General features: G+C 38.7%; 6 protein-coding genes, 1 long non-coding RNA gene and 1 pseudogene across 9 annotated transcripts in view; 7 read left to right on the forward strand and 1 right to left on the reverse strand.

Annotated features, from left to right (window-relative positions):
- Positions 1 to 1512, forward strand: part of LOC106659215 (plancitoxin-1-like) — a 1949-nt gene extending 437 nt beyond the window's left edge. Inside the window, exons 2-6 of the mRNA XM_014381635.2 lie at positions 1 to 107; positions 178 to 706; positions 779 to 881; positions 960 to 1092; positions 1169 to 1512. The exon at positions 1 to 107 is cut by the window's left edge and continues 71 nt beyond it. Coding sequence (XP_014237121.1) covers positions 1 to 107; positions 178 to 706; positions 779 to 881; positions 960 to 1092; positions 1169 to 1318 — 1022 coding nt within the window. The 3' untranslated portion in view covers positions 1319 to 1512. The remainder of the gene's footprint in view (positions 108 to 177; positions 707 to 778; positions 882 to 959; positions 1093 to 1168) is intronic.
- A 6005-nt stretch (positions 1513 to 7517) lies between these two features.
- On the forward strand, positions 7518 to 14908 carry LOC106659211 (protein vav). Of its 2 annotated transcripts, none has more exons than XM_014381631.2 (7): positions 7518 to 7945; positions 8435 to 8953; positions 9025 to 9093; positions 9960 to 10059; positions 11620 to 11991; positions 12757 to 13796; positions 13886 to 14908. In XM_014381631.2, the coding sequence occupies exons 2-7, from the start codon at positions 8541 to 8543 to the stop codon at positions 14241 to 14243; spliced, it is 2352 nt and encodes a 783-aa protein (XP_014237117.1). In that variant the 5' UTR covers positions 7518 to 7945; positions 8435 to 8540; the 3' UTR covers positions 14244 to 14908. The 2 variants fall into 2 exon arrangements, with proteins under 2 accessions (XP_014237117.1, XP_014237115.1); XM_014381629.2 differs by lacking the exon at positions 9960 to 10059 and adding an exon at positions 10910 to 11315.
- A 1694-nt stretch (positions 14909 to 16602) lies between these two features.
- LOC106659212 (cytochrome b5-like) lies at positions 16603 to 18324 on the forward strand. Its single transcript, XM_014381632.2, has 4 exons — positions 16603 to 16952; positions 17133 to 17261; positions 17334 to 17377; positions 17745 to 18324. Exons 1-4 carry the CDS (start codon positions 16821 to 16823, stop codon positions 17824 to 17826), a joined length of 387 nt encoding a protein of 128 aa, XP_014237118.1. The 5' UTR covers positions 16603 to 16820; the 3' UTR covers positions 17827 to 18324.
- Positions 18325 to 19592: 1268 nt separating this feature from the next.
- On the forward strand, positions 19593 to 29631 carry LOC106659217 (b(0,+)-type amino acid transporter 1). The gene is made up of 5 exons (XM_014381637.2): positions 19593 to 20891; positions 26341 to 26726; positions 26905 to 27675; positions 27999 to 28518; positions 28818 to 29631. The coding sequence occupies exons 1-5, from the start codon at positions 20864 to 20866 to the stop codon at positions 28880 to 28882; spliced, it is 1770 nt and encodes a 589-aa protein (XP_014237123.1). The 5' UTR covers positions 19593 to 20863; the 3' UTR covers positions 28883 to 29631.
- A 108-nt stretch (positions 29632 to 29739) lies between these two features.
- On the forward strand, positions 29740 to 32331 carry LOC106659219. Of its 2 annotated transcripts, XM_014381641.2 has the most exons (6): positions 29740 to 30499; positions 30748 to 30922; positions 31103 to 31275; positions 31355 to 31443; positions 31513 to 31734; positions 31806 to 32330. In XM_014381641.2, exons 1-6 carry the CDS (start codon positions 30356 to 30358, stop codon positions 31978 to 31980), a joined length of 978 nt encoding a protein of 325 aa, XP_014237127.1. In that variant the 5' UTR covers positions 29740 to 30355; the 3' UTR covers positions 31981 to 32330. The 2 variants fall into 2 exon arrangements, with proteins under 2 accessions (XP_014237127.1, XP_014237126.1); XM_014381640.2 differs by having other exon boundaries at positions 30748 to 31275; positions 31806 to 32331.
- Positions 32332 to 32543: 212 nt separating this feature from the next.
- LOC106659220 lies at positions 32544 to 33704 on the forward strand (annotated as a pseudogene).
- LOC106659218 lies at positions 33691 to 37057 on the reverse strand. Its single transcript, XM_014381639.2, has 4 exons — positions 36830 to 37057; positions 35420 to 35771; positions 34888 to 35132; positions 33691 to 34809 (listed from the first exon to the last, which is right to left on the reverse strand). The coding sequence occupies exons 2-4, from the start codon at positions 35762 to 35764 to the stop codon at positions 34212 to 34214; spliced, it is 1188 nt and encodes a 395-aa protein (XP_014237125.1). The 5' UTR covers positions 35765 to 35771; positions 36830 to 37057; the 3' UTR covers positions 33691 to 34211.
- A 1264-nt stretch (positions 37058 to 38321) lies between these two features.
- On the forward strand, positions 38322 to 41366 carry LOC106659224. Its single transcript, XR_001339554.2, has 4 exons — positions 38322 to 38553; positions 40385 to 40880; positions 40949 to 41142; positions 41221 to 41366. It is a non-coding gene; the product is annotated as an uncharacterized LOC106659224 (long non-coding RNA).
- The last annotated feature ends 30168 nt before the right edge of the window (positions 41367 to 71534 follow it).

A 71534-nucleotide genomic window follows, 5' to 3' on the forward strand; every position in this document is an offset into this window, starting at 1 on the left:
TGTACATGGACAGCAGTAATTACAAATCGGGCTGGACACTATCTGAAAAAGATATTAGTAAAAATGACTCGATACCAGCGTACACTCTATCGCCGTTCTACGACGACGTGAGTTATCCCAAAAATGAAGGTTCCCAATCATTGAATTTTTTGTTTTTAATTTCAAATATTTCCATAGAAAACTGCGATAGACTCGCTCTGGATTTTGTACAACGACCAGCCGCCCAATCAGCCCGCCAGACTGATAAACGGCCACGCCAAGGGCGCGATAATCACCAACGGCAAGGAGGGCTTCTGGCTGATACACAGCGTGCCGAATTTTCCACCGCAACCGAACACGGGTGAGGACGTGTTGAGATCGAAAACCGACAAGGTCGAATCGATCGGTGCACAAGCTGGAGCCAATAAGGATTACCCAACCGGCGGATACTCGTATCCGTCGTCGGGACGAGCCAACGGCCAGAGTTTTTTGTGCGTGTCCACGAACGAGGACAGCTTCAACTCGATCGGCAAGCAGCTGATTTACAATCAAATCATAGTCTATCGAAGAAACGTGCCGAATCGATTGACGAGCAAATTCACTACGCTCGTCGAGGCGGCCAAACAAGTCCGCGTAAACAGTCCGCCGTACTACCACATGGTCAACTTTTATTCCAAAAGCGGAATGAAATTCACGTCGTTCGCCAAAAGCAGCAAATGGGACAAAGGTAAAACATAAACGAGTAATTTGAAGCTATGAAAATTCACTTGAAAATCGATATCGAATTTAATTGTGACAGACTTGTACGACGACTTCGTTGCGCCGCAATTCAATACCGATCTCTACACCGAAACCTGGATGAATGGACGTGGAAAATTGCCCACAGATTGTAACAGTACAAAGTAAGTAAAAAATTGAAGTCTTATTGTTGGATCATAATATACAAAGTGATTATAATAAATAAAATATCTAATTCACAGGGTCATGAATATTAAATCGATATCGCTATCGAAAGCTCAAATCAGCTTCAACAGTACCCACGACCATTCGAAATGGGCCATCTCTGCCAACGATAAATATTCATTGGTCTGCATCGGCGATATCAATCGCGCTGTAAGTCAAAAAAAAAATGAAACTCGCGTTAAAAACTTTAGGATCATTGGTGCATAAAATAATGTTTTTTCTCCAGAACACTCAATTTCTTCGAGGCGGTGGCACGGTTTGCCTCAGCTCGCCCGAGGTTTGGAAGAGCTATCGCGACTCCGTGGAGGACGTCGAGCCCTGCCCGATCAACAAGAAGAAAGGAGTCTTCGAGCGCATCAAGTCCTGGTTCGGATGACACTTGACCGAGCTCTATCTCAAATTATCGAGTGCCTACGCGTAGAGCGTATATTTTTGATACTGCGTATTTTTGATACTTTTTTTTATCCGTGAGAGTATATTAACTCTGTTTTGACTGTGCAATAAAGATTCGTTTTTATACGATTATAAAGCTGAGCTTGATTTCAATCGGGTGTCGCGCAATTCATCGACAAACACAACGCGCGAAGTCAACGCTCCGAAATAAAAAGCGACAGCGCGCGTTGTCGTCTGCTGTCGTTGACACAAAGCCTTTGTTTGTATACACGCAAACGAGAAAACGCGACCGATAAAACAGTCGCGATCGGCCATCGTCGGCACGATAGTTTTTCCTCTTTGGCTGCGCACCGCTCACTCGACGAATACAATGTGTACACACACACGCACACACACACACACACACCCGCACGCGTATTTATTAACATACATCCCATGCGGGACACTTATCTCTCGACGTACAGATGTTACACGATATAATATCGAATGAACAATGAAATCAGTGCAAGCTCGGGTGCGATCGATGCGTTGACAACGAGTTTTCGTGGTGGGTGGCCATTTATGCGATGAAAAAAAATATTTTCTTAATTTTGGCTATTTTTTTTTTATCATTGGAAGCTTCGAAAGAGCAAACAAAGCATTGTGGGTTTTAGAGAAGAACACATAAAATCATGTTAGACAGCACCATAAAACTTTTTTTTTACCCTTTATTCTGTAGATTAGTATTACAAGCCACATATATAAGCAGGTATATTTAGAACCTACACCTGAGTATTGACACATCAGTTATGAAGCTTCGCAATCAGTTTGTATCGCAAATAAAAAAATCGCAATGACATTCATAAATAATTGTCTTGACGCTAATTCAATTTCCACGCATTGACGTAAAATAAGCCAGAGAGACAGCGACGACACCGACGAGATGGAGCGATTCTTCGAGCTCGCCGATGAAGTCAAGCAGGTGGTGCAGATCGATGCCCGGGACAAGTGGAGCCAGACACCTCTGCAAGTTGCTGTGTCAAATCTCTTACCGAATACTGTCGATTTTCTCTTAAATACTGGCACTGATCTTTCGAACTTCGTTTTTTCTATGGCAAATCACTTCTTCATGGGATACAAACAAAAGGCGTCAAAAAGCTCACGACCAATGTTGAGCTGAAATTAGCTACTCGCGCAATGATCAAAGCAGGCCCTCGATCGTGCACTTTAAAATCGATCTAGAGACTTTTCAAAAATACTCCCCTTTTTTCTTGTCACTATTAGGCGCTACGTGTCTTATAGGCCAATGTAGCGAGCACCTCGCATGACGTCGCTTCGCCATAGGTAAATGAACTTTCTAACACTCAAAAAATATATACTCGAGCACATGGCGCTTTACATCAGTCAATATATCTCGGCGCGTCAGCTAACATCACTTTCTCCTTCTCTTTCTCATAAGTATTAATGTAGCGCGTCGTCCATGTGTTTAGTGTCGAGTTAATTTGTTGAAACAATCGAAATCTTTTCACCGATATGGAATCGGAAGAAGATTGCACATTTCAATTGCAACTGCGTCATGTACAATACAAACTTGGCAGTGTTAGAAAAGACGCTAGGCGCCAACTATTTTGCCACTTTATGAAGTCGAGAAATTTTAGAGCCGAGGTTCTATCAAAGGTATTGATGGATAAAAACATATTTCCCAGTCGCGAAGATATTTTTTACTTCTTAAAATTTGCGTTCAAACATCACTCCTTAATAATCATACAACTGCTTCGGGCGAACAATGTAAATATTCACGAGCTCATTCTTGAAAATGGATACTCAGCGCTCCATTATTTAGCCGAACTAGACGTTTCCAAAGAGAGAAATTTCAAGGTTAAAGGAGGGTCTATGAAACTCATACGACTTTTCGTAAATGATTCAGAGAAAAATCATATAGACGAACAAGGCTACTCGTATTTTCACGGCGCCTGCATGGCCGGCGACGTATACACAGTTCGCCGATTCATAAGCGAAGGTATCGACGTAAATTTCGACTCGTGGAAATGTTCACCCTTGCACATCGCCGCCCAATACAGACAAAAGGATGTCGTACAGCTGCTACTGGAGAACGGGGCCAATCCGAATCAGCTGGATCGTGAGCGATCGACACCACTTCACGCCCTCGCGTGGATGTGCCTGTGCGATTGCTGCTCTCATTGCACTTTCTGCGATTACAGAAAACCGGTGGAGGCGATCGTTGAGATGCTCGTCAAGAAAAAAGCGAACATCGAGGCACGCAACGAGCACGGAGATACTCCGTTGCAGTCGGCCGTTTCTCGTTTCGATTTTCAGCTCGTTGAGTCACTCTTGAAGCACGGGGCGAGTCTGGACAGTTTGAACGAGGAAAGAATGTTTAGTCGGAATTTCGAATCGATCGAATTGAAAAATTACCCTCTGACTTTGAACATTATCGAGGTGATACACTTGTTGCAGTCAGCTGGCTACCGACTAAACTTCACAACTAGATTATTGATGCTCAAATGTTGGATAAAAGTACGAGGAAATGATACCGAACATATAATTCCCTTCTTCGACGAAGAAGATGAAAATAAATACAAGACACATCGCGCAATTGTTTTTCATATTTATATGCATGAAAAATATGGCTTTTATTATAAGCGAGAAGCTGTAGATTATTTGCGCGTTCGAAAAGAAGATTTGAAATGGAGAGTATTCCAGGAGGACATTGACTGGGAAACCATCGAACGAATGAGGAATTGTAAGAAGCAAACTACGATGCTAAATGAAGTTAAGCTGAACGACGATGTTTCGCTTTATCAACTTTGCAAAATGAACTACAGCGAGGGTTACTCCATTTTGAAAAATATGAAGGATTGGCATTTACATATACCCGAAGGCCTGGAGCATTGTCCTATGAATCTCATAGTAAAAAGACACGTTGGAAACATTTTGATAAGGCGACATTTTGAATTATTCGCAGCTGATCTTTTTACGACCGACCATTGCCAATTGGATCTTCCTTATCTTGTCTGCCTAAAAATTGCCGAAAACATGAGCGACGAGGATTTACTTCGTCTATGCGAGCAAACAGAACAAGCGAATTTAGAATAATATCTATAAAAGATGTACATATTTTTGTAATCATATGCTTCGGAATATTGTTCTGTATGAAAGGCATTGTTTTCTGTGTTATGTTATGATACGTCTAATTTGTTGTAAATAAACTTAAAAGAAATAATAAAACGAACTTTTAATTTAATTCTTTTAAATAATTGTTGTGAAAACTTTGTATAGAGAGGATGATGCGTTATTACGTATTACTAGCCCGACTTCAAGTGTCCTGTGCACGCTCACATCTTTCTTTTCCGATTTTTCCACTTTTCCATATTTAAAATAAAAAAATAAAGAAAGCGAAGATTATATTATAAACTGTACACTAGACCAGTTCATTTAGAAATTTTTTTTTAATATTGAAAGCCACCATCATCATATAATCCTTTAAAAATTGAACAGCATTGCCAATTAAGATTATAGATTGCTTACTGTGCTGTGATGGTAAAAACTATATTAACAAGACGTATTCTTGCATGATTTTTTTTGTAACATCGAGTGCCGTAGTTAGTTTTGACGGAGGAATATGATTTCACTAAAAAAATGCACTTTTTTAGTATTTTTTTCTGCGTGAATTTCGGAAAGTTCATTTTTGTGTGTGCAGTAAATGAATTAAAAAGAATAAATGTAGAACATTTTTTGGCACTGCTGAACTTGCGACGTTTTCGATCGTCAATTTTTATGCCAAATTGAAATACTAATTAAAGACTAAGGATCAATTTTCTAGGAAGTATTTCGACGGTAAGCTATTCGTATATATTAGCTGAATCTGGTAGTTTTTAATTCAAAAAAATTGCTGCTATTTCGTTTTATTTTTTCAAGTAGGTGTGTAATAAGACTTCTTCCTTGAGCAGGGAAAAAAATATCGCCTCGTGACTTCGGAAGAGAGGATCAAACAAGAGACCATCATCCTAATAATTGATAAACAAAAATGGGTCCGGAGCCGGTATGATAGAGTCTGATATAATAGGGCGCCAACGATTAATGAATGTGATGTAATGAAGATTTTTATTGCCTACATCACAGAATACTATTGCGGGAACAGTCATCTCTGCGAGTCGACATCTAGTGGAAGATCGCCGCAACAGCTTGAATCAACAAACTCAAAGATCAGAAGCCGTGTCCGAAACTTCCGGTTCTTCGATCGAATTAGATATATTATGAACTGTCTTGAACTTTTACAAATATGTTTTTTTAGTCCAAAATCCCTCTCGTTATAAAAAGTTGCTGGCAAATAATCAGGATGCAACAGAAATAACGCGCAATTTAAACCTGCGTTCCGTCATAATTGCATCGACCATCGAATCGAGCTTCCACCGTCTCGTGCCTTTGGTGAAAAGTCTTACAATCTTTACTATTGATGCAGCATCAAATTTTAACGTTTTGCATCTCGCCATGCATATAGATCTTGCACACGCGCACCGTTTTTAAGCGATTCGCACTCGCGCGAACTGATGCTGGTCTCTCTCTCTCTCCAGGCACAGTGTGCAGCGGTTTGTGCACACACATATAAGCTAGTGCACTCATACATATGGCCGATTCTCTGTGAAATCGAATGGCCAAAAAATTTTTTTTTCTGCAAATATGAAAAACTTGCTGTTTCCGATGTCAGAAATGTCCCCAAATTTTATTAGAATTTTTGGGACCATCTATCACTCTTTTTCAGAGGCCCGAAGTTGGCCATTTTAGGGTTTTTTTAAAATTCATGAAAAATCACAAATATTAAAATAATTCCTGGAATAAAGTAGAATGATTCAAAAGTAAAAGTGCCCAGCAACTTTTTTGTTGGAAATTGTCCAAATTTTCAGAAAAAAAATATGCCAAAGTGATTGGAACAATCTAGGTAAGTGTAAAGCAAAAAAACTGCCAAGTGGACATAAATGATGAAATCTAATCGAGTTCGAACCGGACTTTCATTTCCTAAACTATGTAAAAAGCTTCCCAAAGATGTCAACTACTGCCTGATAAAGTTTTGTAATGGGCCTTAAAGTTTAACGCAATGTAAACAACAATGTGTGGCGAAAAACATGCAAAAAAGGTCAAAAATAGGCCCAAAATGCCTAAAATCACCAAAAACAGCCATTTTCAGCCTTTTTTTGCATGTTTTTCGCCACACATTGTTGTCTACATTGAGTTAAACTTTAAGGCCCATTACAAAACTTTATCAGGCAGTAGTTGATATCTTTGGGAAGCTTTTTACATAGTTTAGGAAATGAAAGTCCGGTTCGAACTCGATTAGATTTCATCATTTATGTCCACTTGGCAGTTTTTTTGCTTTAGATTTACCTAGATTGTTCCAATCACTTTGGCATATTTTTTTTCTGAAAATTTGGACAATTTCCAACAAAAAAGTTGCTGGGCACTTTTACTTTTGAATCATTCTACCCTGATCCAGGAATTATTTGAATATTTGTGATTTTTCATGAATTCCAAAAAAACCCTAAAATGGCCAACTTCGAGCCTCTGAAAAAGAGTGATAGATGGCCCCAAAAATTCCAATAAAATTTGGGGACATTTGTGATATCGGGAACAGCAAGTTTTTCATATTTGCAGAAAAAAAAATTTTTTGGCCATTCGATTTCACAGAGAATCGGCCATATGCATATGTATAAGAGAGGCGACGAGCGACGGAGCGAGAGACAATACACACGCGCATCCTGTTTGCTCTACTGCTCCGATATCTATGGGATGCTGCCAGCTGCAGCAGCAGCAGATTGATCGCGAGCTTATAACACGCTACTGCGGCGTTCGGCGCTGCGCACAGTGTCTGGCAGACGTATCCTATGTATGTACGCGAGCCGACGACTCCGAGCCGCAGTGCTTAAACATACAAAAGCATTGAGTAATCCTCGGATTCTCGGCTATTGGGCCGAGAATCTTACAATACTGTACATACATACGCATAAACGCACACACGTACACGAGATACGACACATGAGTATGTATGTATAATCGCGCGCGCGCGGCCCCGATGTTTATCTCTCGCGCTGCTCTCCAGCTCTCCAGCTATATGTGAGTGCTTGCGTGTGTTTATATACATATACGTGCGTGCCCCTCTGCTGCTAGTGTGTCGTAGTATGTGTTGTACGCTCTATATATACATGTGTGTGTGCGCGCGTGAAGTGCTGCTCTGCTGCTGCAAGCAAGCAAGTGAGGCACAGATAAAAATAATACAATAATGTCGTTGCTAGCCGCGACTTTTTGTCGAAATTCGTGCTGCGTTAATAGACGTATCGACGACGAAATCGCGACGACGACGATGATGATCCGGCCAGTATAGTCACATCCGCGATAATGAAAAGCTAGACGAAGAGAGAGAGGAATAAAAGGAGCAGCAGCAGCAGCAGAAGAAGGTGGAGATTTCGTCGTCGTCGTCGTCTCTCATGGGATCATCCAGTGTGTGTATGTATACACATGTAACTCATAATAGGCCACAGCCTAGAGAGGATCAAGAACTCGCGAGCGCGATGTCGTAGTGTGTGCCAATGTATATCGACGCTGGACTGATGTCATGGTGAGGCCGAATATCATTTTTATCTCGGTTTCTGTGATTTGTGTGATATTTTTTTTTTCTTCTTTTCTGGAAACAGAGTGACACTTGGTGTTTTAATCATAGAGAGAGAGAGAGAGAGTTTGGTACGTGAAAAGCTTTGTTGATAAGCGTCTCTCGTGTGATACAGTGTTTTTCTTTCTCTCGTTCTTACTCTCTGCGATGAGCTTGAATACTCAGATTTAGACCTTGTTTGTACTTTTTGTTATTTGAGACAAAGAGAGATGCCAAGTGTAAATTGAGCGAGTAAATTAACTAACAAACAAAATTGATGTAACGAAACTTGAATTAATGATAATAATATTGGTGGGAGTAGTTCCACTCGTTATTAATAATGTTTATAAAGCAGAACTATTTCATGACAGAGTGAATACTAGTTTAGTGGCTTTATCTTTATGAGCTTAGTAAATTAAAACCTCAAATAATTAATTGAGTCTTTTTAATACTTTTCAGATCTGCCACTCGTTAGTACAAAAACAATGCTCAAGTCTGTTTGTGTATCAACACAGTTATTATTGCCTTAATCTTGCCTGTTAAGTCATTGATCGATCAATGCAAAATGATTCGAGTCGACGAAGAAGTGGAGTTAATTGGGAATTGCTGGAAAGAATGCGCCAGTTGGCTGGTGAGATGTGGTGCTTTGCGAGCTGATCATAAAGCCAATTGCGTTACAGCGACAGTTGTGGATTTGGCTCGTATCCTCAGAGATGGAGTTCTTTTGTGCAATCTATTGAATAATGCTGAGCCAGGCTGCATAAACAGCAAGGACGTCAGTCAAAAACCTCAGCTGGCACAGTTCTTATGCTTCAGAAATATCAATGCATTTTTAGCAGCTTGTAAAAATGTTTTTGGTTTATCGGAGTCTGATCTATTTGAGCCATCGATGCTCTACGATCTGTCCAACTTTCATCAAGTTTTATGCACTCTATCAGCCCTGTCCAACTCTTCTAGGTTCAAAAGTAAAAATATTGAGTGAGTGCTAAGCTTAAAAAAATTAATGTTTATCTGAAAAAGTGTGGTTTACTAAATTTAATTCCTTTCAGGGGTTTTAACGTGAAACGAGGCCATTCTCAAGAGGATATATATAAAGATTTACAATCAGCTGGAGTTGGGTAAGAAAACTTTGTGAATTGTATTTTTAATTGTATTTGACACATGAGTACCTTAATTCAAGGCTAAAAATATTCTTCAAACAGTAGCCTGTGACCCCTATCATTTGTAAATTCTATTTTTCAAACAATCAATGATTTTTTGAGCTCAGAAAATCATTATTTAAAAATATTTCTTTTGTATTATCTAATGAAAAGTTTGTTAGAGTCAGAAATAACTTTTAATTCTATTAGAATTTTTAGACCTCTATGTGTCTCATTACAAATTGACTTGAGCACAAAATAAAGGGGTTTGATAATTGGAAAAGTTTGATAATTGTTAGAATTGAAAATACACTAAAAGCTTATGACGTACATTTACAGAAATCTAAAATTATAACTTTCTATTTATTTAATATGCTACAAGTTGAATTTGAATGATCTATGAAAGTAATAAATATAGACAATTCCAGAAAATTTAGGATTAAATTTTTAAATTGTTATCTAATTGTCCGAGCATACCACTTGGTAACGAATGGCTTCAACTTGATGTACAAATTCATTCATAGCACACTCTAATTGTATCCAGACCTTAATGAAACTATTATTTTTTGTAAATTTAATTAATTTTTTTGTAACAACTGTATATGAACAAAAGTGCAAGTAAAGCAATTAATTTTAGCGCAATGAGAAAATTTTTCTGACATGGAAAAAGCATCTTAATTATTTTAGTTCATTTTATTTGAATAAACATTAGTTAGATTACGCAAAGAGCAAAAAAATCTCTTTTTCGAGCCTATCACAGATTTTCCTCGGCGAGGAAACAAAATTTAAAAACCCATAAACAACTGTTCAAAAATCAATAATCAAAATTTTGCCTCCCGATATAGCACGATAGCACCTGTGGTGGCTTTTACGATAAAGCCAAAATTAGACGTAGGCGAAACAGAAGTTTATCACGAATTACTCTGCTTTTCGCATCAGGAAGAGGTACTTAAATCCTACAGAAATACAAAGTTCTCTTGTTTGTTCTTAATTCGTTGTTGATGTTGTTGTTGTTGTTTTTTATTGCTCGTTGTTGCAATTTTTTGGATTTATATACAAAGCAATGCACTCGTAGAGGTTTGATAAAAAAATAAAACAAAGACATTTTGCCTGCCATTTTTCAACAAGTCATACACCATTTGATTGATTCACGTCCATATAGAGATGCGAGATTTTGTGTTGCGCCTCTGCCCTATAGATAGATAGTTTTCCTTGACAATAAAGAAAAAAAGAAAATTTTAAGCTCGTACTATGCAATCGTGAAAAGTAGACTTTCAAATAAATCGATGCATCGCCGTCCAATAATAAATGCGACATATCGTTCCACATAGTCGGTCGTGCATACGCTTGTGTATATCGTGGCACACACTGCACAAGTGACGACGATTGCATCGTCGTCGTCGTCATCGCCGACGATCTTTGCACAATAAAACTCGCGCGTATACATAAATTTTATATGACCAAATACGCGAGTCGTCGTTGTCCTATAGACGTCATTTGCATGGCATGTGTGTACACTACTACTCCTGTTGCATATTTCTGGGGAGACAATTATTACTTCTCTTGCGATCTGACACAAGCGTACGATTCTTCTGCGAAAATACATAATGAAAAATTCAATTAGAAGACGATGTATCGCATTCGAAATACGACGACGTGACGAAAAGACGCATGAAATTTTAGTTTTTGTCGTTGATTTCATTTTTTTGGTTCCGTATCTCGATGTTGCTTGCTCTCCATCCATCCATCCATCCTCTACGAAAAAAACACCGCGTGGGGCGCCGCGACATCGCAGACGGGTCAGCGAGGCGAGGGTCCGTCACTATCGTCGCCGCGAGGCCGAGGACGTAGCCGATGGCCTGGATACAGCGACCGGCACCACCACCACCAACGGCAGCAATAGCCGATTCGGCAGCCTCGACAGTCGAGCCAGTCAACGCGGCCGCAGCAGCAACAACCACAATCATCATCATCATCAACAGCAGCAGCAGCAGCAGCATCAACAGCATCTGCATCAACAGCAGCATCAGCATCAGCAGCATCACTCGATGGGCAGGAGGTTTCATCGGGACGTCGATCACGTGAACACGGGGCCCGTCGAGGAGGAGGACGGCTACGGCGACTTCTACAGCCACCAGAGGAGCGAGCAGATCTATCACGATCTCTGTAGTCTGCAATTGCCGCAGTTACCGATCTCGCAGGTTCGTTTTATCCCGACGCGCGTGCACACGCACACACCATCGATGGGGATCTTTCGAACACCTCTATACCCTTCACCTATAGATACATGTTGTTGCACGTGTAGAGCTTTGTACACTTTTTTTAAAATCTTTTTGTTTACACAACGATCGATCTCGATCTTCGAAACATTCTGCACGTTCACCGATATCGCATGAAACACAACACCCGCACGTAATTATAATACGCACGCAGACGAGTGCCCGCAGTCGATTCATAACGAACGTTAATCCTTGTTACCTGGACGACGACGACGATGATAATCAGGGAGCGGCAGCGACCTCGGCAACTGGCGGCGAGAAGCGCGACTACGTCATCCAGGAACTGGTCGAGACGGAGCGCAACTACTCCGAGGTCCTGAACAGTCTGCTGAAGCACTTCGCCAGGCCGCTGTCGGGTCGCTTCCAGCCCGAGGACACGGCGCGCATATTCTTCGGCATCAAGGATCTGGCGGAGATACACGCGGGCTTTCACAGCCAGCTGCGCAAGGCCAAGGGCGGCGCCGCCCTCGGCCAGGTCTTTCTCGACTGGCGAGAAAAGTTTCTCATCTACGGCGACTACTGCGCGAATCTGACCACGGCCCAGAGCACCCTGAACGACGTCTGCTCGCACAACGAGGCGCTCAATCAGGAAGTTATCGTGAGTATACAGTGGGTCATATAAAAGAGTTGATAGTTAGTTAGAGTACATTGAAAAGTGAAAATCCTGAAAATTTCATCTCTCCAGGTCCATCCCACACGGATCTATAGGGTCTCAAAGTTGGAATTTGATTTTTCAAATTTTATTTTGATTTCTTAGGCTGAATATAAAAAATTGTTGAAACAGATTTATTGTCAAAAATTAGATTTATAAACTTTTGCCTCACTAAAAGTGAAATTAGTATAAAAGTAAAAAAATAAATGTGTTCATCTCCAGCAATTGAATAAATTTTGGTCATTGGTTGAAAATTAGAGAATTTTTCAGCTGTTGAATGACCTAAAAACATGGTTTTTCTCTAATTTTACTTGTTTTTAGGTCTTTCGACAGCTGCAGAATTATCTCTGATTTTGATGATCAAAATTTATCAGAAGCTGATGAATCGATGAACAAATTACAATATTGACTTAATTGCTGAAGACTTTATCAAATTTTACATCAAAAATCATGTTTCAACAATTTTTTCATATCCAGCCCAAAAAGCAGAAAACATTTTGAAAAATGAAAATTCAACTTTGAACCCTTTTAGAAAGGGAGGGACCTGGAGTACTAAAATTTTCCGGATATTCATTTTTAAATTTACTCTTGAAGAGTAAATACTTTGTTTCAATTTCATTTTTTGAACTATCAACTCTTTTATAATATGACCCAATACAATTATCCTTTATTATGAACCTTTGTAAACGCTTTACTTTGTTTTTTACGCAGAGATGCCAGCAGGAGGCCAACAACAACAAATTCAAGCTGAGGGACATACTGTCGGTGCCGATGCAGAGGGTGCTCAAGTATCATCTGCTGCTCGACAAGCTGGTCGAGGAGACGCCGCGCGAGTGGCTCGAGGACCGCAAGCGGCTGGTGCAGGCGCGCGACGTCATGGTCGACGTGGCGCAGTACATCAACGAGGTGAAGCGCGACTCGGACACGCTGGACATCATCAAGGACATCCAGTGCTCGATCACGGACTGGGATCGGGCCGAGGACATACAGCTGAGGGACTACGGCCGACTGATGAAGGACGGCGAGCTCAAGGTCAAGGCGCACTCGGATCAGCGCATCAAGGCCCGCTACGCCTTCGTGTTCGAGCAGGTGGTGCTGGTGTGCAAGGTCGGCCGCGGCGATCAGTACTGCTATCGCGAGACGATCAAGCTGGACGAGTACCGGGTCGAGGACCATCAGCAGGCCCAGCAGCAGCAGGGCCGCAACGCCATCAAGACGACCCTCGGCCGCGACTCGCGCTGGTCCTACCAGTGGCTGCTCGTGCACAATCAGGGCTGCAAGGCCTACACGCTGTACGCGCGCACCGACGAGCAGAAGCAGATCTGGATGAAGGCGCTGCAGGACGCCATGGACAATCTGTCGCCCGCGGCCTGTCGCCAGACCGATCACAAGTTTCGGCTGACCACCTTCGACAGCGCGCGCAGCTGCGAGAGGTGCGGCAAGTTCCTCAAGGGCCGCATATTCCAGGGCTACCGATGCGAGACCTGCCGGCTGGCCGTGCACAAGCAGTGCATCGTGCACTCGGGCAGGTGCATGCCCGTGCCGCCGCCTCCGCCACCCCCGCCGCCGCCGCCGCCGCAGCCGTTCGAGCGCGAGCTATCTGCAAAGCTCTGGTACGTCGGCGAGATGGGCCGCGATCTTGCCACGCAGAAGCTGGAGGCGCGCGAGGACGGTACGTACATGGTGCGCGCTCGTCCACCCCAGGCCCAGCCGAGGCTCAAGAACGAGACCAATTACGCTCTCAGTCTCAAGTGAGTTTTTCCTCTTGTTCTTCTCTCTCCTTCCTGCTTTACTTATTTTTTTAATTCACATTGTTTTGTTTTGTTTTCTTTTAACGCAGAGCCGACGGCACGGTGAAGCACATAAGAATCTTCAAGCGCGAGGTGGACGGGGCCGACCTGTACTTCCTGAGCGAGTCGCGCTTCTTCAAGAGCGTGGTCGAGCTCGTCGAGTACTACGAGCGCGTGTCGCTCACCGAGAACTTCGAGAAGCTCGATCAGCGCCTGCAGTGGCCCTACAGGCGCATACTGGCCAAAGCACTGTTCGACTTTCAGGGCGGCGAGCGCAACGAGCTCAGCCTGCAGAAGGGCCGCCGAGTCGTAGTATTAAGCAAGGAGGGCGATGCCAAAGGTTGGTGGAAGGGCAAGATCGGCAATCAGGTCGGCTTCTTCCCCAAGGAGTACGTCGAGGAGGAGTAGTTAATAGTAGATATGCTAATTTTTAAGTAATATATATATATAGTGGAGCAGAAGAGTGACACAATGCCATATGAATGCCCGCAGTCGTGACGTATATTAACTGTATACATAAACAAAAACATATTATATATTTATTGTGACAAATCAAAGCGCTTGCGAGACTCGCGAGTTTCGGCGTCCGAGTAGATAGTTTCGAATTGACGAAAAAAAAAAATAATAATGAAAACAAAAAGAAAAAGCTATTATATAAACGTGTTATATATTAGATTATTATATTGTATACAGAATGTGACAATGTAATACCTCCAATCTAGTGAGTGCAATCACACGATGCTTTCCTTCGATATATATTTTTTATTCATTTTATCGCGTTTATGTGGATTGTAATTGTGCGTTTAGTCCGTAAGATAATAGATAGTTTTGTCAAAGTTCGATGGTCGAATGTGAATGTTGGAATGTTTAACGCTTCTGTCGTGTATATATGTGTGTTAATCGTTTGCGCTTTCGTCAAGTCCGAGCATAATCCTTTGACTCCTATACGGTCGATGAGAAATGGAAATATCCAAAAATCGACGATGTCAGGTACGAATAACGAAATCAATTTTTTTACACGACAGATAGCGAAATCGTCGATTTTTATTATTCGATTATTGAGGCGTAGATTTTTTATATTGAAGTTTATATTTATAACGAAATTAATTTTTTTACACGACAGATAGAGCGAACTCGTCGATTTTTATTTTTCGATTATTGAGGCGTAGATTTTTTATATTAAAGTTTATATTTATACATGAACGGTACCGAGCGCTTATAGATTTATTTTAGGCTCGTCGAAACAAAATTTTATTCGCTTTATATTTTTTTAGAGAAGCAATATAAATGATTTGTCTAGTTTTAGTATTGACAACTTGAAACGGTGAAAAACGTCATTCGTCAAATCAAAGATAGTATTTCTTGATTAACTAATCATTGCGAAATTTTTAAATTCTATTTACAGGTAAATACCGCTGACGTATAATTAACTTTTAATAATACCATTGTATACAAGAATTTGTACTACAGAATGTACTTTATTAAGTATATTGTTGAGTCTTATGAAATTTTTTAAAAAATTATGATGACGCATGCATCATTCGACGCGCTCGTGCGAGTGAATAATCAATCTATGAACTTGGTTCAAAGTAAAACTTATTAATGTGAGACAATGTGATCGTATCAATGTTATAAAATTGCCAATAATGCCAATTCAATTAAAAACTAAAATAAACTATCATGACTCTTAACTGTAATAATATAATAATAATACCTATTACCGACTTAGCCATTAAAGTTTGAAGATGAATTAAAAATTCGATCACTTCCTTAAAAATAATGTCAAACAAATGAACTATACCAAGCAAAGAAAAGTTCGAGTAAATATATTATAGTATTAAGGTGCGCTATTTTTCTAGATCAAAGGAAGAATCTTAAAAGATTATAAGACGTATGCATGTAAGATTAGAGTATTTATTTAGCGAATATATTTAATTAAATTTGTTAGTTGATCGCGCATTTAATTATGTCATTGAAGAAATGTATATGCATCAATATTTTTAATGCTAGTTGAAGATTAATGAATTTTAAATATTTTTAACCTATGATGGAAAATGTTCTCCATTCGTGCCAATAAAAGACTTGAAAAATTGTTGAAAATTTTAATGTGTCATTTCTCTTGTCCCTATAGCTAATTTTATAATTTCACTCCCACTCATGCGTAGTTATGCTTTACATTTTGTTAGTCAAAAGTTACATTGAGTTATGTTAATTTAAACAAATAATGTTGTACTTTGGAGAGCTCTTACTTTAATTGTTTCTTTGGCATCGTAATAGTTGTAAATGAAAGAGCCTGAACAATGTTCATGTGTCAGTGAACATGTTAGATACTGATTTGTACGACTCAGTGGCTCCTTCTTCAAAGAGTACTTTAATCAGTTTTATCATTATTGGAACTGTACTATAACAGTTCAGATGTCCAACCAAAATGTTTTTTGGGGAACAAAGGGAGAAAGGGATGAAAAATATTTAATTGATGACCATTATTCACTGTCTAATTCATGCAGAAATAAAAATATTTATTAATCAAAATTGATATGACACTGCTGCACCTGTCAGATTTGAAATCTCGTTCGGTACACGTGTAGTGACAACTTTTAGCTGAACGATTTAATTATTATTTTTCAAATTCATGAAAAGGAATTCCTGAATGAACGAAAAATAATTCATATAAGTCTCCCCGATTTTATACTTTTCGAATCATCAGCAGAATACAATTAACGCGCCGTACTATATACGCGTATATAATCTCAGTTGCGCAACCCTACCGGTAAACAGGATAGGAGCAGAGAAAAAAGAGAGAGAGAGTCGAGCCCACCACTCTGAGGTGGCAATTTTTGGTGCTCTCTGCAGGTGTTCGTGTGTAACACGCGTGCAGCGCATCATCCGATTTCTAAACTTCTCTAACGGCCTTGCGTTAGACGTGTTATACTTTTCGGCGTACATACAACTGACATCCTTGCAACAGATATACAATTTGAAGAAATGGCGTCCGCTACAGCAGAAAGCAATGTCAAGTATTTCGCAAAGAACGAGATAGAAAAACACAATACCCGCGAGTCCTGCTGGATCATCGTCAACAACGGCGTTTACGATGTGACGTCCTTCTACGAGCAGGTACTTAGTGCTTTACAATTTCGTCCGGGTGGACAGGACTGCGTATAACCTCAAAAACTTGAATCTCTCAATGTTGTTTGGGGATTGGAGTTAAAGTCCCTTGTTGAGTTTTGAAGAGATCAGTTGTTCCTCAAGATCATATTTAAACTGTGCTTATTTTTTTTTTAAATTTGTCCTCAGCATCCTGGAGGCGAGGAAGTTCTCTTGGAGCAAGGAGGCAAGGATGCTACTGAAACCTTCGAAGATGTTGGTCACTCCACTGATGCTCGAGAAATGATGGTGCCTCTTAAATTGGGAGAACTTGCACTTGTTTGTATTATTTTACCATAATTTTTAGTAGCTTTAAAATACATTATTTATAAATGAACTTTGTTACTGTAGGAGGATCGTGAGACGAGAAAACCCAGCGTACCAGATGAGCCATCGTAAGTATCTCAATGTATATAGTTATACATGTCATTTGTATGATGATAAAGAAAAATATTTCAAGTTTTAATGTGAATGGTTGAAGTACTTTATATTTAAAAAATTGCTTTGCAAGTGTATACAAACAAACTAATTTGTGATTAACATAAAAGTAGTCAAACTTAATTCAAGGGCTAATCTGAGGTTCAAATATTCATGCACCGCTATACTAAGCTCATCTCTGGTCAAAAACCTACTCTTCATTTTGAACGCTAAGATTTCATAAATTAAATAGAAAACAAAGTTTGAATACAGTCGCAAAGTAATAAATAATAAAAATAAAAACTAGCACCTGCTGCATCATCATGTGACAATTGCCTATTGCAGTTCATGGAAGTCCTGGCTGGTCCCGTTCGCCATTGGAATAATGGTAACTCTGGTGTATCGTTTCTTCATCAGCACATATTAACAAGAGGAATCTATTAAGTATTTTATCTTTTTATAATAATACAACTATAAGATAGTTAACTATATTGTTAAAAGATTGTATATGTATAAAGCATGTCCGATTACTGACAGCTCCTAATGACTGGACTTGAGTGTTATGTAAAAATATATATTACCAATGCATAGTGGAAATGAATTGATATTGGTTACTTGTGCACATCTCATCGCAGCAGCCATTGCGATGAGACAATTCATTTTCACACTTGTTTCTGGTTGTTTTATGCAATTTAATATAACGACACTCTGTCGCAAGTTGTAATGTAAATAGTCAATGGAAATGATTTTAGATTTCCTTTACCCCAAGATATTTGCATCATTACTTAAATTGACAGCTGTCTGATTTGAAGTGTGATTTTTTACAATGATTTGTACTTTTCCAATGAATTTTAATGATGTTTACTTATACAACTTATACAAATTATTTTATACATTCTCGAGAATAAACAAAACTCATTAATAATTCGTCGAAATTAATCTTTATCTTCCTTATAAAAAAGAAAAAAAAAAATTGTAATAAATCCATGTTTTACCAACTAATCTCGTTTTTCCTTTTCATACATCCACGTTGAGGCATGAGAATCACGTGATCGTTTCGTGAACGATACCCAAGAAAGTTTCAAAGAACGTTTTACCGATTAACGTCAATTTTAGGATATTGCACGATATAAAACTTGCATCACGCATCGAGTCTGGTCTGGCGTCTTTAACTCATTTTCCGGTATATCGGCTCGCTGAGAGAGGCCACTTGGCGTCCCGGCTATATACTCAATTAAGCCAATCGAGCTCGTGAAAAAAAAAGTCACGTCGCTGTGTTGACCGTTGCCGTTCGATTCCGCGAGTTTTTAACATTGAGAAAAGTTCGCGTACAACGGCGCTATTTTCGTCGGTATCGATCGAAAGAATATTTGCTGTGGAATTAAAAAAAAAAAAAAAAAAAGAAGAGAACTCGCCCCCTGTAAACTCGAAAGATCGAAAAAGTGGAAAGCGGAGAGAAAAAAGGTGACATTTATTCGACATTCCTCGCAAGCGCGGGTGTATACCACAATTCGATCAATTAAAGACGTCGTATGTAGAAAACGAGTAGGGAAATTAAAAAAAAGTATCACGAAGTTTCAAGGAATATTACGTTTCGTTTATAAACTTTCGCTTTTACGTTAGATGGAAAGTATCGGATGAAAAATATACGCATCTTCGTAATATCGATTCCAAATACGCGCATCTTCCATCTCCTTCCTTTTTTTAATCAAAACACGCAAAGTTAAATTAATTTTTCACGCTGCGTGAAATTCCGAAACTATTTCATTAGCTTCGTTCGTTGATTAAATTTTGTTCCTTGGATAACTTTCGAGATCAAATGAATAATCGTCGAATTTCTCTCGTCGCAAGCTCTGTGCACTCGAAAGCTCGAATGAATCGCGCGCAATCCGCTTTGTACGTATCAAAGCTCGCGCTTTTTTTTCAAAAATAACGAATACAACCGCGCTAGAAAATTTCAAACTAAAGTTTACACACGATAAACAAATACGCGCGTAAAGATTCAGCGCGTAGGCGTTCTAGCGAGTCGGGTGGGTAGGGGGCCGGGAATATACAGGTTTGTATATATTACTCGATGCACAGCAGCTCCGCTGCATTAAAAAAAGTGTGTATATAGCTGCACTTCTGGGGAGAGCTATAGCGGCTGCGCGACGAGCTTTCGCGATATATCCGCGGCGCGCCAGCTTAGTCTGTCCCCGTCTGCTCTCCTATGTGTATACGATTCTCCGATCGCGCATCACCTCGTTGAATACATATATAGCAGCTCGTGTGTATAGGATCGCCACCGCACGACGACGACGCTTGCGCGAAAAACCGACTGCACGAGCTCTCCGCACCTGCACTGACCGACTCTCTCTCGCTTATTGTACTCAGTCCGATACGTGTACACGTCCCCGCGCCTCGTATATATACATTTGCAATCGCCCAAGTCGCAGTCGCGTACGGTCGTGCACACACGTGGATTCGTCGCTCGCTCGCGCGTGAATTTATAGTATACAGTATCTGGTACACACGCACGAGTTTTATTTCCTCGTATTACATCGTCAAACATATGCGTCGATATACAGAGCGCGTATAGATAATATAAAAAGAAGGGAGTCTGGGATAATAAAAAAAAAAACATATCGGGTGAATCGATGGGAGAGAAAATTTATTGCCCTGTGAGCCCGAGATAGCAGCGGAGCATCAAATAGCTGCCTCCGGTATTGTATAGATTGATCGATTCTCGCTCGAGATACGTATATACATATAGTTATATGTCACACGAAGAGAGAGTAATTCGAGTGCAGTTTGGTCCGCGTGTGTATATCACGTTTATATATAATAATAATACAGATACAGATTGATAATTGCAACGCCTTGTCCAATACACGTGTGTGTTTTGTGCTCCTGATTCAATAGTGCGTAATATCGAATTTCTCTCTGTTTCTCCTCCGTGTCTCGTGTGGTGCATTGTCACAGCAGCAGCAACACGTGCAACGCGTCTGATATAAGGTGTTCCACATAGACGAGGACACCGACATAAGGCAGCTCTCTCTCTCTCTCTCTCTCACTCTCCACCTTCGACACACGAGCCGTTCGCAAATCGGACTCGAGACAGCTCGTATAAATATTATTAATACACAGTTGATAAAGTTGAAACAACATTGGACAAAAGGAAGAGAGACCCCGTTCTATAAACGTGATACTTTTTGTATGAGAGCAGAGAGAATAGCGAAAAAAAAAATTGTCGTTGACCGTATACAAAATACATAATAATATATATTCGCTCGCTAACTCGCTCTCTCGTGGCGTGTTAAATCGCGCACGGATCGTGTCATGAGCGGCAGTTGTTCAATAACTGAGACCATCACCACCACCACCACCGACCACCACCACGACCATCGTCAGAGCCCCGAGTGCAGTGCTGCAGATTTTCGGCCCCGTAGTCGTCATCTCCGAGAATCGTCCACGTCGCCGTCGTCATGCACGCTGCCGCCTCACTCAAACGAGGTAAGAGACATTCGTATAATTTCGGTGCAATAATAATAATCTCGTACACCGAGCTTTTGCACGAGATGCAATTTATAGACCGTATTTAGGCGACGATGAAAAGCGCCAAGTTCATTAACGCTTTTTCGACCGCTGCTGCAAGCTCGTGCGCGAGCTTTTGGCTTGGCTAAGGTCTCTCTATCTATCTATCTCGTAACTTCCGACTGCAGCAGCAGCAGCAGCAGCCCTTCCCGGCAATCGCACCAGATGCTCTTCTATTGTTCTTGCATTCGACGAATCGAAAAAAGCTCCAAATTATCCCAATCCATCCATTCGCTCGCTGATTTTTTTCTCCCTTCTCAATCCTCGATTAATCCAGATTCCTATAGATAATACCATGCGGGATCTTTGCACACATCCGTGAAAAGCTGCTGTATATACGATACACAATAGCGCAAGAGCATTGCGTCAGTCGCGCCGCTCTCTCGCGCGCGCGTATACGCAAGCGCGCGCAACAGCAGCAGCGGACGAGAAAAGCGCAACGCGAGTGCGTACAGATGTACGCGCGAATTTTCCTAAAATACGACGCCTACAAATTGCCTCAAGCTTAACGAGATGCTCGGGGATTCGCTGTATATATACGTGTGTCGAGCTTTCGATACTCGGTCAATCGGTCGTGCAGCTCCGTGTGTGCACTTGTGTTTTAGGTATATATGTATAACGGTGGCCTCCGCGTTGGAGTGTAGAATTAACTCGTAAAAAGCCAAATTTTACGACTTGTTTTATACACAAAAAAAAACATTTTTTTCAGCTAAAAACAGGTTGTATACGTGCACCGTTGGTAAATCGGTCGCTGCGCTGAGAGCTTTTTTGCACAACTATACGTGCGATCGAGCTTTTTCCGAGCGCCGCGGCGAAATTTCAGATTCGAGCTGTTTATTAATAAGATTAACGTTGAGCGATTTATGCGTTCGGCGATATCTCTCTCTCTCTAGCTAGCTAGCTCGTATTTATATATGAATTATTTATTATAACGCGTATATATATAGGAAGCTGCGCACCGACGCATTTTAGAAGAGCATTATAAACAACGTCTATCCGTCGACGAGTGATTTATCGGCTCGTATATACATATATAAACGTACGCGCAGACCTATATCAAATATGAACGCAGATACACATAAGCTATTTAGACTTAGGGAATAAGCTCGTTAGAACTCGGACAAATTGATTTTGAATTATGTGTATTATACGATGCTATACTGATATTTACACACTCTCGAGCTCGAGCTGGGTGTGTCTGGGTCGGTTGTGTTTACGAGCAACACGTAGTTTATGTATTATTTCGACGCGAGGTTCTTGTACTCGAGTTATAACATGCCAATCGGGGCGCGCACGTATTATTCAGAATATGTGTGTGTATTTTATGTGTGCGTCCGGCACGAGCGAAAGAAACCCTATACTAACTTTGGAGATATATATCGGAAGCGCGCAAAGCTCGCCGTACGGAAATGCGGACGTGCGTTTACGCGGATGTTCGATTTCTCGGGGAATTGTGTCGCGGCGCACGTATCTTCGGCTTTAAAAATCTCTCTTTTGCTGCGACTCGTGTGGAATTTTTACGAGCGTGGGATTAACTGCGTTTACTAGCTCGCCGATTAACGAGGAAATCGGGGAGATCGGTAACGCGAGATGAATCCGTAGTGCGTTTCTATACTATTGTCAGCAAAATTTCGATCGTGCATTACGTTAGTTATGTATTATATCGTAATGCGATTACGTCGTGCCGACCAATCGTAACCGATTGCTATATTTATAAACCGGTCGCACGCGATAACAATTTTTTTTTTTTGGTCGCGATTTCCGCACGAATTTTGCACACGACGACACACATCTCCGCGCGATGGTCTGCAACCGAGAGTGTATACAAAAAAAAAACGAAATGAAACATAGAATGAAACGAAAAGAAAGAGAACGAAAAAAAGAAAAGAAAAGAAACAAACACGTTATTTAGTACAATCATCGTCGACGCGGTTCGTCGTGTGCAAAGCTGTAAAACTCGACTTCGTGTTAAGCTGAACTTTATAATATGGAGAGCGAGAGAGAAAGAGAAATATATGTGTATAATATTGTACAGCGTATAGCGCACAATAGTCCAGATAATAACGATGTCATCCAGTGTGTGGCAGAAAGTCTATAATGTTATATACAGCATTATAATGCACCGACACGTCTATCCTCCCTCGCGATTACTCTACACACACACATAACATATTTTTACATACATGCATTCGGCGGGGGCGGCTAGCAAGAGTGAGTCTATTGCGCCGTTATTGCACACAGAGGGAAGAAGTAAAGCGAGAGGGTTGGGGGGTCGTATGAAAAGGCGTGGCTTTTGCGACGTCGCAACACACACTGCGTTTTATCGAATGCTGTGTATATTCAAACGATCATCGCGATGTCGATTCGTCGAGTGTACAATACTTTTTTATTCTTATATATGCAATAAACTTTGATGTACGACGATGCCTATGAGCAAAAAACAGGTTGCGCGAATGTGTGTACAGCCGGCGCACACAACAACCTGCTGCTGCTGCTTTTCGAGCTGTCAAGTTTGACGCGCGGGTAGCAATATTTTTTTCTTTTCTTGGCCTACATATACACGCAAACGCGTGATGTACGTGTGCGAGTTTGTGTGCGTGTACGTGTGTGCGGCAGCACACGAAACCAGAGAAAATATGCGACCTTGGGGCGTGCGTGTGTGTTCGCTCGCGCACTTGAATCGCATATTTCGTCGCTTATATACGTGTGTATATACATGCATATAAGCCTCGTGTATGTGCCTGGCTTGCAAAAGAAAATATAGAGTGAGCTCGGCGCCGGCGCGATGAAAGCCCATACTTATCTGTACTTACATACGTGTACGGCGCGTACTTTTGCAGTGCACACACACACACACACACATAATGTATATCGTACGTAACCGAACTCGTGTTAACTACTACATTCGTGTACCGCGCGAACTATATACTGGACGACTCTTTTCTCAATCGCAAGCTCGCGAGCGCCGGAGCTTTCAAAAGTCAAGGTTAATAGCAACAGCAGCAGTAGTAGTGTGTTCCACCCGCCCGCGTTGCGATTATCAGTATAGCGAGGAGGGTGGGCGAGAAAATGAAGAGAGAAGAATGGAAAAGCTTTTAATTGTGACGCCGAAAAGGAAAAGCTCCGCGCGACACAATGCGTGCATTCGTATATATATATCGATATAGCACAGTAAGGGTGTATTATTATTATCATTGCCCGCTGCTTTGGCTCGAGCTTGCGAAAAAGCGTCTTGGGCAATTTGCGCTCGCGTCGTGTGTTCCGCCCGACGCTATAAGGTAGCTCGAAGATTGATGATGTACTCTCAAATATAAACTCAACGAGCTGAAAGAGAGACAGACGATATACGAACTATATAGATATAATGCGATACGCGTTTGAGCGCAGTGCCGAAAATCAACGCGATACTCGACGCTGCTTTTACCGCTTCCTTTTTTCATTTTTGAGATTAGGATCGTATCATCGTAATTTCGACGGTCGAGGAATATCATCAGCTTTGAAATATTCTCAAGGATGGCATTACGAGCGTCGCATTGATTAGCTTTACAAATCGGCGTATACAGGCATCTATATATATAAACACGACCGACCAAGCTCGAGCTCTCGAGTGCATTATAGGAATTTCGTCGATCTCGAAATATATCTATACTTAAAATGTACGAGGCTCGCGAGTTTGTACACGGATGCACTCGGCGAGATCGATAAATCCAGGGCTCGAAACTGATTACCTTATGAGTGTGTACGTGTGTGTATGTGTGCGTATATAATTGTAGGAGTGTTATATACTTAGCATCGGCGTTTATCTTTTGGACTGCGACTATATGCGGCTATTATACGAATTAACGATTATTAATTACCCTGAACTCTACACATTTGCGCTCTCTCTTTCTTTCGATCGTTTGATCTCCTTTGAAAATTATCGACGATATTGTATGGCTGATTCTTTGTATAATTAAAAAAAAAGTTATTTTTATTTCGTATTTCTCTGTCGGAGATCTCAAGTTGACATTTTCCCGAAATTTGCGATTATTGCTAAAATTTAGACAAAATTCCTGGATCGGCCCTGAGTGTTTTAAGGAGAAAAGAACTATCAAGTTTTGCGGGGAATCATTCGAGCTTTCAAGAATAAAGCACTTCAAACGACTCGGAGCACTTTGACAGTTAACCATTATGAAGAGAAAAAGATAAAAGTCAAAATCTAATACGGACATTTTATCACCGAAAAATTTATCGAGTTTCCTTAAAAGAATAAAAAACGACAGTTTGGACATTCGACTCGGCCATAAAATACGCTCGATTAATTCCAACTACATAACTCTCGATGCTCTGCACAAGCTCACGGCAATAAAAGCATAAATTTCGAGAAACTCGAGAGAATCTAACCGAGCTATTATATCATATCGGTTGAATTGTCTCGGCGCGCTCGCACGACAATATACAAATATATATATTTTCAGCTCTCTCTATCTCTGTCACTGAACATTAGCTTCGCTGCAGAGCACAGCCGAGTGAGCGCCCGAGACAATTAGGAGCGTTACACACATATACGTATCGTTTGCATTGGGCATTCACACTTGGACGTTTTTTGTCATCGTCGTCGTCGAGCGGATCACGAGTTGTTTGTTGCTGCTGCTGACTGCTAAACGCGTGTATAACCGGCTTGACATTATTAATATAGACACACGTTTATTTTTGGCAATTCGCTCTTGCGCGATATAGCACTTACATACACACGTGCTTCTGTGCGACAAGAGCTCTTAAGTGGACACACGTACAAACACGTATATGATACGTAAAACGCGACGGACACCCAATATCTTTTGAACAAATATTTATTTATAAAATTTTTTTTTACTCGAAAGCTCCAGCAGAAAATTTTGTTTCAATTTCCGTAAAAACGACGATCGCGAATAAATCGACGCGGATATTGTATCGAAATCGTCGTTGATCTCGCGCACGAGGCACATAAACGACGCTCGATTGATTTTCCTCTATGTGCGTGTGAGTATACGTTTGTGCGCGAGTGTGTAAACCAGGCATCGTCGACGGATGTGCACGTATGCGCGTCAAACATTTGCCAAGAGCTTAAATGCTGCAAAGTGGAGCCTCGACGAGTTCGACTGTATAGTTTGTTATTACGAGATGTATGAAAAAAAAAGGAGAAAAAAAAATTATGATATAAAAGTTTTGTGATCCAAGCAGATACTTGGGTATGCATGATATAATAATATGCATCACTTTGATTTTTTGAAGTACGTATATAAGCTTCCGAGTCTTTTGTACGCACATATAACCGATTCTCCATCCATAGAAGCTCGCGAACGAAAATAAACGACCAATTGAAGATCAATTTTCCATTTATTCGCAGCTGTCCAATCAAACCCTCAAGTCGCTAATAGCTCGGATCAACAGCAGCAGCAGCAGCAGCCACAAAATCCACAGCAGCAAGTCTCGAATTTACGAATGCGCAATGGCAACGCAACAGGCCCAGGTGGCATCGGAAAAACAGCATCAGCCGAAACGTCGTCGTCGGAACAACAACAGCAGCAGCAGTCGTCGCCGTCGCCCGCTCCAATCGACGATCCGGGTAACGACGGGGACGGTGGGGGAGGGCCCCGAGGTCTGGAGGGGCCGGACCCAGAGAAGGACGACCCTGTTCACCTCAAGAGACGGGTGGGACTCGTCAGTGGGGTGGCTCTAATCGTCGGCACCATGATTGGATCGGGAATCTTCGTCTCGCCATCCGGTCTATTGGTGAGTCGACGCTGATTTACTTATTAATTTTTTAGAGTCGTGAAAAAAAATATTCAAACGATCATATTTTTATCGCTTGACTTGCGCTCCTATTTCGGAGAACTCGATCGTTCGTAAAAGTCAATCATAACGACTCGGTTTCGAGTTACATTATTATGATTATTCTCGATTTGAACAGATACGCACCGGCAGCGTGGGCATGAGCTTCGTCGTGTGGACGGGCTGCGGCCTGCTGTCGCTCTGCGGCGCCCTCGCCTACGCCGAGCTCGGCACCATGAACACGAGCAGCGGCGCCGAGTACGCCTACTTCATGGACGCGTTCGGCGCCCCACCGGCCTTCCTCTTCTCCTGGGTCTCGACCCTCGTGCTCAAGCCCTCGCAGATGGCCATCATCTGTCTGTCCTTCGCCCAGTACGCCGTCGAGGCCTTCGCCTCGGAGTGCGATCCACCCGGCGAGGTGGTGAAACTCGTCGCCCTCCTCGCACTGGTGCTCATACTGCTGGTCAACTGCTACAGCGTGAATCTGGCGACGGGCGTGCAGAACGCCTTCACCGCCGGTAAGCTCATCGCCATACTGGTTATCGTCGCGGGTGGCACTTGTAAACTCTTGCAGGGCAATACCCAGCACCTGCGCAACACCTTCGACAGCTTCGAGGAGAAGCCGGAGGAAGCGACCGTTCAGCAACAGCAGCAGCAATCGAGTAGCGTCTTCGCCGAGGCCGAATTTTACGGCAAATTGGCCACGGCTTTTTACACGGGCCTGTGGGCCTACGACGGCTGGAACAATCTCAACTACGTCACGGAGGAGATCAAGGACCCGTCGAGAAATTTGCCCAGGAGCATAATGATCGGTATACCGCTGGTGACTCTGTGCTACGCTCTGATCAATGTATCCTACCTGGCGGTCATGTCGCCGCTGGAGATGATCGACAGCGAGGCCGTGGCAGTGGTGAGTTATTTGTTATCCTCGACATTCATTTCATTGGCTATTATTTATTATACTGTAACGAAGCTGGAATCAATCGATCTCGATCGTATATTGCGGTTGATTCCGGCCCGGAAATTGAAAACTAAGCGTGCATTTTTGTCGAGTAGATTCCAATAGTACATATAATTTTGTATAGTAAGGAATTTACTCTCGGAAATGATGCGTTATATATAAGATCATATACAATACGACTTTAACAAGTAAGTTATACGTAAATGACGCACAAACAAATTGCACTCAATCTCAACATTACCCTTAATCTCTCTCTCATCATCTCTCAACAGACGTTCGGCAATCGCATCCTCGGCGTGATGGCCTGGCTCATGCCGCTCTCCGTCGCAGTGTCGACCTTCGGCTCGGCCAACGGCACCCTGTTCGCCGCTGGCCGTCTGTGCTTCGCCGCCTCGCGTCAGGGCCACCTCATGGACTGCCTGAGCTACGTCCATGTGCGACGCTTCACCCCGGCCCCGGGCCTGATCTTTCACTCGCTCGTAGCCGGCGCCATGATACTGTCCGGCAGCATCGACTCGCTCATCGACTTCTTCTCCTTCACCGCCTGGATATTCTACGGCGGTTCGATGCTGGCGTTGCTGGTGATGAGGCGAACGAGGCCGAATCATCCGAGGCCCTACAGATGCCCGTTGGCCATACCGATCCTCGTGCTGGTGATATCGATTTTTCTGATCGTGGCGCCGATCGTCGACAATCCGCAGATCGAGTATCTGTACGCGGCGGCGTTCATCGGGGCCGGCATGTTCTTTTACGTGCCGTTCGTGAAGTACGGATACGTGCCCAAGTTCATGGGTAAGTTTGGTATATCGAATTTGGTTAATTGCTCAAGAAATTACTCTGATTTTAAGATGTGAAACATCGATGCTAATTGTGTTGGAATTTTCTTCTTGTTTCTTGATTTTTGTTTTGACTATTACTTAATTGATCGATTTTCTCGTTTTTATTTGATTTAACTGTGAATTTGTAATTCTTTAATTAATTGATGAAGATGTTTCATATCTTGCAGCCGTTCATAAGCAGCTGATTTTTTTCATTCATATTTTTTGAGACGAGAAAACGATGACTTACGGATCTTTTTTTTGTACTTGCAGACGGAGTGAACGCGTTTCTACAGATGCTGCTCGAGGTGGCGCCCACCGCTGCAGCCTTCGATTGAATCACACACACACACACAATAAACAAACCGAAAATAAAAAACAACGATATCGACAGGAGCCAAAAATTCATCTCTGCGGCTTCTGAACATATTATATAGATACGACTGTGATTGTAGCCGTTGCATGTGAATAATAGAGCGAAAATAACAAAGCATAATTGTCAAACGAATACTCGGATATTTTACATTTGTTATACGTGCTGAACACGCAACTATACTATTTTTTTTTTTTTTTTCGTTACTCGATTGTTGAAAACGATCGAAGCCGCGTGTGTGATCGTTACTATTATTACAAAGCGCCAAAAACAAAAAAAAAATTGAAAATGTAATGAAGATTGTTAGTAAAATGACTAGATTATTTTAAGGAAAGTTGAGATATGGTGACGTTGTATGTAAAAAAAAAAAATACCAAACAAATGAATGATATAAAACAAGCCGATTTTCGACCACAGAGGAGTTATTTTTATTACTTACAGATTTTACTCGTTGTTTATTGCTATTTGTATTGAAGAAAAAAAGAAAATAATGAATAAATAAAATAAGCGATAATTAATTTATCGAAGTTACGATTAAATGTATAAGTTTGACGTATAATCATATGTATATTCGTTATTACATATATGCGCTTGATGTGCGTATACCATCAAAAAATGTGTATATTATGTGTCGCGTCGTCAATGTGATCAATTAAGTATTGTATATTAATTCAAACGAAACGATGAATAAATAAAGAATTTTTTGAAAATAAACCCTAACTCCAAGTTTTCCTTTCTTCTTTGACTCGTGAAAAAAATTTGAATTTGGCGCTTCGTTGGCAGTACTGATTACAGAGCTTTATACCTGTGCTGCGCACATCGGTTGGCAAGTATGCGCGTGTGTGCTACACCTGAAAAGTGTTTACAATTTGATTATTATAACCCGCGATCATCGACCGTGTATACGGCTTACCGGCTCGATCGTGATTATCATGCTGTCGTACACGATATGAATTTTTTTTTTCTAAATTGCCGCGCTCGCACAAGTGCGTAATTTTTGTACTTGGACTCGGCGATTCGTGACATTCTATACTTCGCAGCAGAAATATATCGCAAAAGTGCGCATGACTCGAGTCGTCGAACGGCCCTAGACGACGGATTTTGCGTACTATTAACGTCGTCGGGCGGTCAGCTGTTATTCTGCTATACTGCGCGTGTGTATATATACACATAGATAGAATCATATGTAGCTGTGCAGAAAATCGACGGAGTGCGAGAAGTTTCGTGCGCGGTGTTGTATATAGCAGTGCAATTGCATCTCTATCGCGAAACCACGTCGATCGATAAAGACTTCGGCGAGACAGCCTTAATAACTTGATCGTCTCTGTCTCTGTGTGTGGGTGTGCGCGAGTGAGTGTCTATCAACGTTGCCAGTGACTGTGCCGGTAGATACTCGATATAAACTCGTGCGAAAAATAAAAAATACAGAGAAGAGAACATGTCGCGCTGCATCAGGAGCAGCAGCCGCTTCGTACCCGGCATCATAGTGGCCAGCAGCACCGGATGCGCCGCTATGACTGTCAGGTGCCTCGGCAGCCGGCATCTGTCCGGTCAACACGCCTCCTCGGCATTTCTCAATCAGGTAATGTCATCCTCGTTGCTCGTCGTGGTTTTTTCCACGCGACGCCTCGGCGTGCCGCGACGGTGTCATCCGCGCGAAGCTCCGTCAACTTCGAGATCATAACTTCTTTTTTGTATGGCGTCTTATGTAACGACGATGTTGAAATTTTATGGAACATAAACTGTCACTGGACAGAACGTGCTTGACTGTGTAAACATTTGAAGAAATGGAGTTGTACCATCTTATCTTATATAAACTTTGCATTTCAGTTCCTGAGCCCTAATTCATCATTCGTGACACCATTGAAGACCAGAGAGGAGCACTATCATCAGTTGCAGCATGCCACACGCTTACCAGAAAGTTTGAGCTTGCAGCAACAGCAGCAGCAAAGCTTCGTCAAGAGTCACAGTGATAAAATTGACTGCGACGCTAGTGTGCTAAGAGGTGATAAAGTTACATTCTTAACGAGCTGTGAAAATTATCAGTCAATGCCTCAAGGACTGAGACAAGGTTTAACTTGTGAGCGGTTGAAATCTTCGCAAGATGCTACTGTTACGACCAAGAAAACCAGTCGACAGGACTTGAATTGGAATATTATTACTCACAGAGCAACTTTTTTTGTAGCCAATAAGTTCAGCGATACAGGCAGTGTTTGTTTTGCTTCGCCTGCCAAGAATACTGTGGACTTGTCTGGACAACAATTATGCAAATTACAAACCAAGGAAGAGAAACGAAATGAATCAAATGAAAATCATAATAAAAATCTGGATCACATATATCAAACATTGAGCGTGGATGTAAGTAAAAAATTTCTTTGTTTAACATTATTATGATTGTATTCAGATATATCTAAATTAAAATTTTTTATTTTTACAGTTACCAAATTTTTTCACCAAGTCGATTGATTATAAAATCTATGATCCTCATGTAGAACTTGTAAATAATATCAAAGGCACCTCTACAAAGTAAGTATAATTTTTGTAGAATTTAATTGAATTTGAGGCATTAATAAAAACATTTATCTATTATTTTAGAGGATTACCTGAATATGTTAAGCAAGCTGCGATGTTAAGAATTCTTGGTCATTTAAAGTTTGCTTTTGTACGCCTAGAAGTTCTAAGAATTACTATGCATACTCAGGATAATACTGTTAAAGTACGTTGGCGTATTGTTGGATTGACGGGATTAAATGTGGTAACTCGATTTTGGAAGTTCAAAGTTTGGAAAATAAGAGAATCTGTCAAAGATATTGAAAGGTAAAATTCTTAGAATAATTTTAAAAATTAAAAATGAATTATTCATAATGACCCTTATTTTTGTTTTGTAGCTGGCACGATGGATTCTCCACCTTTTATATGAATGATAAGGGGCTAGTATATAAACATGTCATAGATAAAGTAATACCCGATGAAGACACACAAAAGGCTAAGCCAAAAGAAGGCTTACCAACAACGAAACTGGCCCCTGGACTTACATTTTCAGCTCTTGAGAATAGTAGTTAGATTTTAAATATTGTATAATAATTTAAAATTCTCATCTAATAGCTAGAAATTGTTATTCTAAATAAAAGTAGCAATCATTTTTTACTTCTTTTTTTTTTGAAATGGCATGTATGTGTAAGATGATTAAAAATGCTTATTTATATATAATATAAAAAAAGTGTGAACAAACTTATGGAAACAGAATCAAAGATCCACAGTTTGACTTGTAAAATAATTATTGTACATTATCTAATGTATTATTGAACTGCAAGTTTAAGTAAAACCCTTCAAATTTCAATCATAGTATCATTGTTACAGTCGATCTATTATATCTGAAAATTATTGTTAGCTGTAAATAATACAGAAAAAGTATTGTTACAAATAAATCAATTATAAAACAAAAAATTTGGCATTGAAAGTTTTTTTTCTAACATTATATCATTTCATCGAGTCTCATTTCTATGAATTAGTCTGCATCAATGAATTGCTCGTTCGCGGACAGATTTCAAATAAACCTCGCGAACTATCAAGTGCGCAGCAGTCGAAAATTGCTCCGATGATAAATTCGGAGAACACGCCACGAGGGGCGCTGCCTCACCAGCTCTTTTCTCTTTCTTGCTGCATGTTTTCTACTGCACGTGTAAGTCAACTATTATTAATCAAAAAATTATATATTAAATTGATCAAATGTGTCGATGCAAATGAGTGAAGATGTTCTGTTCGAGTTTCCCGATCGTAAAATGATTTCCGCGTTATATGAATCAGATTTCATCGCTGGTTTTGTTTATAAAATGTTGTGCGTCATACGTATAGGTTAACACGGCATCCCAGGCTTAGTAGAAAGATTCATATTCATTATTTTTTTATGTTACTATTATTGCTGTTATCATTAACTTTTTATCGATTGCGTTTTAATGATTCGTCCTTGATCAGACAACTATACTCAGCATCATTTTAAAATCTCCATATATGAAATGTCTGTACAAAATATACTCATTAGTAAACATATTTTTCAGATATATAAATCATGTCGGAAAATTGGGATGCTGAGGCTGACGCCAATGTTGCAACTGGTGCAGTTGCTTCGGCACCAGTAATGCAACACTCTGACGCTATGCCAGAAATCAAACTTTTTGGCAAATGGACCTGTGAAGATGTTCATGTCAATGACATGTCTCTCCAGGATTACATTTCCGTCAAGGAAAAGAATGCAAGATTCTTGCCCCATTCCGCTGGAAGGTATGCACAGAAGAGATTCCGTAAGGCACTGTGCAACATTGTTGAACGTTTGACCAACTCACTGATGATGCACGGTCGCAACAATGGCAAGAAACTGATGGCTTGCAGAATTGTCAAGCACGCATTTGAAATCATCTTCCTCCTGACTGGAGAGAACCCACTCCAAATCTTGGTTTCTGCCATCATCAACTCAGGACCCAGAGAAGACTCCACCAGAATTGGTAGAGCCGGTACTGTCCGTCGTCAGGCTGTGGATGTCTCCCCCCTCAGAAGAGTCAACCAAGCTATCTGGCTGTTGTGCACCGGTGCCCGTGAAGCTGCATTCAGAAACATCAAAACAATCGCCGAATGCTTAGCCGACGAGCTCATCAATGCCGCTAAGGGAAGTTCCAACTCTTATGCAATTAAGAAGAAGGACGAATTGGAACGTGTTGCCAAGTCCAACCGTTAAAGACCTTTTTTCATTGTATATAAAAAAACGAATGATAAAAATACTTTAAAAAAAAGAAGAACTGGTTTATTTATTCAAAAAAACAATCACTTCTATACAAGTCGATATAATCACAAAAAACATTTGCTCTCTAACTTCAAAGTAAACTAATAATACTAGTTGAACATCATTTTATTGACATTTGGAATAGATATACTTTAGTTTGTACATTATTCGAGTCAAATTTCCCTACTTATTGCTGAAAGGTCTATATCTTTAAATAATTGAAATAATTCAGATCTAATTGTATTGAGATTTTAATCAACGTAGTGCTATTTTATCATTAGTGCCTCTTAAAGCTCTAGGTTCAATATGTTATATTTTACACAATTTTTAAGAAAAAGTACAATTCTACGTACAAATTTTTGTTATTTTTGTTCTGTTAAAATTTGTTCATTTGCAGTCTAATCCCTGACTCGAGTGCGCATGGAACGTCCTACCTACCTATATATATAAACAATTTGCCTACCCATCACGTAATAATCATCATCAATTTTTACAATAACACCTCAGCTAACGTCTCTCAATGCTGCGCCTCCGACTCCGTCTTTGCCTTCTCCCTCTCCTCGATCTTCTTCAATCTCTTCTTCTTGATCTCCATGGCGAGCTTGTATCCCAACTCGGCTCTCCTGTCCTTACCCTGCACCATGTTCTTCACCTGATCCGAGTGGGCTATTACCCCGTGCATGTGACAGACCATCGACTTGGTGCGCTCGATGTCGTCGAGATCGACGCCCCGACAGCAGTCGTCGATCATCACCGTCCTGTAGCCGGCCACGAGGGCGTCCACGGCGGTGGCGCCGACGCACACGTCGTAGGCCACGCCGCAGACGAATATGTCGGTGATGCCGCGCTCGCGCAGCTGCGCCGACAGTGTCGTCTCCGAGAGCTTGTTGTTGTCCCAGAAGACGGAGTAGGAGTCGACCTCCGGATTGGTGCCCTTGTACACCTTGACGGCACGGTCGACGATCTTGAGATCGGCGTGGATCTCGGCGCCCCACGTGTCCTGGACGCAGTGGCGCGGCCACAGTCGCTGTTTAACCTGGGGCGGGCCCTTGAACGTCACCGTGTCGTAGACCATCACCTCGTCCTTGCGCGCCTTGCACGACTCGTCCAGTTCACTGTGCGTGTAAATAAATCGGAATTAATAATTGCCGCGCGTAAATTATCGATCGTTATTCATTAAACTATATAATTACCGCAGATGTAGATTGTCGATGAACGAGACGTGATTCGCGGGATGCCAGTCGAGCGAGTAGAAGACCGAGTCGAAGGCGACCTGCTCGAGGAGCTTGTTGATCGGCGCTATGACCTCGTGGCCGTCGTGGCGCGCGGCGCACTTGCGTATGTTGAGCGAGCCCGTGATGAAGTCGTTCTGCACGTCGACCACCAGCAGGGCGCACTTGGGCCGCGTGCACGCCTTGATCCACTTGTACCAGCACATCTGCGTTTACCGAAAAAAAAAAAAAAATTCAAAAAAAGTTTTTTTTTTTATTCAATCGATTTTAAATTGCGATCGTTAAAACGTATCGCGGTATATACACCGAAGATAATCGCGGCGCTCGGTGTTTCCACGTATAAGATACGATCGTTAAATCATCCGCGTCGCGCTTGAGTGACGTTTTTGTGCCGCGCGCTTTTGTGTTTAAGTACCAATACACATCCGGTAGCAGGTAAATTTAAAATTACGCGTAAAATCAAATTTTTAATTTTGGCATCGTATAATAATACCTCGAACTCCTTCTTATCGATCAATCCATTGGCATCGGTATCGAACACCTCGAACACGTCCTTAAGCTCGTCCTCGTCCAGCGGATAGACCTTGCCCTGCTCGTTCCTAAACAGGGCCTTGCACAGCAGATCGAACTCGGCCTGATTCAGATAGCCGTCCTGGTCCTTGTCGAAGACTTTGAAGCAGGCCTCCATGTCGTCGCCCGAGACGTCGTCCGAATAATTTACCTCGATCTCCGCCAGATCGTCGTCGTAATCTGCTTCTTCGTCGGTAGCGGCTGCCGCTGTTGTTCGACTGCCACTGTTGTCGCCGTCGCCGTTTACCTGCTCGCCGCAGCCGCGCATACTGGATCTGTGCACGATATATAGTCAACACACACACAGGTATAACACACATAGATTGGGAAAACGGAACGCAACACGCGAAACTCTATAGGTAAGTTTTTACAGGTGACTAGAGCGTCACAGAGAGAGAGAGGCGCATTGTTTGATCGATATGTGGGCGAGCTCGGCTGCACAGCCTGTGTGTTATGCACAAAAGTTTATGTCACGGTTCGCTATATGTTCTATCCGAGGTTCGTCATGACAGGCGATGGAGGGTCTATTACCTCATCGATAGCGGCGATACGTCATATATAAATATATGCATTGTTTCTCGTTTTTTATATATAAATCCCGTATTTGTACGCGATATCGCGTGTACGGTAAATAAATAATATATAGACAGACGGACGCGCAACGTCGAATATCGATGATGACGCGATCGGCTAGGCTCGGTATATAATAATGATCGCCGCGACGGCGGCCTTACTATTATCGTTATATAGATATATATATGCAGCTAACGAGTCGCGCGCGTGCACATAGCACGTGTGTGTGTGCATCATCATCATCCCTCGAGTCGAAGAAGGGGATAGTTAATCGCGCGCCAAAGTTTGGTAAACTTTTATCTGTTCGATATCTTTTATATACACGTGTACATATATAGGTGCCAAACGAATTGCAGTACTTTCAAGACCAGCACCTATATAAAGCGAGAGAGAGAATTTATTTATAGAAATAATGAAAAATTCGGAGCGCGCGCGCGGCAATCAACGCGCGGATAACGTGCAGAATGAAAAAAAAAAAACAGGTTGAAAGGTGTGTGAATCGGCACACGTGAACGCTTTCAAAGTCGAGTTCTTTTATATATATTCTCTCTTTTTTTTCTTTTTCTTCTTTTGTTATACAAAGTTATAGACGTTACGCGTTGCATCGTCACGATCGGTCAATTATGTAATGGAGCTCCGAGTCGCGCGCGCTCTTTTTTTTCGGTCGTTATTGTTGTTCCGGAAGTAATTTTTTTTTTTTTTGCGCTACTTTACGTAAAAGGTCGCGCGAGCTCGTTCTGTGTATATCGGTGTGCATTACCTTGTTCGGGGGAGATGATCGTTGCACCGGTTCACGAAACCACACACGTTGATCGAATCTCGAGGCAAAAAACAGTGTGTCCTTATCTCTCGCGGGCTCTGCGTGTAGCAATAGCAACAAGTAAACAAACAAACGAGCGCGAGGCGTGCACAGCATGCACACAGCACAGTAGGACAGACGACTTGTATAGTTTTCCGAGTTCCAATGTGGAAACGAGATAAAAGGTTAAGTTATGCTACACATAGTCGCATGCGGCGAGCGGCCTACGCGTTGAGTTTGTGTATGTGTGTGTGAGCGGCCGCGCCGATTGCGTCGGTGTTGGTGCGTCCGTGTGTGTTTATATACCGCCGGACCAGCGGCGTGCATAATAATAATGTATATAGTACGCACGAGGCTTGGGCGTCGTGTCGTTTTGAATAGAGCGCCGCGTCGGCCGAGTAGCGGCGCTGCCGCTGGTTTTCGTGCGCAGCGCATTGCATTGCGCGCGAATATTAGCAGACGACATTACGTTGATATGCACCTGTTATACCTGCGTAGGCGTTGCTCGCACGTGTTTTCAAATGTATGCCGTACTCGTGTACTACAGGTAGTACACTTACGTACTTATGTTACTGTCGTGCTTTCGTGTACGGGAGTTTAGGTATGCGAAAAAATTATCGAGCTTTATCAGTTTCTCTCTACGAAATATTGTTTTCGAGCAGCGAGTCGATCTCGTTACGAGCTGAGAACAAAGAGACGCAAAAATCTCTCCTTCTCCCGTAGCGACACGCTTATGATGTACAACTGGCGTTTCTAATTCTTGGTATGCGACGCGAAGCAGCTCCGAATCACCCGAGCTTGCGGAGCTCGCGCACAAAGGAATAGTCGACGTCGACGGTTTTTGCAATCGCTCGGAATTACCCGTATAGCGACGGGAATGAGTCACGCCGAGGAGGAGAGGAGAAAAATGAGAGGCCCTTCGAGATTCTTCGGCAAAGAGAACGATACGCGATATCGTTTACAAAAAGCTTCGTCGCGATAGAGAGTTTAATTTATTTAGCGCGAAAGTATTGTAAAAGTATATCGAATATCTTGGAAGACTCGAACAATCATTTTTGATTTTCATTGCTGAAACTCATATGCAACGACTTTTTTTTAAAATTAGTTGCGCGATCCTCGTGTTACACTGCCAGATCGATCCCAATCATACAGTATCCAGGGCAATAAAGATAAAAAAGGAGAAGAGACATCTGCATGTGCCGTGTGCCATACGCCGCTAAAAGTCGTTAAGAATCATAAAAAAAAAACTACGAGTGAAATTCGAAGAAGGTATCAACGGAAAAAATCCCAGATGCTTGCGACGGGCGGCAGGGCCATAAAAATATCCGAGCTTCACACTACCACCATGATATTTTTTGTCGAGGAGGTTCACAGGACTGGAGGCATCGAGACTTACTCGCGGCCAGCGCAGTCGGCAGTCGTGTACTTCTCTCGGACGGCAGAGCATCGCGACCGGCCGACCGACACGCATCGCTCCGGTCGGCCGGTCTTAGATTTTTTTGTTAAATTAATAATTTTCTAGAAATTCTATCGCGAGAGTGTGTTAACTAAATAAGTGCTGCAACCAACGAGCCACACGATGCCGAAATCAATTGGACGATTAATCATTATTTTTTTGTTCAACGCATCGTTGCCGAGATTCGAGTTCAAGGAAGTCTATCAGTGTCTCCACAGTGACGATAAAGGTAAATTTTTACATCTTGCATTCTAATTCGTAAGGTCGTTGGTGTAAATTAATGCGCCGAACTACTTCTCATGCTTCTTTTAATTTTCCTTTGTGTTTTATCGGTTAAACTCTCCACGTAAAAAACCGACGAAAATTCCAAATATTTATACTGCATGAAAAAAATATATTAGTGCACATTAAAAAAGTCGTAGTTGAGACTCTCAAAAAGCCATTTTGTGACGCTAATTAAGAATATTGCTGGTGCTACTAAAATTTTTAGTAACAGTAAAAAAAATCTAATTTTATTAAAACAAGTAAAAATTTCAAATTATATGTCTACAACACAATTAGCTTGCTGTTACTGTTACAAAAAATTTTAATTGGCGTAAAATAATAATATTTTTAGCTTCAATTATGAGTTTTGAAATGTTGAGTAATACCTTAGTTAAAATTTCTAAGTTTGATGAAAAAATTTTACCAAGTACAACTATAAGGTGATTTACGTTGTAGAATATAAAATATATTAATTTTTGCTAGAGTCATATGAATTTTAATCAAACTGTACAATGAAAATTATTACGGTGCACTGAATTAAAAAAATTACTCAGAGAACGTAGAAACTTTTACGGATTTCTCTCAAAGTAAAAAAATTAAAGTTAAACCGTTAATAATATCATTTGTAATTTTGTATCAAGTAATTATTATCAAATGAATGCGTTGTTGAATCTAAACTACATCACGGAATAATATTTAATACTGCATTCTATAAAAAAAAAGTATAGAGTCGAATAATTTACATTCAACTGTTCGTGCAAATGCTTTTGAGTATTTTTAATTTATCAACTTATAAATTTTACTTTCATGTAAAATAAAAGAGTATACTTTGTACTACGTTATTCTCATTAAAACATTGGACTTAAATGTTTCATAAAAAATTAGTGAAGCTATTGTAAGTATCATATGTGGCATATTGAAATATGAGACATGCGACCAGAGTATGAACAAGTTTTATTACTGTTCAGCTGATGACTTCAGCTGCTTCTGAGTAATGCGCATACTTTCAGTGGAAATGAAAGCTTTATCAAATTTTATTGTTTTTCGTGCCCAAGGGAAAGAAATTCGGCCACCTTGCAACTCTGCTTTGTATTGTAAAAATCAAAAATCTTGGGTTCTAAAAACAAATTCATCGCACATAATTTATACAAAATTTGATGACGATGTAAATTTTACATACCACATATATACGATATTTTACGATACTTTATATAGGATTAATTTAACAGACCGAAGTAAAAAAGAATTTGAATGTTATCCTAATGGAAACAAAAATTTACGTATATTTATTTCATTACGCTACTATGTGTAACGAAAAATAAAATGCAACATATTATTTTATGGATATCAGATTTTAATAATTATTTCGAAAGCAGAGGGAAAGAAAACTTTTTCAAAATTAAAAATAATGTTCATTTGAAAATAAAAATTTGGAATTAATTTGTATTGATCGTTATGTATTTTATTTAAAATTTTTTCCGTTGAATATTAATAAAAACTTCATACAACTCATTTAAAAAATTATCACGGTATAAAAAATCACTCATCTAAAATAAAGTTTTTATAAATTTTTCGTATATTTTCATATAATTCAGTTTTTCATATAATTGACTTGGAACTAAAACTATAAATATTTTCTTATTTACAAACGGGAAACTGACAAAAAAAATTTTATTATCATAGTATATTTTGAAAAAAAAGTAATTATTTATCTACTTTTTTGAATAATTAATATTGTTTCAAAAACTCGAAATTATCATTTTTTGACTTATATACTTAAATAACATTTTTTTCAGATTTGTACTCAGAAAGTCTTTAAAATGTGCACAGTGCTTTTCATCATCAAAGATGTCCAAGCAGAAAAAGGCAATCAATGTCGTCAAAATAATCATCATTTTACACCGTTGCCCATTTACATGATCTAGTGCGAGACTACGAGAGCGGGTCGTCGTTGAACTTCGATTCAAATGCCTTCGCTGGTAGAAAATTCAAACTCTTGAAGATTTTTTCTCGCCCAACTACAACTGTGTTACTCTAGGACCAACTGCTCGACGATGACATGACCTTTGTCAAAATTCTTCTTAGAGAGAATTTTCATGATTTAAGTTGCAACCACGTCAGATGTATCTTAGACGTCTTCATATTTAAAGAAATTTTTCATGGGCTATTTTTATGTAGCCGTACAATATCATCAATGTGCAGTATACTAAAAAATCGTTACTGGAAGTTACTAGATGCCAAAGTGACACGATTAGAAAATTGGCTTAGTTTATTTAAATAGGGAAATAAGAGGTAGGTAAAAATTTTAATTGATATTCGCACACTTTAACTCTTTACTTAAATTTGTTTTCTTTACTCAGGATTACTTCACTATGAGTGAACTGCATGAAGAAATTCGAACAACTTCATACTTGGACTTTTAGTGAAAAACTAAATTCGACCCGACAGAGCTTTGCCTATTCAGTGTGGATTTCAAACTGAACTCCCGAGGCCTGGTGCCTAAGGCATAACGCCATCGAAAATTCATCGAAAATCACAACACAACATTATGAAGGTATGAAGAAATTATTCTAGAATGTATTAAACTTATAACAACACTTGAATTGACATTCATTTAATTTTAATCTTACAGTGCTTCTACACTCGCTGAAGGACCAAACTGCCACATAAAGTTAGTGATTGTCAGATTATGATCTGCTGCTTGGAATTTCACTATCGTCCTACGGCGCTCCACATCGCCATAAGACAATAAGACGTAACAGATTAAGCTGGATTCTGGTACAAGTAACGAACAAATCTACTTATTTTGCAATTCTTTGCGATAGTATATAAATTTATAAGATAAAGTATGTTTGCGTGAATGAGTAATTTAGTTGTATGATGCGCAAAAAAGTCTTTGCGTGCGTTGAGCCGGTCAGAAGACATCTGATTTCGCTTGAGAATGCTGCGACAACTCTCGACGAATTGTACATATGATAAGAGATCGATGAGCTTGAAATCGAAGAATTAGTTTCCGTACCGGAGATCTGCCTTTTTTACAAGAACGTTAAAAACCATAGATATTTAAGGATTATCTTGCGACGATATTGTGATAGTTTTAATTTTTTTATTTATACATCTTTTACATCTCAATTGCTGGGCTGAATATAGTGTAGGGGTACCGATTGATATGTTCTCGTTATATATTTCAAGAGTCAAAATCATAAAAATAAACTATACTTAAGGAGATCTGGACCTTACATTTTTATCGACCGAGACACGCAAAGTTTCTTTTACTTTTAACTTTTTCTGTAATTCGAATTTCGACAAATGGCTCTATAGCGACCTTCATTTTGTTGCTAAGAATAAGCAGTTAAAATTGCAGCCCATTCCATTGCGTAAATTTCCCGGAAAACTGGATTATAATTTTTGATCCTGACTTTTGATCCATGCTTGATCAAAATTTTCAATCCAGTTTTCCGGGAAATCTGCTCAATGGGATGGGCTGCAATTTTAACTGCTTATTCTTAGCAACAAAATGAAGGTCGCCATAGAGCCATTTGTCGAAATTCGAATTACAGAAAAAGTTAAAAATAAAAGAAACTTTGCCTGTCTCGGCCGATAAAAACGTGGGGTCCAGATCTCCTTAATTAGATGGTGCTTAAAAGAGCTTTAAAATCGAGTAAGAAGACAAAATTTTTGTAACAGTTTTTATGGTTAATATTTATATTTCGAGCAATATTTATTACATGTAACGACATGACTAGCAATCGGTACGCCAACCCTATTTTCAGAAAAATATTTGAAAAATTCAAAAAAGGATCATACTTTAGGATTTGAGACCTTTGTAGGCTGTAGTCTACCATGTAAAATTAATATATTTGAATGTCACTTTAGTACTAAACTCTCGCGTCGAAAGGTGTGACTTGTGTACTCCTCGAGTACTGTGTCTCTTTTATAATATGTTTCTGTGCTTGGGAGAGGGGTCACTTTTCGCGAAGTGGATCGCAAAACGATATCACAAAACTTAACTTCGCGATTCGTGTTGATTTATTGTTCTTACAAATTCTGCGCAAACTGCATTGGAAGATTTCGACGACTAATGGCTTGTCGACAAATCTTCGCCCTACTGTCACATGTCCCACATTCAGAAATGGACATAATTAGAACATACATTGTCCAAATCTAATCTCTTGTAATGATAGGTTTTACCCATCTAATTGTTAATAATCAAATATGTAGACTGACTGAAGTTAATATGCAATGACTCTATATGCGTTGTCTCTCTCGTGGGGTGAGGTAGAAGGAATGAATGACACAAGAATTTGGGTTCACACAAGACTGTTGTATTGTATTGCTATTATAATGCTGGTACAATCACACATTTTTTTGTCTCTTAAAATTGTTACATAGTCGGTTTTTACTTTTTGTGCGTTACATTTTTGATAATTAATTTTTACATGGTCGGTTTTAAATTGTGCTGCATTATGGGTTATGTGTTATGGGTTTCGAGTTTTGTTTATTCCTGCTTCTGATAGCCCCTGCTGCGGTGCGGCGACGGCAACTTCCGGCTGATTTTCCGCTTAGGGCTGGCTTGCTAGTATGAGTCGTGGCACTGGCCCGACCGGTTGATCAGAGAAAATCGTAGCCTCGATAGTTGTCGGTGCATTTTCTCCGACCATGAAGGTGTCGAAGTATCGCCGCCCTGGCGCGTCGTTGGACTGCCCGCATACGGCGCAGGGCTGGGCGTCCTCGTTCCAGTCCTCCTCGTGGCATCGCTCGTACCTGTCGATGTCCTGATATTTTCCGAAGGCGTGGAACCGCACGTTATTTCCTTGCATTCGTAGAAAGAACACCCAGGGGCCCGCGTGTATTGACAGCATTCTGTTCGGGAGTTGCGGCTCTGGTAGCACGTCCTCCTCGTCGCTTGAGTTGCTGGGCACTTGCACACACTTCTCCTCGTCTCCCTCGAAAGGTGTGCGGCGGGTACTGGCCGCTGTAGAGCGGGCCCGTGGCTGTGTAATGTGATGGCCATATAGTGTGATATTGTTTGACCATCTATTTATTATTAAAGTACTGACGGTAAAGACTCTAGTATGACTCTATACGCGTTGACTCTTGAGTAGGGTGGGTTGAAGAAATGAATGACACAAAGGCATTGGTTCACACAAGACTATTGCATTATCACTAGTATAAATGCGGGTACATGAAATATCGACGCGACTTATTGGCTAGTTAAATTAATAGCTTACAATTATAGGCAGACTCGATGATTGGGGCGGTGGCAGATGTAGCGATGACGCAGTTGATCGTAGCTGCGCGGCCGTCGGACTGCTGGGACTGGTGTCTTGTCGCCTGTCGGTTGGCCGGCTGAGGGCTTGCTGGCTCGGTGCAGTGGGCTTCAGACTGCTCGGCTACCACGGTCGACTATCACTAGCCGTGGAAATTACGCATTCGAATGTTCGGCCTTTACGCTTAATGCGCGTGTATTTGATGCGCGTATGGATCGCGGGTTCACTGCTGTTAACTCGGAGTGACTCGCGAATTCGGCCAAGTGCGGAATCGTGATGATCGTGAAATCGACCAAGTCCCAATAAAGCAAAGTATTGCGCGATCGAGCGTAGCTTCGCCCTGGTTCGAGTTCGGTAACGGTCTGCCCTGAGGCCGTGCTGTGGCCCGGTATTTATATCAGACTCCGTGTCCGGTCTGGCCCTGTGCACGACTTGCACATGTTTGTCAAGGGGATGTTTTAGTTCCGGTGGGCTTGCACGAGTTTGGTTTTCGCTGAATTTAGCCGGCTCGGGCTAATTTGTCGTCGACGGATCGAAAGCTTGCTTGGACCGTCTGTAACATTTGTAATGCCGTACCTGTTAAATCAAAAAGAATAGTATTAGTATGTCATTTTTACATTTTAAAATAAAAAAAAAGAAAAACTGACCTATCGAAATACGCCCGGCAACGCGAGAGTATCTCATTTTCTTTTTGGGTGATTTTCACGTGATCCAGGTGTCCGCTCAATACTTCGGGGCTAAAGTTCTGAGCGAACTCGACCCCGTGCCTATAAGAAATAAATAATATTTCATATTTATATTTTAATAATTATTAAAAAAAAAAAAATGAATATTACCTTATTTTATAAGCTCTCTTGAGCTTGTTCAATTCTTTTCCTATCATAAGAATTGCGTGGCGCTCCTTTTGAGCAGCCACGCACCCCTCGATGAATTCGCGGGGGTACATATCCTCCTATAAAATAAAAAAAATGTTAACTTAATTAAAACACAGAGATAAATAAATTATTATAAATTACGATAAATAAATTACTTACCCCACCGTTATAAACGCGCAGGCTTAAGCCATGCGCGTCAACGTATGTTGTATAAAAGTTGTATTGAGCCATGATGCTTACTCCGTGGTAGCTCGAGAATAAATGACCAACGAACTATTTTTCGTTGAGCCGAAAATCGTCGACAAAGGCACATAAACAGGGCGCACAACGCTGGTTGCTTGGGTCGTATGATTGTCAAAAGCCTCTTTTTACGGCTTTCACCTCCGGTCCGCAAAGAATGTAAAATTTACAAGTCGCGTTGCCTCCTGGAATTTAGCCGGCCCGGGCTTCTCATCGATGAATCGACGAGATGCAAATCTCGCTCGGGCCGTCTTGCGATCATAAAATACATCTTTTAACGGCTTTTGCCTCCGGTCTTGTTCGATGATTCGGCCTGTCGTCATCTTCATGCCGGCTTCGGCCACATGTGTTGCGCTGCGCGACTTTTATTGCTGCACGTGCAGGTCCTCGCTGTTGTCGAGTTGTTACACGCGAAACTCTTCCCGTGCCTTTGCGAGTTCTTGCGAACTCGCGGCTCTATATCCGCCCGTGTATATCCACGGGTGCTAGTTGAGTCGGCAATCGTGCGTGTGATTTAGCCGCTCTTTCGGCCTTGACACTCGGGTGCGTATTCAGCCTCTCGCGCGTGCCTTGCGCTATGATGTTGCGTGTGCCGACATTGCTATGACTGTGTGGGCGGCCGCTCACGCCTCCACGCATGTTCTGCGTTGGTATATGTGTAAGCGCGCGCTGCCCCTATGCGAGCATAGGCGTTGCGGCGCGTATGTGTCGGCCGCGGGCCGTCCGGCTATTATTATGCGTATTTTCGAAGATGCTTCCGTCTAGCTATTACACAATTAAAAAAAGTTTGTCAGATGACGAGTTAGGCATCGCTGAAACATCAATTTGCATTGCGCGAGAATCAGGCTCGGGCATAGTCGAAGCAGCGCTCGATGTTTTGACGTTCGTATCGTTTTTTCGGACGAGGCCGGTGACGATAACTCGACAATTTTTTCGGAAGTTTTGCTCGTTGGTTTACTCTCTATTGCAATAACGATAATATTTGTGATATCGAAAAAGCAATTTTTAAAAATATAGCAAAAATGAAGAGAAATTTACTTACGTTCAACATTTTCTAGCTGGAGAGGTGGCGGGGTGCTTCAGATGTTTGAGTATCCTTTGTAGATGCCGCGACTTTTTCATCGCGCTGGTGATATTTTTAAGCACGTTCTTGTATTTTTCCGGCAACGGCTCGAATATTTTCCTTGTAATCTGCACTGATTTTATATTGTGCGCAGTGGTTTAATCGATTGAGTATCTGTTTATTTCGATTCTCTTTGGTGCGTATATTTCTTGCTTATTATGAGAATACCCATAGGTATACATGATAGTAGTGATAGGGGATCATAGAGAGACAGGCTCCCCCCACTCTACCTTCCTTTTAGGATGGGTTATAGCGCGCTTACGCACGCACGCATGCACGCATGCACACGATAACGTACACACGCTATAACGTACACACATGCACTCGTACACATGAGCTCACACCTCGCGCCACATGCACACATACCTCGCACACGCACATACCCACGAGATTCACATACACCAGTAAATGAAAAATACTTGATTCACTTTCACGAAAAACATTTTTATTAGAACTTCTTATTTGTACACTTTTTTTAATTCACAAAAAATGTTTTTTATCTTCACTACAGCCGTTGAAGAGCCTCCGCGACTGCATCCTTGCTTTTGGCATATGTAATGCCGTACCTGTTAAATAAAAAAGAATAGTATTAGTATGTCATTTTTGAAATAAAAAAAAAAAAGAAAAACTGACCTATCGAAATACGCCCGGCAACGCGAGCGTATCTCATTTTCTTTCTGGGTTATTTTCACATGATCCAGGTGTCCGCTTAATACTTCGGGGCTAAAGTTCTGAGCGAACTCAACCCCGTGCTTATAAGAAATAAATAATATTTCATATTTATATTTTAATAATTATTAAAAAAAAAAAAAAAATGAAAATTACCTTATTTTGTAAGCTCTCTTGAGCTTGTTCAATTCTTTTCCAAGGAATAGAATTGTCTGGCGCTCCTTTTGAGCAGCCACGCACCCCTCGATGAATTCGCAGGGGTACATATCCTCCTGTAAAATAAATAAAATGTTAACTTCATTAAAAACAAAGAGATTAATAACGATAAATAAATCACTTACCCCACCGTTATAAACGCGCAGGCTTAACCCATGCGCGTCAACGTACGTTGTGTAATAGCTATATTGATCCATGTTTTCTCTGCGGTAGTTCGAGAATAAATGAGCTACGAAATATTTTTCGACGACTCGAAAATCCTCGACAAAGGCACATAAAGCACGACGCTGGTTTATTAAAAGACGCCGTTGCACGAAATCGTAAAATCTCGCCTGAGGAAAAAATGAATATGAGACTTACTGCAGACCCATGTACGTATAAGGAGTCATATCGTAAAAACGGTGGTCTGTTCGCTAAGATATACTTAGCTATAGCTGCATTGGAAAAAACCGTTGAGTATCGTGGGCTTGAAAAACTGTTGGTCATATATGTTTTGTTACGCTGATAACTTGCAAATGTAAATATCATAGAAAGCATCAAATTAACATAGGGATCAAGCATCGAAGTATAAAAAACGGAGGAGTCGATTTGCAAGAGAACGACGGATAGCAAAACGTGCAAGCGGAACTGTAAATAATAATAAGCTCGAGTTCGTATGAGAAATAAACAATATGCGAATTTGATACATGCAGGATAAAATTTGCACGATACAGACTTACGCTTGGAGAGGGTTTTTGCGCGATAACGCTTCTCCTTGTATTATAAATAGCGTTTTTACCCATGAGGACGCCAGTATTGTGCAGCACCTCTGTAGCTGAACTCTGTATTTTTTGTGCGTTAAAAATGTGCGCGTCAAACCATTCCGAGTTTAAACGAGCTGTTTTAACAATTTCTCATTATTTAAATAACGGTACAGACGAGTTGCGTAGGCGAGTGCGTACCGTGAGTGAAAATCAATTGAAAAGATTTTTTCTTGTACGACCCATCTATGTAATTTTGTGTATCAATAAAAAAATTTTTTTTTTCATCAATTTTAGCGTTTTTTGCTTTCACCTTCCGTCCGTCGCGAGGCCCGTCCGCCCCGAGCCGCCGTGGGCAGCGCGCGTTCCGCCGTCCGCCCCGAGCCGCCGTGGGGAGAGCCGCGAGTCCCGTCGCGAGCCGCCGTGGGGAGATACCAGAAAGAAAGAGCGTGTCGAACAACGATACGCCGCTACTTGAGATTCGAGCTCGAGTTGACGTTCGCTGCTATTCGAATGAGAACCTCTGCGATCGCTCTACGCGCGATCTTGTTTCAGTTTTACTCGGGCGCGCGACCATGCAGCTCCAGCATCCGTTTACGTGCTGCGTCTGTGGGCCTTCGGAGAGCGGAAAATCGGTTTTTGTCGCTCGATTTCTTAAACACATCGATAAGATGTGCAACGCGCGATTCGACAGAATATTATTTTATTACGGCGAATGGCAAGACGGCTACCGTACCAGCGCCGGAGGCATACCCGTTGAATTTCGCGAAGGTTTACCCCAACCCGACGATTATTCGCGCGATAACGAGAAGAAAAAATTGATAATTCTCGACGATCTCATGCGCGAATCTTCGAACGCCGACGTACTTGATTTATTCACCAAAGGTAGCCATCACAAAAATCTGAGCGTGATCTTCTTGACGCAAAACATTTTTCATCAGGGAAAAGGCCAGCGCGATATAAGTCTGAACACAAAGTACATCGTGCTATTTAAAAATCCGCGCGACAGGGCTCAAATACGTCATTTGTCACAGCAGGTCTTTCCCGAGGATCCGAAATTCCTCGTCGAAGCGTTCACCGACGCAACGCGACTGCCGCATTCTTATCTGTTTCTCGATCTCACGCAGTCTACGCCGGACGAGCTAAGATTTCGCTCGTGTATTTATTCCGATGACGAAAAGAATTACGCGTACGTTTCAAAGAAAACCAAGATCTCGAGTAGCGTATAAATGAATCGCGCATCGAGACGAGGCGTCAGTATGGAATAAAAAATGCCCAAGGGAGCATCGTGCGTGGCAATTTTAAGTAACAAAATAAGTGTTGCGCTGATACAGAATAATGATTTATTTTTTAAAATGAGTGATGCTGCAAATGTAAAAAAAAATTAACTTGTAAACATTTGGGCTCTGATGTGATAAATTTTTAAATGAATGAATGAGAGCGAGGCCACATTTTTATTTATGTTGATATCATGTAAATGTAATCTCTCTCTGTAAATTCTTGTGTTCAACAAATGAAGTTTATTATAATATATGATAAAAACATGATCAGTGTTTATATTCCTAATCATGTTTATTTATTCAACTATTATTAGGTTCATTTCCAAACCCAAACATTTAACAAAAATCGATCTCCGTTCTTTTTAATAACTTTTTTCAATTAAATATACATCTGGATGATTTGTTCGTGAAATACCAGATATCGGTTTACAATCTTGATTATCAAACGATACGTGGGTGGACAAGTTTTCATTACTTCTTGAATTGTAAATATCTCTGCCGACCAACGAGCAGTATATGATTTCTTAAATAATTGCTTTATTCGACTAATACGTCTAATATCACCATGAATAAGCTGATATTTTGTGCTATAATATTGAGTAAATTTGAAGTTTATTAATACTATAAAGTAATATATTTATCCAATAGTTTATTCTTTCTTCTTAATGATCTTACGGATGAGGCGTAATGCAAAAAGGTGTTAGTGAATTGTAAAATTTGTTTACAAAATGGAAGATAACAGTAATTATTACTTTTATAATTTTATATAATTAATAAATAATAACTGAAGCTAAGAAACGAAAGAGTATAATGATACCTTAATTGATGATTAACGTAGAGCCTTAGTGTAAGCAGTCTTGAAAATGAACATGAATAATTAGCTTCAGTCTCGATACAACTCGCAACCGATCCACAAGTGCGTGACAGTTCAACCACGATCTATCTTTGCAAATTTTTGTATTGAAAGAGAGTTTAAAGATGTGAGTAAATAAACAATATTAATTAATAATACATAATTTCTATTTCTTTTTTTAGAAATGACTTCGTTTTCTCTAATTCAAAATTATACATATTTATAATAATACGTAACAAATGAAATCATTATTAAGTCACTGCCACAATGGAATAAATAGTAATCTGTTTTGTATATGTGAAAGTGAATAATCAAAAACATGCAATAAGGAGTAAAGTAAGTATAAATATGTAACTGATAAACACACATAAACGATTGCCAGTGCTATGGGCTATTTGGGCTCGGCACAAACTCATGCAAGGTCTTCGCAACTCCCGTTGCATATTAACTATTTTTATTATTATTTTAAACTCTTTCTACTAATTATAATAAAAATGCTTATGTCGCCCCTGTGACGTGACACACGTACTTCAAATATCTCAAACTCAGAGAGAAACTCTGAGTATTTTACAGCTCCAAGGTGACTATATAAGACATCATCAATGAAAAATAAATAAAAAGTTTAATTTAACGCATACCGTTCCCAATGCACACACAAAAAATAGAGCAGGCACAAACACAACAATCATACGTGATCACCGAAGGGGAACATAATTAATGTCGCTAATACTTTCAATGATTCTCTTTAAAATTGTGAACACTCTTAGCTTTAGGTTTCTTTATTTTTCGGTGATTTGCTGGATTTATTCTGTGGTGCAAGGTTGCTGCTCTTGTGGTACGATTACACCAAGATCAATCTGCGCGCAACCTGGTGATAAACTCTGCGTTACACCAGCATCGGATTTTTCCTCATAAAAATCTACAATTTCATCAGATTCAGCAGATATCGTCCAGGCGTCGAATTATATCGACTCCGCTGAAATCGTCGTTTTTCCCCTGTTGCCCCTGTTCCTCGGCTGCCTTGATTCCCGTTTCATTTTCAGTTTCCGAAAATATGGTATGATTTGAAAATGCAGCTGATTCATTATCTTCTAGAATTTTTCTTTCAGCTTTCCAGTATTGATTTTTGTTTCTCTTCGAATTTTTTGTGCATCGGTTAAATGTTTCGGAGTCGTTGCAACGGCATTCGCGTGAATAATATCTCCGTTTGTGTCCACGTGTAAACTATTCAGCCAATCTTCATCTTCTGCAAGATGAAAATGAATAATATAAAATAAGATAGTTCAAAGACTTGCGCACATCGAATTAAATTAATATTTGAAAAATTTAAACAAGATCAAAATTACAGGTCAACTTACTGGATTTTTCAATAACTTTGATGTCAAACCATGATTCACCCCAGCGACCTTTTTTTCGTCACGTTTAACTTCTTTTTCGTCTAAAACAGTAATGATTTTACTCTGAACCCAAAAAACTAGAAGCTTCATTTTGGAGATTGTCGATTGACTGACCAACAACAGGATGCAGATTACTGCCGTTTTCGTTGTAGTGTACATTTAAATTATAACCTTGCATAAAACGCTAAGTTCTCGCGTAAATAAACTTATCGATATTATTAAATTTGGTTAAAATACTATTTCACGATATTTTGGTGTCAAAGATGCTCTAAAGGCCTTACGATTTGTATGAAAAAATTCAAAGGTATAGGATAAAGAATTGATTATTAGAATACGAATTTCCGAAAGAATCCATGAGCGAGGATAAGAGTGAAAATAATAGTACAGTGGTACACACTACTGTGGTTGTCGGACAAAAGGGTAAAAAAAGAAAGGTCAATACCGGTAGGGTCAAAACTATTAAAAGGTCAAAGACAAAAAAGTCAAAATTAAAAAAAGGTCAAATACCTAAAAGGTCAGCTCTAAAAAAGATAAAAAAAAAAATAAAAATGTACAGCTCAGTGCGAGCATATACATGCTACGTAACTTTGTTTGTTTATCTACATAGTTACCCCGTCGTGCGCTTCGTGGATAGTATCGTACCGATTATCCTAGCTGTTCGCGATCGTTCTTCTTGCGTACTTAAATTATTCGCGGTTTATTTTAATTTCGTGAAAATGGCCGAGATAATTCAAAAAAGGAAAACGCCGTACCTCCACTACGAAGGATTCATCTATACCGTACATTGTCGTAAAGGTAAGTGTACATTCATTCTCTCTCTGTGGCTGCATACGGTATGTATTCTCTTGTAGGTTCAACTACGTACTGGAAATGCCAGAGGAAGATCCAGTGCTCTGCTCGGATTATCATCGTTCAAAATGGACATGAGTTAACGGTTAAGAAAGGGGGAGATGCAGAATCTCACGAACCGGCGCACGCACCAAATTCAGATGAAGTAGAAGCTCTCAGGTTCCTATCGAACCTGAGGCGACAAGCGGCCGAACACCCTGAAGCTCCACCGTCCAGGTTGACATCTATCGAGGATTCTTTTTTATGATTGAGTATTTTTTCATTTTTTTGACTTTTTCAGGCTTTTGACCTTTTTGGTGTTTGACTTTTCAGTAGAGTGTAAATTTTTAGAATATTTTTTCATCGGTCAGAATTGAAAAAAAAGCTGTTGCAACACACTCTCCACTTTTACTCGAACTTCACTAATCACATGCGATGAGCAAAAGCGAGAGCCGCGTTATCCAGTGGAGTGGCGAAGCACTGCAAGCAACAATCAGCCGCAAAAAGCGCAAATTCTTGCTGTCGAGCCCATGCTAGATACATCGCCAGAGTTGTCTGTTTAACGGACAGGCCAATGCGAAATAGACTCACACTTGGTGGCTAGAGATAGTAGTCGGAAAATCAAAAATACGTACCTGCTCGATTCCGGGGCAACGCACACGATAATGGGACCTTTAGGCTTATAAATAGCCTCGTGAAAGTCGCGTCATGCCTACCTTCGGCGCGCAAGCAAAAGCTTACGACGGACGAACCGCAAGTATCATAAGACGAGCAGAGCTTCCAGTGAAAGTCGCAGGCGTAACGCACACGTTAAACGTCGCACTTGTTAATAGCGTGGACGACAAATGCCTACTCTGAGAATTTTATGCATATCGAAGGCGTCAGCGAAAGAGTCGCACTCGTAGTGGTGACGAGGGGGGAAAACTTACTATAAATCGCGATAAGTTTTCTTCTGCCACAGTGACGTTAAGTACTGTCACGTGGGATGTTATATACCGGGCACTGCTTGCTTGGTATAGTACACACGCACACACCGTAAGTATATTACATTATAAGATTATAACTCGTGCGTAGGGGTCCGGCGACAGCCAAGTCAGCGTGCGCCTCGTGGGAGCGTGTCGAGTGTCAAGCTCGACTCAATCCCTGGAAGAGCGGCCGTAACGGCCCGACTCTATCGTCGAACAAAGACGAATTGCTGACGCGGCTGAAGCGGGCCCCGGACGACGACAGCCGACGAGCTAGGGAAAAACAGTCAGTCCTCTCGTGTCCCTTGACAAGAGAGCAAATAGCACCTTTGCACATACAAAATTCATTACTTTTATTGCGCCTTTGCATGTAAGTAGTTTATAAGCCACTGTGGGTAGTCTAAATAAAACCCCCACTCCTTTATTATTACACAATATAAATATGGTGGTGGTTCCCCGTAGGATAATCCGCATATTTCACATATTATAAAACAAAACGGTTCATCCCAATGGCATTCTAGTTGTATAGGTGGAGCAGGGCCATCCAATTCCTCATAGAAGTCGTCTTCCTCGTCTGATGATACGGGTTTTTCGTTTAAACACATTTTTAAAAATTTTTTTTATGAACGTCTATCGTCAAGCACTCACGATGAACTAAATGTCTTTAGGACAACTCGTTTTATCTTCTACCACTGTATCCTTTTTTATGCAACGTCGAACTTTTTATGTAAACTATACTATACTATATACTTAGGTGGTAGAATTTTATATTATCTCTTGTTTCATTCTTCTGAAACACATTTATATTTTTCCCCTCTATTTTAATTAGTTTAAGATTAATATTTGTTTTAGTGTTTATTTTTTCGATCGATGTAGATGGCTTTATAGGTATAGCACCACGTCTGAAAAAATATTATTTTAATAATAGTTATCGGGATAATATTTATTTTAATACTTATTTAATAGCCTGTTATCGTCTAATTATATCCAGCTTTTTGGTTGATTTTTTATAAGAAATTTTACATCTACGATAAGTAATTGATGTAATATTATTTTATTTAAATATTAATCATAGTAAATACATACATCTCCTTATATTGTTGTTTAGCCAATAATAATATCTCCTCCATCATCATTATATTGATCCTAGCATCCTGTGCTTCTTAACATCTTTTTATCTCCGAAACAGGGCAGGTATCTATATTCTGTGAAATTTTAAAAATTATAATAGAAATATTAATAAATATTAACTTAAATTATGATTTGATAAATATTTACTCCTGTATTAGGGTCTGTATTAATTAAAGTTGAAAGGCTATAAATTTTATAATTTACATTATATAGAGCGCCGTAGACATAGTTCCCCGGAGTGTCCACGGGGTGATGACAGGAGGTGCATGTGGGGACTTCCTCCCCGACCTCCGTATCCCACGATTCGACATGGCACCGCTCATATCGATTATAGGCAGCCTAGAATAAAAGAAAAAGAAAGGAATAAAGATAATTTAGTACCACGTATATCGCCATTGGGTTGAATAAGATTGGTGAAACTTCTTACGAGGTTGCCGAACATTTAGGTTTAGATAATCCAAAAGGGTATACAGGACATTGTCTATACGAAGAACGGCAGCCTCTCTTTTATCTGAATCTGGAGCAAATTTGCAATCCGTTCGAAAAATTGGAGGCTGGCGATCAGATCATGTAGCTCAGTATTACATTGAGCATTTGAAGTACAACCGGCAGAAAATCTTTGAAGGCATTACTTATGCATCTAAAATTCATCCAAAATCATCGTTCGAGGTTATGAGTTGAGAGCCGATTCCATCGACGAGTAGGAGTAGAGAGCTCGTTGCGCTCGAGCCGCAAATGTCAGGGCGGGCATCGAAACAAAGCTCTGATTTTTTAGTTAACATTTTTGTTGAAAATCCAAAAAATGGGGATTTAGAAAAATAGTATACGTCATGCGGGGCAAAAGTTGAAGGCCCGCCACTTGCATCTTGTCATGAAAAATTACAGAAAAATATTCCATGAAAGTGTCTATAATTTTTAAAATGTATTATAATTATTTATGAGTTTAATTTATTTTATTGGTTATATTGGATTCTGATGAAGAGGAGGAACCTGGTGATGGCGAAGTTTTGGCGCATGTTCTTTTCGTAATAAACGGTAAACCCGGACGCATCTTTCGAATCCCCAAGGTGTGGTCGAGACGGCATTTATTCTTAACACGGATGATCATACGAAGCCTGGAATGCACTGGGTCAGCATTTACTCGAAATCCAACGGTTATGCTTATTATTTCGATAGCTACGGTATTCCACCACTCGTACCACAGCATATCAACAGAATCAGAAAAAAATGTAAACGCTATCGTTATAACACTGTTCAATTACAAAGTGCAACTTCGGATGTTTGTGGACAATATTGTCTGATGTTTTTATATTATATGAGCAGTGGATTAGGTTTCCAATGTTTCCTTGCTCATTTTTCTGATAATTTGGAAAAAAATGATTCCATTGTTCACAAATATATCAACTTTAAAACAGCTGATGCTGATTTTTATGGCTATAGAGGATCTCACGTGCGGTATATACAAAATGCTACGTCAAAGCTATGCTTAATATAATGGAGAAGGTGTGATCATACGATCAGTTTTCACAGTATAAAATGCAGCCGCCCGCACTCGTAGGTACATTCAGTTTCACGAGTAGCTTGACAGAATCACAATGGCTTGTCGCTTCCTCATCGGTAATAGAATTTTCGCATTAAACAAGTCTTGGACTAAAATATTACTAGTCGGACTTGAATACTAAAATATTACGGATAAGGAGTATACGCCAATCGTTCGAATTTTAAGCCCCGATTTCAAAGGTGTCTCCTTCAAGCCATGCGAATGGGAGGCCTTCATCGACTGTTTCTTTTATAAAAATTTATAAAAAAGCTCAAATGCGTCTAAAGTACAGTGCTTAGTGGACAGTTGCCTGCTTTAATATATCGGCGCTCGCGCATGTATAATTGCACAAATGTGTCAATTGCACATATATGTTGAGTAAATTCTTCGGTCCATTTAATAGATCCGTCATGTCTATGCGCTGTATGATCTTCCAATTTGAATGGGACATCAGTGTAGTCTCTACCCGTTCTATAAGTAAGCCCGGGTTTTTATTTATATTTTGTATTGATACATAACTTCCTCCGCAGATAATGCACAAGCAGCTGTAATTCGTATTAACCAATTAAAATTTAAATATAGTCAATTTTAAATAATATAATATATATAATCATTCAATACTAAAATGTTATCTACATTATTTCGCACAACTTCAGCGAGCGTCGCGGCTGACGTTGGGAAAATTGATAAAAAAGCTCAAATGCGTCTAAAGTGCTTAGTGGACAGTTATTTGAAGTCATTGCTCAAAAATAATCTATCTGTACCACGGGTAGAAGATAGATATCGCGTAATTAAGGAATATCATGAGTCCTCATCAGGTGGGCATCGCGGTATAAATGGAACGCTTAAAAAACTCCAAGGATATTTTTATTGGTGACTACCGTAAGTCCACTTTGGACAGACAAAACAATGAGTCATCATCCAAAGTGGCCCTAGGTTTGTTATGAATATTGGGTTACTATGAATATCGGGTTACAACTTTTTTTTTTAAATATTTTAAAACATAAGGATTGAGGAGATGATAGGAATTATTCTTAATCATAAGATGTGTTTAAATAGGTTTTATTTATTATTTTTATTAATTATTTTATTTGTGAAAAAATTAGTATATTGTTATCATTAAAAAATTATCATTTTTGATATTACAATATTATATTAATAATACGACCAGCGTTACTGGCCTGTTCTTCTGCTCTTTTAGCTTCTGAAATAAAAGAAAAATATTATTATTATAATCATCTAATTTTTTTTTTTTTCTATTAATTTAAATACCTCTTCTTCTGATGTACTCTTCCAACCACCCCATATCATTCGGAAGTTGCTCTTGTCCTGGTATTGGGCGTCCAGGTTCTGGAGATTTAGGCCGCTGTGGTTGACCGCGGCCATGTACTCGACGCCGCTCCCTACGGGCGCGGCGTTTTTCAGCTTTAGAACGGAGGGTGGGCCCACGCTTGGGGTTGTAAGATGAATAGTCAGAAGCATCCCAATCTGAAATTGAAAAAATATATATAATATTGAAAATATATTATATTTTTCTGATATGAAAAAAATTAATGAAGTTACTCTCTAATGTTTTTCGCCTATCGAAATATTAACTGGGTTCAAATCAAGAACGCCAACAAGCTTCCTGAATTGTTTTGAGACAAATATTAATTATTGATACTAATAGTATATAGATATAGATCTATGGTTGATGCTAATATTTTTTGGAATTGAATATTAGGAATAATTAGAATGATGGGTGAACAAATAATTAAACATTGGTTATATGTATTGATACTTATTTATTTATGACAAAAAAATAAAAATGGTAATTAAGCTACAGAACGGCCCTACAATTACTTGTGCGAAGGGCCGTATACCTAATCGCCTGGCGTATCTGTAGGTCTGCCACAACGGTCGCAAATCGGCACCTTCTCGCCGATCTCAACCTCCCACCATTCGACGTGACAGCGCTCGTATCGGTCGAACGAGTTCTATAACAAAGAAAGAAAAAATTTATAACAAAGAAAGAAAAAAAATTGAATTAGAAATAGATATTGGAAACAGTAACATCAGCCGGGAATTGATAGTAAGAGAACAAAGTAAGATTGGAAAGTTAAGTAAAATTATTAAGATATAGTGGAGTACTTACAATAACGTCTCCGCCGGCCAAAAACTCGAGGGCGCCCTTCCGGAACTGGATGGTAAACAATACACCACTCACTGGGGTCGATAAAAGAACTCGACGTTTAGGCGACATTTTATTAATAAATTTATTGTATTGAAGCAGAACAGACGCTATCACAGTGAGAGCTGCAGTAAAACTAAGCAGTAGCTCGCAGTATAATTCGCTTGCACCGGAGGTGCCGGCGAAATTTGAGATGCATACTCGAAGCAAAGACTTGCATAAAGCATATATATAATGCCAAAAGCAAGCCACCTTCTCCGTCAATGACTTCAAATAACTGTCCACTACGCACTGTACCTTAGCCGCATTTGAGCTTTTTATAAATTTTTCCAACGTCAGCCGCGAACAAACTTGATGACAATCTAGCTGAATTGGTGGAGCAGGGCCATCCAATTCCTCATAGAAGTCGTCTTCCTCGTCTGATGATACGGGTTTTTCGTTTAAACACATTTTTAAAATTTTTTTTTATGAACGTCTATCGTCAAGCACTCACGATGAACTAAATGTCTTTAGGACAACTCGTTTTATCTTCTACCACTGTATCCTTTTTTATGCAACGTCGTACTTTTTATGTAAACTATACTATACTATATACTTAGGCGGTAGAATTTTATATTATTTCTTGTTTATTCTTCTGAAATACACTTATAATTGTTCCCCTTTATTTTAATTAATTTGAGATTAATATTTGTTTTAGTTTTTTTAATTTTTTTGATTGATGTAGCTGGTTTTATAGGTATAGCATCACATCTGAAAAAAATATTATTTTAATAATAATTATCAAGTTAATATTTATTTTAAAACTAACTTAATAGTTTGAGCTCGTCTAATTATGTCCAACTTTTTGGTTGATTTTTTATAAGAAATTTTATATCTGCAATAAATAAATGATTTAATATTATTTTATTTAAATATTAATTATAATATATAGTATATTATATATTATATACATACATCTCTTTATATCGTTGTTTAGCCATCAATACAATCTCCTCCATCATCATAATGTTTACTCGAGCATCCTGAGCTTCTATAGACCTCTTTATTTCCGAAACAGGGCAGGGTATTTTATTATGTAAAATTTTAAAAATTATAATAAAAATATGAATAATTATTAATTTAAATTATTATTTTATAAATACTTACTCCTGTATTAGGGTCTGTATAAATGAAAGCTTCTTGGTTAAACTTATAAGTCAAACCTTCAGGACTATACACAGTTTTTGACATTTTTAATATGTGTTCTTCACAAATTATCAAGTACAACTGACATGCCGTGATTCGTATTTATCCCTCCTTTTTTTATTATAACAAAAAGAAGAGGAAAAATTTTTCATATAAAATTGCTGATTTTAGTATATGACATTCCGTAATTCTGATGTATATTAGATATTTTTCTTATTGATGCAGTAAAAAAGTTGCCTCATATTGTTTATACATAATATAGTATCATCATGATACTATTTATCCCGATATTCATTAAAAAGTTTATTGTTTTTTTTTTTAATATTATAAAATGATGAGTATATGTTATGAAGGAAAAATTCAAACAATATATTTATCAAGATAAATATTTTCTTGAGCTTAAATTTAAAAACGCTTTTTTGATGATTTGACTTTTTTATAGGATAGATATAAATTGGTTATTCATCTTTTAGGAATTCACCTAAAGTGGGAGATATTTATTAATGCTAAACTTGCATATTCATAATAATATAAAAAGCAGTTTTCTTGCGGGAGGCTTCATTAGTTTTTACGCTTTCAAACATAGTGCGATATAAATTTGAATTTTAAAAAAAATGTCTCTATCAAGATGCGGGTTATTAGTTTTGCTTCGGCAGATGTTTGATTTTGTTTTACCGTATATACCAAAATTTCGTTCTTCTTATTTTACTGATATGCGTAAGGAATTTAAGTATAAAAGTATCGAATCTCTCATTAAAAATGTGAAATTTATATTGAGTGAAGCAAGTGCTAGAATAATATCTAAGATGTATAGACATTATATTTTTAATAATGAAAAAAAAGCGTTATTAAGGTGATGCCTTGGACACAATTTTTACCGACCGAGCACAGAAAATATATATTAAAACTCCAAAATATACTCTTATAAATTAATATATTAGTTACATTAATATAATAATATAATCTATAATTTATCTGTAATTATGTAGTAGCATTGTGTGCACATATGCAGCAAAGGAAACCTTAATTAATCGTGCTATTATTTCGCACGTGCGGACTATTAAAAACGCGATTTTCAATTTCTGATGCCTGAACTCTCATGTGCGTCAGCACTTGTTCAGTTGGTGCATACGGCGCGCTTCTCAAATTTCGCGGCGGTACGACTGGCAGCCTATGGTTGAGCAAAAGCAGAAAAATCTCTACTTGTGCTTGGTTTATTATAATCATAAGCTATACACATTTCTGATAATGAATTAGCTTCTTTATTGACTTCCTCCTTATTATTAACATTTATTTTATTATCTAATAAAACATATTTATAATTAATAGTTAGATATATCAATAACTTTAAAATTAATTTATTTATTTAATTTTATCACTAAATATTTTCTTTAGATTAAATATTTAAAGAAAAAAATTCCTGAATTTTATTAATCGAATAATTATATAAAAATCAATTACTTTAATTATACCTTTTAAAGAACTACTATTAAAATGAATTAAGGTATAATGAGCATAAAAAGTTTTTAATTCATACTATATATAACATATATATTCAAAATTTTTATGAGTGACTTTACCATATAAGTATAGTAGTATAAGTACCACTATGGACAGTCAAAACAAATGACGTCATAGTGGTACTTATTATTATTATTATGATTCATCATGACCTTGACCCCATTATTATTGATTAAATATATTATTATTATTATGATTGATCATGACCTTGACCCCATTATTATTGATTAAATATACTATTATTATTATGATTCATCTTGACCTTGACCCCATTATTATTGATTATTGTTATTTTATTGTTATTATATAATATTACATCATTTTTTAAAATATTTATTTATTATCGTTACCGGCGTGATATTATTATTATATAATTTTTTTTTCTGAAACAAAAAAGAAGAACAACAATTAATAATTATATATAAAAAATATATGATGAATTAATTATATATTACCTTATATATTATACTATATCGCCGCTAATGAGTGTGCTGCCAGATAATGTGTAGATGAGTCTGTAAAAAAGATAAAATAGCGCGCATTAGGTTGCTTTGGGTAAAAAAAATATTCAACACAGAGTTGTACGAAGTCCCGATATCAAGACAGCCATTGCTGAACGTTTTATTCGCACCATCAAAGAACGTATATGGCGCTATTTTACACATAAACGTACACGACGCTACTTGGATGTGCTGCCTGCGATTTTAGAATCGTACAACAATTCACGCCTCTCCTCCATCAAGATGACACCAGCGAGCGTGAATTTACAAAACGCCGCCAAGGCTAGGGAAAATTTAGAACAACGCTACGGTCGTTCATCACCCCGAAAGCTCAAATATAAGGTTGGCGATCTGGTACGCATCAGTCGTGCAAAGAACGCTTTTGTGAAAGGTTACGAAGGTGGCTGGACTGTGGAATTATTTAAAATTCACCGTATATCAAAAGCTCGAGAGCCTTTCGTATATTTCTTAAAAGATTTGGCCGATGAACCCATTGAAGGATTTTTCTACGAACAGGAGCTAACCAGAATACGAAAAGATCTATCCAGTGCTACATTTGAAATTGAAGAAATTCTAGATACAAGAGGTAATTTCAAATATTTAAAATAATTTCTAATAATTTAAAATAATATCTAATTTATAATTATTTATTGTAATATTGGTGTAAGCCGATATTGAGAACTTTAGTGTGGATTTAAATTTTGAAGCGCTTCGAAAATTTTGAAATTGAAAATATTGGAAATTTGGAAAAATGAAAAAAAAAAATCATAAATTGAAAATTGAAAATTTTTTTTTTTGAAAATTAGAAATTGAAAATGTGAAATTGAAAAATATAAAAATGGAAAATTGAGAAATTGAAAATTGGATTTATTGAAAATTTGAAAAAATTTCGAATATTGGAAACTGAGAATTTAAAATTTAAAAATGAAAGTTAATAATTTTATGAAAGAAAAGAGGAATGGGAGATGACAGGTCACAGATATATAAAAATGGTTATTTTAAGATAAAGAATTTTGTTTATTGTTACAATACAATATAATATTGCATATTATATATAGTAATAGTTTTACATATGTTGTTGTTGTAATGTTTTTTTATATATATGGGTTTTTGTATGTGTGCTGCGTGTACGCTCCTACATATGGAACAGGCCATAGAGATATTGAGCTGGAGTGTCTATTGGCCGATGACACTCCTCGCAGATGGGGATTTCCTCCCCAACCTCCGCATTCCAATCCTCGATATGACATCTGGCATATCGGTTATATGAGGCCTAAACACAAAACAAAAAGAAACAACGATGGTAAATTATAATTATACACACAAGAATTTAAATTAGAATTTAATTATTAGTTACGAAAAAAAAGAGAAAAAAAAATTTTTAAATAGGGTATTAATTTAATATAACTATAAGCATAAATTAATTAATGTGAAGTAATACTTACAATAATATCACTGGCAATTAAAAATTCGATTGTATTTTTTTCGGGTTGATCTGAATGGTGAACATCCGAGCTTGGGCGCCAGTGCCGATCGGCATGGTAATAATGTTTTTTGGTAACATCTTTTATTAGGATATGTACGGAGGAACGAGAATGCACGACACTTGCACAGTACAAGCTAAAGTAGAACTGAGCAGAAGCTCGCTGCATAAGTTTTTCGCACCGGAGATGCGCCGCGAAATTTGAGGCGCAAGTTAAAACAAAGACATATATAATTCTGTACATGCACTAGGTAGCTGCACAAATTGCTGACTTATTTAATGTGGCTGACAGACAGCCGCATTACTTAGGATTTTGAAATAAAATTTTGAAATAAGAAAGAAAAATCTTTATATTAATAATAATGAGTAAATGGTTTTATTGTAAGCCTGACCGCTCGCAGGCCGACCTAAGCTTAAAATTTATAATAAATAATAATATATAATATATATATAATAAATTGTATGTATAATAAATTGTATATTTTATAATAATTATTGAAAATTTATAAATAAATATATGCCATAAAGAGAAGAGGGGTCATATCGCGTCGAGGTCGTCGCGTAACGATTTCGGTTGTGTCACGTGGGACGACAGGGTCCCCACCTGTGACGAGGTGCATTAATGGGAGTAATGAGCACGGCTCATTAGTAGTAGTTTCGCGCTGAAGCGCATCGCATCGTCGGACTCCGGCCCCCTCTCCTCTCGGAAACTCAAGCCTAATTCATTGTCTTTAAGATCTTTCTACTTCCTTCCACCCACGTAACAATAATTATAAAATTTAAGCTTAGATCGGCCTGAGAAAAGTTTTATTTCAAAATTTTTAAGTAATGCGGCTGTCTGTCGGCCACATTAAATAAGTCAGCGATTCTGCATTTGTGCAGCTACCTAGCGCATACACGGAGTTGTATGTGTCTTTGTTTTAAGTCTGCATCTCCAATTTCGCAGGCGCATCTCCGGTGCATGAGACTTATGCCGTGAGCTACTGCTTAGTTTTACTGTAGCTTTCGCTGCGCCAACATCATTCTTTTAGTTGCTTCGTTTATAAAAATATTTTACAAAAGTTCCGGCGAGAAACATTGTTTTAATTCCGGTACGCGGCGGCTGGTTAATAAATATCCAGTTGCGAAAAAGTTCTCTGAAGTTTTTAATCGGCCAAAGCCTTATTGTAAGTACCCTATCATATTTATTTTCAAATAACTAGTATTTTCACATAACTTTCCAAACTTAATCTATCTTCTCAATCTATCACCAACTAATATAATTCTACTAATAAAAAAAACATTCATAAAATAATTTCTTTTTTTTCATTTTTTGTTACAGAAAGCTTTCGACAGGTACGGGCGGTGCCACGTCGAGTGCTGGGATGTTGAGATCGGCGAGGAGGAGCCTATTTGCCGCTCCTACGGCCGGTCGGCTGACACTCCGGCCGATTTTGTGTACGCCCCACTACACATGTAACTTGTACAACACAAAATATCTAGCTTATATAATTGATTTTTAATCATTTATTCACCGGCCATCACGTCCAATTTCCCATAATTTATTTAAAAAAAAGAGAGATTCAATTATAACTCAATTATTGTTCAATTATTAATGATTCAAATTAAAATTTCAACTTTGCAAAAAAAATTCAATTATTTCCAATGACTCAAATCAGATTTTCAACTTTCAATATTTCAATATTTAATATTTAAATATTTTACTTATTAATTTATTATTTACCATTTTTTATACAGTTATAAAATCCATTTAAATTTTCAATTTTAATTCAATACAACTCAAAAGAAAAAAATTTAACTTCAATGCAACTTAAAAAAACTTAACTATAATAACTTCAATATTATAATCGCATAAATTATAATATATAAGCCAAAAGTATACGAATTTAAAAGTTCGATATGGCTATTATAAAAAACTAAATTTCAATCAAATAAGTACGCAACACTGACTACCTCACGTTAAGCTGTCGGAATGATATTATATATCTGCCCTATGAGAAAACGCGCGTATTGTATTACCTGCGCAACATATAAAATTTTTTGCCATTATTTTTGCTTAATATTTTTAATTTTCATATTATTATAAAATTATTCAATTCCAACTTCATTTCAATTCAATTCAAAAAAATAGACTTCGTAATATGTAGACTGGCAATTTATTTAACTCAAATAACATTCATTCAGAATCATTGTACTGTCTCCCGTGCAAGTCGCATCTGAGCTCATTTTTCGCTATTATGATAAAGTAGTTCTTTCTTAAAGTAGCTTCAATCGGCTTATGTTCATATGCGATACATTCGGCCGATCGGTTGCAATACCACACGTTTGGTGGTCGAGATATAGCTTTGATGAGCCGTTTTGTGTTTATGCTTGGAAGCTGCGCTGCCTCAGCTGTGTACGTTGCGCATGCTGTGCGCTATGCATTATAAGCTACATACGCAGTGTAGCGCTATATAATATAGTATATAAGGTGAGCGCTATGCAATGTGTTAAGTGCATCAGTCTGCATCACTGTATGCGTAGTGCTGTATATGTCTTTATGCGCTATACTATGTGTAGTGTGACGTACTGATGTGCTCTACTTTATCTGCAAGAGCCTGTGTTCAATTGGCACGTTGCTGCTATCAGGCGTTGCATTTTTCGCGGCTCATCCGATAACTTTTATGCTTATTTGCTTGATGCGCTGGCCATGAAATAATATTTTAAATCATACTAATTTTAATTTTTTTTCACCATGCACGAGGGGCACACAAATTCAATAAAAATATAAAAACTGAAATTCCTAAAGATTGCCATAAGCCAATATTAAAACATGATCTATTTTATAACTTTAATCTTACTCATTTAATTATATGGGTGTAGGCTTATGTTCAACGGATCTGTTGTAAGTATTTAAAAAATAGTTTTTATTTTTTTTTTTTTAACTTTTTTATTTATAGGCTGAAGAATGTACAGATGCCGAAATTGGTAGATGCATGGAGGCGAGATATGCAAGGATGCATATTATGATGTTGGAGACGGCCTTAGACGCCTCCAAGGAGATATACAAAGCAAGGTAAACATAATATATTTAATTATATATTATATTCATCACCATTTATATTTGCATACTTCCACCCTTTTATAATACTAATTAGCAAATAAAATTAATCCTAAAATACTTATAAAACTTATAAAACCTGTGTATAAAGTAACCTTTATTTGACACACTTCCTTGATAAATATATTTAACATATTGGAGATTTATGTATGCCATCAAATAAATTATTGATCAATAGAATCTATTAAAAATTTGTAATTAAAAAAAAATTATTTTTGTGCAGATTTTTTTTAAATTGTTATTATTTTGGAGCTAAATAATTAATCAATCTTAATACTTTAAAAGAGGAAAAGCGTGGGGTTAATTATACCCCGCGTGTCAAGTAAGGGTTGGAAAAAAATAACATAATGCTGATAATGGTTTTTTTGGGTGTTGTCCATGAAATTGTAATCTCCTCAGCGCCTTGTTCCTGTAATCAAACTATATTTAATTAATAGCCGGCGCCGTTACGGCCGCCTCTATTTAAGCATCTAAATCGTGTATATTTCCCTTTATCAAAAAAAAATGTTACTATTTTCCTTACTATCGCTAATTATTTAATATTGGTTATAGTATTCAATTCATACATCGATTAAATTGCTCTTAGATCGTAATAAGTAAACAAAAATAAATATGATTATTATCGAGATATCGAGATAACCTTACGGGTTTCAAGTCCGTTTATTTATAGCGTTGATTTATAGTATGGTAAATTCCATGCCTTTTTTTTGCAGCGTGGTTGCTGCCATTGTTGGCCCTGTTATGTTGACGGCGTTTCCTGTGTATAATCTTATATATATTAGAACGCGAAGTCTTGCGAGCGTGATCCCGAGTATGATGAGGATTGCACTCCCACCTAGAACTATGTAATAGGTATAGTCCCAAATATTATATATAACAGTTGGTGTTAAGTTTAGTGTCTTATATTCTGGTAGCTCTTTTTCTTGTGCAATAATATCATTCAGATTTGGCCCCGTAGCAAGAGAGTCATATGCACTCCTATATTCTGTAGGTGGATTATTTTTAAATTTACCTTAATGTTATTAATAAAATTTGGTAGTTTAAATAGTTGTGTTGTATTTACATCGATTTTAGCGAAAAAAGAGCAATTCGTATAACGAAGCCATCATTTGATGTGTGTATTCTATAGGATTTTCGTCTGGATATGGCATGAGCGGTTGAATCTTAATTTCTATGCCTTCCGTTCTAAATCTACGGTAATAACGAGAGGATTCTCGTTCGATGACAAAATAACGTTGCCCGTTACCAACCTGTAAAACTAAAAATAAATTAAAAATATGAATTAAAAAGTCATTACATATAAATAGATAAAAATTTCTTACCCAAATCATTATTTTCCACTGGTTGTTCGGGCTGTATTTCGTCTTCTTCTTGGGTTGAATCATTCAATATTTCAAAAAAAATATTGCTGTTCATATAATCATCATGGTTGCTAGACTCCTCAATAAATGATTCATCTATTATTTGACCTTCTTGAAACGATTCACCGTATTCTGCCGTAATATTCCAAGGCTCGGAGTCGTCGCTTATTGTTATAACTGAAATTGTTAAAATTATTATTAATTTGATTTTTAATTAAAAAATTTTGTTATATACCTTCGATATTAGCTTGTGATGACTGTGAAACTAATGGCTGGGTAGGAGGTTGTTGAATATCACAAGACACTGCATCATTAAATATATCATCATCAATATTATCAGCTGCTGTAACAAGTATAATTATAAAAAATTTTACTAAATTATATCAAATATTTTTTCTCAAATACTAACCAAATGAAATTTGATTTCTTTGGGGTGGATGGCGTGGATGGCGATAAGCTTCAATTTCGCTCGGTGATAACTTAATAACTAAAATAGAAATCAGTTAATAACTTTTTAAAATACTCGTTTTTCTTTTTAAAAAAATATATACCTTCTACGGATTTAATGGTCGGTTTTTGCGGCTGTAATACTATAGGAATATGGGTGGCATTCGCGGCTTTTATTAATTGATCTTCATCGACATTTAATATATATTGATCTCCTTCGCTATCCTTTTGCATATCGTCAAATGCTGTAAATCGGGCATGTTAAATTAATAAAATAATTCTTAGTACACACAGAAAACCATGTTGAGGTATAGCATTCATCCGGATATTATTGACTGCGTCAAACTGTATGAGCTTAAAAATATAGTCCTCGCGGCTAAATATTATATCGTTGCTACAACTTTATACACGTAAGCTATTGTAATGATCCATCGATCATTTCATTAAGAAAACTAAGGCCTTATATAATTATTATGAAATTAATTCATACCGTTCAATGATGAGACGCGTAGCAAGTAATACATAAGATAGTATAGTACTACGTCCAGATAAGAACGTAGTAGAATGAAAGAAAACATGCATGAGCGAGCGCACCGCAGTATATGTACCTACACGCATAAGCGAGCGCACCACAGTATATGTATCTACACGCATAAGTGAGTGCACTGGTATGTATATGCCTACACGAACAGGCTCACATGTATGAGTAGTCGCGATACTATATGAGTGGGTGCACGTATAAGCAACTGCGGCACTATGTGAGTGGACACACATATGAGCAGCCACTACATTATATGAATGAGCACACGTATAAGCAGCCACGGCATTGTATGAGTAAGCACACGAATGGAATACTGAATATTCATATACGAAATTAAATATAAATGACACGCGCATAAAAGTATGATAACAATTGAAATTATTGAAGGGTATGACTTGGTATTGACTAAAAATATAAAATAACAGGTCTCAGACTCAACAATTGAACAACATAATTCGGCGAATAACTGATATGCGCTCTCCTCTGCTTTTCAGTAAGCAAGGGCTAAAAGCATATTGAAAACACATTTACAAGCAATATAAAAATCTGAGTATATAAAGAAGCCTCTAAACTAAAGGAGGGGATCAAACAAATTGTAACTGCTAACGAGGGCAAAGCTCTGCGCAAAAATTCAATTTATATTTTACGAATTAACGACAGTTTACGTTTTAAAAAGTGGAAGTTTATTAATTGCAAATGCAGTAAGAAAGAGTTTATATAGAATTCTAATAGTGATTGAAATCAAAAGATCATCTAATAAGCACCGCCAATCACCATGCATTGGCCTTATACCTTCAGTGCAGCACGTCCATCTCTGCAACAGTCAGCACAGCACAGCGTAATAACACGTCGAGAGCACTTGGCTCATCAATAAAAATCAGTAAGCTGATACATTTGTTAAAAGACTTTATATTATTAAATAAATTAGAGTGTATGCATTTAAAATGAATGTCATAATTTATTTGTAAACCCTCCTTCTATATGTTACGCTGGGAACAACAGTAAGTTTATTTTTAATTAAATAATTGAGCCAGGGAAAAGGGCTCATTACGCTATGAAATCGTAATATGTTGCTATATGAGACGTTTTAACCCAAATATCCTAACGCGGCGGCTGCACGATACTTTTAGGCGAAATTGCTTAATTTCTATCTCGCTGGAAACCCCTCAAGTTAGCAGAACATTCACCGAATATTGCTAGCTCCACATGGTTTTCAGTGTACTTTCAAAAGGATATCTAATTTAACAATTATAAGATAAAAAAATGACTCACCTTTAAAACAATAATACTCGAAAATCATGTCGTCGAGTAGATTATTTTTGTTAATTTTATGCATCACTACCACTTCACCAGCAATCATGAACGCTTCACGATTTTTTAAATAACCCTTGTTATAAATCACTTTAATTGTCTTGGCACTAAGTTTTGAAATTAACGAGCGAAATTTCCGCATCAAAATTTCCACTCTCCACAATTTTAGTCCATCGCGTTTAAACAAATGTTCGAATTTCTTTAGTTTTGGCTCTAAATTCACAGCCGTTAAAAAAACACGAATTAATAACGCTATATAAAATCCTTTTTTTTCACACTCCATTTTTATCATTTATCTTTAACGACACGACACATACAACTCAAACCTCAGAAAAAGACTGCAATAAGGCCTTACATTTAAGAGCGGTATATATACTAATTCTGCAACTGCATAGAGAGACTAAATCATCAAAAAATCTTTCCCCCCCGCTACTCTTTACTACAAATATTTATAATAACAAAAATGTAATATTCAAGCTTTTTCCTGAATTGCATATTTCTCATGTAATGAATCCATCTATATATGCAGAAAATACTCATGTTATATCTTGTAGTATGCATATATACATTTTTTCAGCATGATATATCTTTTATTCTAAAGAACCATTTTGTCGGCGGCTATTTAAATATACTCATTTCTCAAAGAAAACGATATAATATACCTTACCGTAGCGTAAGTGAGACGCGTCGCGCTTCTTATCGCTACGTAAGAATTATAACACATATGATCATACTGTAGCATAAAAGACACGGGTTGCAACTTTTATCGGCCGGTTTCTTGCACAAAGACAGCACCGGTTGAAGTTAAATCTTGCTACATCAAGAAATATTTTATGTCGCTACACATCTCATTAAATATAATATAACATATTTATACCATAACAATACATATCATATATATATCGGTCGTTTATATAAAAAGTTTATGAAATATTTTACATTTTTTACCAGCTAATATTATTCACCGCCTAACATTATAATATGTAATACCAACATGAGAAGATACTAAAACACATATCATCTTACGATGTCACACGTGTTAGAAATGTTTTACTTTCTTGCATTGCATTGCATTCCAACTTATGACATTATCTCTGGTATATATTAATTATGGGGGATAGAAGGGGTATATCTAGAAGCATCCAATATGATAAGCTAACAAATGGTCAGTTATATTCGGAGTGCGAGAGCGAACGGGCATCTATCATAGCGTGAGATTATTTAATAACTTACATACACATTTTTCATAATCTTATTAACAATATTCATATAATTATTTATTATCAATCAATATTTATTATATATATTCTAAAGAATCATTTTTGGCGGCTATTTAAATATTCTCATTATTTAATAACTTACATACACGAAAAAAAAAGTATCAAATAGCTACCACGGACACGCAGAGGCGGTATTACTCATTTGATTTTGGGATGTCAGTCACTCGATTATCGAAGGGGTGGGGGCTCGGCAATTCGCATATATAAGCAATTTATTGTTTTGGCGGTAACGATCACTCGATGATCATATACGAGACAGTCAATAATAGAGGATTTACAACTTTGCACGAACAAATAATAGCGCCAGGACGATTCGAGCGTTAACGTTATGACAAAAACTCGTGACATTCTCTCTCTTTCTCTCTCTCTCTCTCTCTCTCTCTCTCTCTCTCTCTCTCCCTCCCTCTCTCTCTCTCTAAAAATTATAATCCCCCTCCCCTCCCCCCCTACCTCTCCTCGATAAAAATACCAAGGCCACTATGGATGAGTCATTGTTTTGACTGTCCATAGTGGTCTAATAACTACTTATTAGTTATAACCGATTTGTATTACCGAGCAGTCTTGAGCAGTGCGTTAGTAGTGCGTGCTGTACACCCTGGTTTTAGGGCGATTGTTCCGAAGTCAGCAGTAAGCATGCTAATGCTTCGCGATTCCCCGTAATAATATATAAGGAGATATAGGGTAAATAATCGAGTGCTTGTCGATATTTGTACGATTATTGATTGTTTATGTACATTAATAATTAAAAAGAGAAATTTATAATAATAAGTAATATATAACAATAATAATAAAATAATATAAATCAATTTTTCAAATACGTCATCTGTGCATATTTGTTTATTAGGTTCTAAGTGGAGGCGAGGCCCAGTGGACTGCTGGGGTATCAGGTTCCGCATTCCAATTTTTGACCGCTGCAATAT

Source organism: Trichogramma pretiosum, unplaced genomic scaffold (assembly GCF_000599845.2).
Source record: "Trichogramma pretiosum strain Unisexual culture from Peru unplaced genomic scaffold, Tpre_2.0 scaffold38, whole genome shotgun sequence".
Lineage (NCBI taxonomy): Eukaryota > Metazoa > Arthropoda > Insecta > Hymenoptera > Trichogrammatidae > Trichogramma > Trichogramma pretiosum.

Excerpts from the sequence above, each read along its gene's own strand:
- LOC106659211 (XM_014381629.2), top strand. The coding sequence starts at position 8,541 with ATGATTCGAGTCGACGAAGAAGTGGAGTTAATTGGGAATTGCTGGAAA. Across the intron at positions 8,954-9,024 it reads TTCAAAAGTAAAAATATTGA|GGGTTTTAACGTGAAACGAG; the intron begins GTGAGTGCTAAG and ends AATTCCTTTCAG. Across the intron at positions 9,094-10,909 it reads TTACAATCAGCTGGAGTTGG|ACGGGTCAGCGAGGCGAGGG; the intron begins GTAAGAAAACTT and ends GCGACATCGCAG.
- LOC106659212 (XM_014381632.2), top strand. The coding sequence starts at position 16,821 with ATGGCGTCCGCTACAGCAGAAAGCAATGTCAAGTATTTCGCAAAGAAC. Across the intron at positions 16,953-17,132 it reads TGACGTCCTTCTACGAGCAG|CATCCTGGAGGCGAGGAAGT; the intron begins GTACTTAGTGCT and ends ATTTGTCCTCAG. Across the intron at positions 17,262-17,333 it reads AATTGGGAGAACTTGCACTT|GAGGATCGTGAGACGAGAAA; the intron begins GTTTGTATTATT and ends TTGTTACTGTAG.
- LOC106659217 (XM_014381637.2), top strand. The coding sequence starts at position 20,864 with ATGCACGCTGCCGCCTCACTCAAACGAG. Across the intron at positions 20,892-26,340 it reads TGCCGCCTCACTCAAACGAG|CTGTCCAATCAAACCCTCAA; the intron begins GTAAGAGACATT and ends ATTTATTCGCAG. Across the intron at positions 28,519-28,817 it reads ATACGTGCCCAAGTTCATGG|ACGGAGTGAACGCGTTTCTA; the intron begins GTAAGTTTGGTA and ends TTGTACTTGCAG.
- LOC106659219 (XM_014381640.2), top strand. The coding sequence starts at position 30,356 with ATGTCGCGCTGCATCAGGAGCAGCAGCCGCTTCGTACCCGGCATCATA. Across the intron at positions 30,500-30,747 it reads CCTCGGCATTTCTCAATCAG|TTCCTGAGCCCTAATTCATC; the intron begins GTAATGTCATCC and ends TTTGCATTTCAG. Across the intron at positions 31,735-31,805 it reads TCTGTCAAAGATATTGAAAG|CTGGCACGATGGATTCTCCA; the intron begins GTAAAATTCTTA and ends TTTGTTTTGTAG.
- LOC106659218 (XM_014381639.2), bottom strand. The coding sequence starts at position 35,764 with ATGCGCGGCTGCGGCGAGCAGGTAAACGGCGACGGCGACAACAGTGGC. Across the intron at positions 35,133-35,419 it reads TCGATAAGAAGGAGTTCGAG|ATGTGCTGGTACAAGTGGAT; the intron begins GTATTATTATAC and ends CGGTAAACGCAG. Across the intron at positions 34,810-34,887 it reads ATCGACAATCTACATCTGCG|TGAACTGGACGAGTCGTGCA; the intron begins GTAATTATATAG and ends TTACACGCACAG.